The sequence below is a fragment of the Hyperolius riggenbachi genome, chromosome 8 (assembly GCF_040937935.1).
Source record: "Hyperolius riggenbachi isolate aHypRig1 chromosome 8, aHypRig1.pri, whole genome shotgun sequence".
NCBI classification, from domain to species: Eukaryota; Metazoa; Chordata; class Amphibia; order Anura; family Hyperoliidae; genus Hyperolius; species Hyperolius riggenbachi.
In genome coordinates, this window is record NC_090653.1 from 144973546 (window position 1) to 145045634 (window position 72089).

Here is a 72089-nt window from a genome sequence, read left to right on the forward strand (position 1 = left end):
CTAAAACATACATTTGATGCATTTTAGTTCCCTTTCTGTAATTTGATGGGGTTTAGGTAAGCCCAGTTTAATACTTTGATGTTTGTTTTTACAATGCAATAGTATAGACTTCCTTTCAATAGACAGTTATAACAATGCCCCAGCTTGCTATTGGTATGGTATGAGCTACATTAACCTCTCAGGCTTGCCGGATTATGTGGCAACTGGCAAGAAGTCTATTTAATGTTTAACACAAATATGAAATATTCCACCCAACAGAAGAGAATTGGAACATCCCTCCTCAAAATATGTGCTTTAGATTTCACATATTATAGGTAATGTAAACTCCCAGTAGTGGCATATTTGATACAATTATTTGTTTTTTCTCTGAGTGGAAGGTTACACTTGGCTTAAGCTTCACCCATTCTGATTGATTTGTTGGCCCTGATATGGCACTTTAGATTATACATGAGTGCATTGATCTTGCACTTATTTCATGCACCAAAAGCTTCTACATCACACACCACCTCATAGTCTCTCTCTTCACCCTTCTATTGAACACTACATGCTGATCAGCAATATGTCTATACAGTGAGTGACACGCACCTGCGTGTGGGCTATGGTTGTCATGGGTGACACTGATGAAGCAAGTATATGTACTTTTAGACTCCAATTGGGACACATAACACTCCTGCAAAAACACCAGTCCCAGGCCTACATAAACAATGACAAGGTCCAGCTTTGCTTTCTGCACTATGTTTTACAAAACTACAGTTGTTTTTGGAGCAAGATTGCTGTTTTAATGCTAGAGATGCTATCCAAATTTATCCAGAGATCTTCTTTATTATGCTTGTCTGGTGTTCTGCTGTAATGGCAGATAAGAGTACCAAGGCTGCACTCGATAAACATAAATTGCTTGCTTAGCCCCGTGGCATGTCCTAATTTTTGAAAAGTGTTATCCCAGCTATAGCTGTGATACATTATAAAGGCAGATACATTCTGAATTCTGATCATTTTGCTTGGCAGCAAAAATGTGACAGAAATTTTATATAATTTAACAATTAGAAATCTCACATTGGAAATAAACATTTCATGGTATATGGGTGACTACTGATTCAAATTCAATTTGTATTCCAGCAGTTAGAGATACTGAAACACTGCCAAGGACAATAGTTAAATATTTAGTATCTGAAATAAGTATGCTTAGAACAAATAGTTCGCTATTATTATTCTGGGCAGGCTGGATTCTCTGATCTCAGTCTGCATTTGATAACCAAGTTGTAAAGCACAGGTTATGTCATGTTGTCACACACCAAATTACCAAGTGTTGCTAATGCTCTGCTTGACAGAGGGCGGAACCTATCAAACTAGGAGTTAAAGGGCTGGGGAAAGTATTCATGAAATTATCTATTATTTTCTTAAGTGAAAATGTCAAAGCATAAATCGACTCATCAAAATACGGTAACATTTATATACCGCTATGAAGTTTAGAGTAATGATTAACTGAGTGCAGTGAGGACACATTAGAGGATCTCTTGTCCATTGTATTTGTCTTTTATCAGGCCATGATTTCTCATCGTTGGGCACTTGAAGGCTCTGTAAAAGTTTAAAAATCTTAGAAGGCTTCCTCAATGCAGTTAACAGTGTCTCTAACCTTGGAAAATGTCATATTATCTTGGATGATATTGATCTTCTCTGGATCTGTTTGGTTTACATATGTATTTATTTATTGTATTTATAAAGCGCTGGACATTAGTTTAGGTTACAGACAATATTTAGGGGTGACAAACAGCAAAATTACAATACCTGAATACAAGAAAGACCAGATCATGCAGCACAGTATGAGTACAAGGTAATGCTTAGTCACTGGAGGGGAGCATGGAGATTAGGCAAGTTAGGTTCACTCAGATGAATAGCATGGGTTCACAGTAATGGAGGTGCATGATCAGGTAGGACACAAAAGGAGGAGAACCCTGCCCAAAGGCTTACAATCTAGAGGGAGAGGTAAGGACACGAAAGGTAGGGGAGCAGAGTTCAGCTGTGGGTTTAGAGCACTTGTGAGAGGTAGTAGGCCACAGTGAAAAGGTGAGTTTTGAGGGCCTTCTTGAAGATGTTGAAGGAGGGGGGCTGCCCTAATGGGTGGAGGTAAGAAGTTCCATAGTGTTGGAGCAGCTCTTGAGAAGTCCTGGAGGCATGCATGGGACTGGGTGATGCAGGGGGTGGTTAGGCGAAGTTCATTGGAAGAGCGGAGTGAGCGGCTAGGTGTGTACTTCTGAGTAAGATTGTAAATGTAGGTTGGACAGGTTTTGTGGACAGATTTGTAGGTCAGACACAGTATCTTGAATCTGATTCTGGACTGGATAGGAAGCCAGTGGAGGGATTCAAGGAGGGGATCCGCCGTGGTGGAGCGATGGGAGCAGTGGATAATTCTGGCTGCCGCATTCATGATGGACTGCAGTGGGGCTGTTCGGGTCATAGGGAGACCATACAGAAGGGCATTACAGTAGTCAAGGCGGGAAATTATGAGGGCATGGATGAGGAGTTTGGTGGTGGCAGAGGTCAGGAAAGGGCGGATCTTGCAGGACTTTGTGACGTTTTAGATGTGAGGAGTGAAGGAGAGTGCGGAGTCCAGGGTGACACCCAGACAGCGGGCTTGAGAGGTAGGTTGAATGGTAGTGTGGTTAACAGTGACATGCACATCTGGGAGGTTCATGGATGGCTGGGGTGGGAAGATCATAAATTCAGTTTTGTCTAGATTTAGTTTCAGGAACCTAGTGGATATCCAGGAGGAGATGGCTGATAGGCAGGATACATATGGCTGTAGTCACTTTACTGCAGTTTAAGGGACTAAGCAATGTTGCAAGGGAATGCAAGAATGTTATTGGGATGGATGACACACTCTGCAAAATGTTCCATAACGCTAACAATAAAGGATTTCACCCATGTCCCTATATACAGCCAATAGGGAACAGCATGTACAATTTTGTCTTCTTTGACGTGTTAAAGAGTAGCCAGTTGACTAAAGTTTTCCTAACTCAACAATAGAAGTGAGTTTTAATGACACTAGACTAACTCTTTAAAATGAGAAGATATGTATTATTATTATTGATTTATAAAGAGCCAACATATTCCGTGGAGCTGTACAAAGTAAGAAACGAACATGGGGTACATAATAATACAAATGGAATACACCGATAAAAAAATACATAACTGGTGACAAAATACAGAATTGATACAAAATACAGAATTGGTATTGACAGTGACAAAAAGATATGTACAAGACATGTACAAAATAAGTGAGCCAGTCAAGCACTGTGTGTCCACATAACTGAAATATCAGTTTGGGGTGGGATAACCTGTTAACCTATAGATTGTAAACTTGCAAAGGCAGGGCCAGGGATCTCTGCCTAAAGTTTCTTGTTTCTGCTGTATTTTATCAAATGTACATGTACCAGTATTTCCGTATAGGACGAGCACCCATGTATGACACTTCACCAGTATATCCGGATCTTCACCCGGGGACGACACAGATCTCACAATGATTCAAGAATTAACTTAGATTGGCACTACTTCTTCAATAAAAAAATATATGATAAAATAGTTTAATGATAAGTGGCTTAAAAAAAAGGGTGTATAGCCCAAAACAGAAGTCTGTTGCTGCCCGCTTCTGTGAACATCAATTTATTGTTTCCATTTATCGTTAAACTGTTTTATCATATGGATTGAATAAAGAAGAGCTATTTTTTTTTTTTGAAGAAGTAGAGCCGATTTAACTTCATTCTTGAATTATTTAATGGTATTGGTGAAGTAAGTGAAGTATGGTCCGGTGTTGGTTGTGGAGCAGATATGATGGCATTAAACTAACAAATGTTGATCAAGGTAACGTTTAAAGAGAATCTGTACTGTCCGATTTGTACAATAAAAAACATACCAATCAAGTCACTGTGATCTCCTGGATCCCTCTTTGCCATTTACGCCGCTCCCCGCCGTGATCCTGGCTTGTAATCGCCAGTTTTAGGCAGTGTTTACAAACAGGAAGTGATGTTTGTGTGTGTATATATATATATATATATATATATATATATATATATATATATATATACATATATATATATATATATATATACATATATATATATATATATATATATATATATATATATATATATATATATATATATATATATATATATATATATATATCATGTTACAGTATACTACAAGTGTTTATTAGAGATGTAGAGATGGCTCGAACCTCCGATTTTAGGTTAGCGAACCTCGAACGCGTATTTCCCAAAAAGTTTGCGTTTGCGTTAACTTTGTGAACCACAGTAGACTTCAATGGGCAACAGAACTTTGAAAACTTCAAACATTAATTCTGGTCACAAAAGTGATGGAAAAGGTGTTTCAAGGGGTCTAACACCTGGAGGGGGGCATGGCAGAGTGGGATACACGCCAAAAGTTCCGGGAAAAAATCAGGATTTGACGCACAGCAGCGTTTTAAGGGCAGAAATCACATTGCAATGTTAAATTGGAGGCATAAAGTGCTTTAAAACATCTTGCATGTGTACAGTATACATCAATCAGGTAGTGTAATTAGTGTACTGCTTCACACTGACAGACCAACTCACTGTGTAACGCACCGCACACAGCTGTTTGTGTAGTGACGGCCGTGCTGGACTGGTGCACACCATGGCAAGATTGCAGGTGATGGTGGTTTTCAAGCGTATATGGTCGCCGGGCTGAGGTAGCTCAATGACAGATCAACAGTGACTGTCCAGCTGATCGAATTTGGTCTGTCCACAATGAAGCAATGACCTTATTATCTTGGGTGTACCCCCAACACACTCATTTAGCCGGCAGTCATTGCTTCATTGTGATACGCAAGCCCCTTCACCGCGGCAAGGTAATGATCACGAAGGGGAATTGACACATGTACATGCCTTTTGTTTTGTTGTTGCAGCCGCAGAACATTCAGAAAAATTAGGCAGGCATGTACACGCACCAGAAAACAATATTATAGGTTTTGCTAGCAGCGGCCTTAACAATTCAGGAATCCACCTGGAGTCCTGGACCCTGCTGGTGGTCGGCAGAGAAGGCAGTCAAGCGGCCTGCAGGCAGAGATGCTGTGTGGGGATTGACTTAGTCTTGGGGCAGGCAGTCACACGACATGCAGGCAGAGATGCTGTGGTAGGGAATGACTTAGTCTTCGGGCAGACCTGACCGTGCTTTGCAGACCACGTGGTCAGATGGACCCTTGACCCAATGCTGTGTGCCAGAGATGACACCACCTGCCTTTCAATATCACGGTACAGTTTGGGCATCGCCTTTTTTGAGAAATAGTTGCGGCCAGGTATCTTCCACTGTGGTATGTGGCTTTGCTTTTGTGTGCTGCTTTTCCTCAGGTGGTCATCCCATTGCAGTTTGTGCTTTGTCATCATGTGCCTTCATAAGGAAGTTGTCTTTACGCGGGTCTTGGTCTTTCCACGGCTCAATTTTTAGTAGCATAAAGTATAGATGGCATTGCTCTCATCTGAATCAGACACACACAACAATTTCCACACTGCTGAGCCCTGGGATGATGGCATTTTGATGGTGGCAAACGACTGAGTGTTAAGTGGGATGCCAGAATCAGAGCAGGAGGAGGAAGATATGTCACGGTTCTGTACGGAAGTCGGGGAAGATGAGGTGTTCTGTGTTAAATAGTCAACTACGTCCTGACAATCTTGGGGTTTGATGGCATGTGCCTTCAGAACACTGTACTTTGGTCCAGGGCCGCACAAAATCACGACAGCGCGTCCTCGAACAGACCTGCCAGGTGGCCTGCCTCTGGCTCTGCCTCTGCCTGTTTTGTCCATATTGGGGGTGATGAACTGAAAGGCATGCACTGACTTAACTAATACAATGTGCAGTCACACAGGTACAGTGAACAGGTATGCAGTGACTCGTATATAAAACTGTGTGCTGTCACACAGGTGCAGTGAACAGGTATGCACAGATTGGTATCAATTCAATGTACAGCTGTCACACACACACAGGTACCTTGAATGGGTATGCACGGACTGGTATTACAAATGTGCAGCTGTCACACACACAGGTACACTGAACAGGTATGCAGTGACTGGTATATAACACTGCATGCTGTCACGCAGGTGCAGTGAACATGAACAGGTATGCATGAACTGGTATTACAAATATGCAGCTGTCACACACACAGGTACACTGAACAGGTATGCAGTGACTGGTATTTAACACTGCGTGCTGTCACACACGTGCAATGAACATGAACAGGTATGCACGGACTGGTATTACAAATGTGAAGCTGTCACACACACAGGTACACTGAACAGGTATGCAGTGACTGGTATATAACACTGTGTGCTGTCACGCAGGTGCAGTGAACATGAACAGGTATGCACGGACTGGTATTACAAATGTGCAGCTGTCACACACACAGGTACACTGAACAGGTATGCAGTGACTGGTATATAACACTGCGTGCTGTCACACAAGTGCAGTGAACATGAACAGGTATGCACGGAGTGGTATTACAAATGTGTAGCTTTCACACACACAGGTACATTGAACAGGTATGCAGTGACTGTTATATTACACTGCGTGCTGTCATGCAGGTGCAGTGAACATGAACAGGTATGCACAGACTGGTATTACAAATGTGCAGCTGTCACACACAGGGGCAATGAAAAGGTAGGCACTGAATTTGCTGGGCCTGGCACAGTATAGCAATTAGCAAGGGCCAGCTGTGACTGACAGGGCTGTATATGGAAGTGTCAGTGGCCCACACAAAAAAAAAAAAAAAAACACATCACAAGAACATTAGTGTAACGATTGGTGTCAGCAAAACAGATTTTCTGATTATTGGTGATCTGCAGTATCACCAATAATACAGATGCTATACCTGATTATGTGGTGATCTGCAGAATCACCAATAATGCTAGTAAAGCCAGACACAGGACAACCAGTGTGAAATAGTGTTTGGTGCAACAGTAATGAGGAAGAGGAGATCTCCCGAGGAGCGGGTGACTCAGACAGTACTGCAGCCAGTGGACACCTGAGGAGCAGGGACCACTGACTGGGCTGCAAGGATGATCACCTGAATAGCAGGCGATTAAGACTATACTGCAGCCAGTGAACACCTGAGGAGCAGAGACCACTGACTGTGCTGCAAAGGATGATCACCTGAGGAGCAGGCGATTAAGACTCTACTGCAGCTAGTGGACACCTGAGGAGCAGGTGTTACAGACAGTGATGCAAAGGCTGATCACCTGAGGAGCAGGTGATTAAGACTATACTGCAGCTAGCGGACACCTGAGGAGCAGGGACCACTGACTGTGCTGCAAAGGATGATCACCTGAGGAGCAGGCGATTAAGACTCTACTGCAGCTAGCGGACAACTGAGGAGCAGGTGTTACAGACAGTGCTGCAGCTGAGCTTCACCTGAGGAGTAGGTGAAGGCTACTACAGATCCCTCACCCGTGGGCTTAGCCACTGGTGAGGACAGGAAGGTCAGAAAAGCAAAGTAGGCAACGTACGAACAGATAAAGTACCAAGACAGAAGGCTGATTCAGTGATAAGTTTAGGCAGAGTCGGCAACAGGAATCAGATGGGCAGAGGTACAGAATCAACAGGCAGGAGAATAGTCAAAGGAAGCAAAAGGTCATAACAGATAATAGAATGCAATTAGTACTTTAAGCTATCAACAGAATCTGGCTAAGTGTGGATCCCCAGCTCCAGCTTGTTCTAGCACACTTTGGGATCTGACTAGGGTCTGAGCGCTAACACGTTAGCATTCGCAACAGCAGGCACGGGGCAACTGACAGACTAGTACTATACATACAGAGATGCCCCGCAGTGCCGCCCCCATCACTCAGCCAATCCAAAGTACCGTTGGAGTCAGCTGACTTGGCAGATCAGCTGACTCCCCTTCTATTCGCATAAAGGTCCTGTCGCCTGGCGCGCGTGCACGTAGCCCTCAATCTATGTGCAATAGAAGGACCAGGCAGAGCAGCAGCATGTAACTGCACGGCAGAGGCCACCAGCTGATATACGGAGATAGCCGCCATGCCGCTTGCCTCTGCGGCGGTATCTCTGCTATCTATTACAATTAGCTCTCAGAAGAGCTGTTTTGGAGTGCTTTTTAGCAATAGGTATCAGCAAGGAGCAAGCTAACAAGCCTAACAGCGTAACTAAGCTTTCCCTATCTCGTCTACTATGTCTCTCCCTTCTCTCCCTAATATCTGAGCACACAGAGTGAGAACATGGCAGACACAGCTGCCTTTTATAAAGGGGGGAGGGCTCCAGGAGGGAGTGTAGCCTGATTGGCTACCATGTGTCTGCTGACTGTGATGTAGAGGGTCAAAGTTTAGCCCAATGAGGTAGTATGGGGGCGGGTCGAACTCGCATAAAGTTTGTGTTCGATCGCGAACGTGCAATGTTCGAGCAAATAAGTTTGCATGCGAACCGTTCGGGCCAGCTCTAGTTTTTATTACATAGTAAACTCCAGTCAGGGATTCTCAGTTTCTCAGCATGGGAAGCTCCCTTCCCCCTCAGACAAGCTGAAATTGAGAGAAGAGAGCTGTCTGTGACTAATAAATAAAGCACACACACAGAGCCTGCAGGGGGTGTGGAGGGGGCATGAATAACTTCTCCCTATCACAGCAGAGGCAGTGCATTCCTCTCTGGCTTGACAAGGCTTGACAAAGAAAAGAAGATTAGATATATTACAGAGACAGTGCAACTAGAAAAGGCTGCAGTAAGCCAGACCACATTAGAACAGGTACAGTATAGGAACTTATAGGATAGAAGAAATAAGGCTGAACATTTTGTTACAGAGTCTCTTTAAGGTTTTGAAAGCTTGCAATAAATCATGTACAGTTAGTAATTTAAGGCATTACCAGAATCAACGTTTGTTGGTTTGAGATCAGCATAACAGCATTATTGGTGACTTTGCAAACCACATATCAACCCTCCACTTTATATTTTGTATTATGTAAAGCGCTATATAAAATGTTGCTTCTATATAAATAGTTGTGATTAAAACTATAAGAAATAACGATATGCAAGAACACTGGAACATTGGAACATTTTGGGTGCTATAGTCTTGCACTTAAGTGCATCTCAATTAAATTACATCATCATCAAAAAGTAATTCAATTCAAAAAGTTAAAATCATATATTATATAGATTCATTACAGAGAGAGTGACATATTTCAAGTGCTACTTTTTTCATATTGCTGTTACTGGCCTAACTGTAATTAAAGCAAATCTGGGTGTTTTCAAAGGCAAAGATTTAGATACTTACCTCAGGAGAAGAGAGGCGTCTCCCATCTGACTCCATCACTCTGTTCCAGCTCTTGAACCAACAAAAATCCACAAAGCGTTCCCACTCTGTGCATGTGCAAAGGGCAAACCCACTCTGCTCTCTACTAGTGCTCTCTGCTGCTGAACCAGACTGAGACGTGAGTTCACCTCTAAGGGCAATTTTCACTTTTCAGTGCTCTACCTTTTCATTTTGCCAATAGCTTTATCACTACTTATCACAATAAAATGATCTATTTCTTGTTTTTTTTTCCACCACCAATTAGGATTTCTTTGGGTGGTACATTTTGCTAAGAATAATTTTATTGTAAATGCATTTTAATGGGAATAATAATAAAAAAAATGTATTTTTTCATGTATCAATATCAATTTTTTGGCCATTGTAGTTCTAAAATAAATCATGCTGCTGTGGCTAAAACCTACACATGTTATTGGCCCATTTGTCCTGGCTATTACAACATTTAAAATATGTCCCTAGTATAATGTATGACGACAATATTTTATTTGGAAATAAATGTGTATTTTTTCCATTTTGCATCTGTCACTAATTACAAGCCCTTATTTGCAAAAAATAACAGTAATATACCCTCTTGACATATATATTAATTATGTATTTTTTATTTTTTTTAAATGTCACTTTTAAAACAAAAAAGTGTTTTATTTTGGTAACTAAGAGTGGGGAAGTAGGAAGTTAATGGGTTATTTTATGTATTTTTATTTAATGGAACATATGTAGGTATAATTTTACTATTTGGCCACTAGATGTCCACCGACTTTCTTCCTAGTGTGTACTGTTTATTACATACATGTGTTACAGGAAGTAACGTGTGTATGCTTTACTTTCACGTTTATCAATGACCACCAGCATCTCATTAATGTCTGTGATCATTGATCACAGGCACTTAGATCAGTGAATAGGAACTGTGTTCCCCTTTACTGATCTGTATACTAACGTGCGGCAACAAACGATGACATGGTGAGGTGCGTATATCTACACCGCTAGAGCGGGAACAGTCCTCCCGCAGGGTGTAGATATACTATTGTAAATTCAATAAGTGGTTACATGCTCATGACACGTGCATGTGTTTTGGGTTTAAATAGGCAAGTGGATTGACAAACCATCAACCTAAAATACAGATTTTTTTGTACAATATGTATTCAAATTTTTTTGAGATAGGGAGTTTTGAGTTTTCATTTGTTATACACCATAATCAAAAAATGCAAAATAAATAAACACTTGTCATTTATGAGACTTGTGTGTAGCGAATCTGCAAAATACATTATTTTTCTTTTTGAATTGAATTACTGATGAATACATTTTTTGAGAATATTCTGATTTATTGAGATGCATCTATCTCATCTGGTCGATGTGCTCCTATTTGTCCATTAATTCAGTAAAGTTGTTATTAGATTTGGGTAATTGTTATTGTTAGGGTTAGATTATGTTAGGTGTAGATTAAGGGCCCATTTCCACTTGTGCGGTGTGAATCGCCGCGTTAAAAATTCGCATGTGGATGCGAATTTCACATGCGGGTTTTCATGCAAATTCGCATGGATGACGATGTATGCGAATTTAACCATGGCAGTGCTAGTGTGTTTTTCCATTGTTTCTATGTGAATTCGCGTGAAAATTTGCATGAAAATTCGTATACCCAAACCGCAGGCGAATTTCCTATTAAATACATTGTATGCAATTCGCATAGTGGTATGCGGCATGCGAATTCTGATGGCTCTGCCATGCGAATTTTTTCTGCACAGAAAACCGCAAAGGAATCCTGACAAGTGGAAACAGTCCCATTCACTTGTATTGCTATGCGAATTTGCATGCGAAAAACGCATGCGAATTCGCGATAGTGGAAATAGGCCCTAAAAGTTAGTGTTAGCTTCACAGTAGTTATGGAAGTAGTATTAGTTTAAGGAAGCAGGAGGATAACTACAGTGGAGCAGCCACTGCGATCGCAGGGGGGCCCAGAGCTGAAAGGGGGCCCCAACTACTACTTCATTCCCTCTGATAAAGGGATCTATCCTTCAGATCAGGTGTTTTTGAGGCTACACTTGTTATGAGAGTGAAGATTACACTTGTCTTATAACCCTTGCAAGATGGTCCCCCAGGCTCTGAGGGTCATAAGTGGTTGGCAAGGGAAAGGGTGTAAACATTTCTGGAGCTCCACCAAGTATAGTTATGCCCCTGTAAGAAAGGATTCAAATTTAAGGCAAAATATTGGAAGTCGGTGTCTGACCTTGAAATAGTGGCAGGCAGCTAAAATCAGTGTCAACACTGTGGCACCAAATACATGTGCATTTTTATGTAAAGGCCTGGGGAAGGGTGATTTGCTAAATAAATGTAAAGTTATGATGACAGAAAACAATATTGTTTTAACTACATAAAAAAAAGCCTTCCTGCTTCTCAAAATGTTATTAAAACCATTGTTCATAAGGCAATGTTCTCCATGGACCCTGCCTAGAGGATCCATAACAATGTGGGTATCCTGCAAAAGGGCAGTGGGAAAACCACCCCTCCCCTTGGCAGAGCAGCCAGTGATATGGACAAGTGCTCCTCCTGAGTTCTGGTGATAAGAGTAGTTGAGAGTGATCTTACTGGGGACTTCATAGAAAATTTAGAAGCCCCCCCCCCCACACACACACACACGCACGCACGCACACACACACACACACACACACACACACACACACAATATTAAGGGGAATTTTACTGCCATCCAGGAAAATTAAGAAATAAAAAAAAAAAAAAAAAAGCTTTCACTTTGGACCAGCTACCTATTAGCTGCACAGAGCATACACTGTCAGGAAAAATTTGTATGATTCTGTCATATTTTATTCTGGCAATACAGTGGAGTAGGACAGCATGCAAGTGAAAGTGTACATCACTTCCAGAATATATGTGCAAGTAGTCCGGTAATGCACTGCATGCAGCATGTCACTGTGCTGGGACCCACCTCACTGCGCTACACTGCGATAGCCCCATAGGACTATCACTACTCCTGCGATGGGATGCGTCAATTTAATGCAACACACCATGTCTAGACGTATGTAGTGTAAAAGCAGCCTTAGGGGAACCTTAAGTGACATGTGACATGATGAGATGGACATGTATATGTACAGTGGCAAGTATATAAATATCAGTCGGACAAAGTCAGACTATAGCATTATCCTAATAAAGAATTGCTGCCATAAAACACTTTCCTGGCAGAGAACAGCTTCTGTGAGCAGGGAATAGAAAAAAGGTAAGTAGTTTGTATATTTTAGCTCTCTGAGACACAAAAAGGCTGTGTCATTGAGCAGGAACAAAACAATAAATCTACTTTACGTTTTTAAACATACCATAAAAATGTGAGAGTATTAAAAAAATATTTTTTAGGAGTAGAAGGATAGATACAAATGTTAATCTCATTAGTTCATTTTCCCTTAAGGTTCACTTTAACCTCCCTGGCGGTAAGCCCGAGCTGAGCTCGGGCTATGCCGCGCAGGGGGAGATCTCAGCCCCTGGTGGGGCGATTTACATGATGTAAAGTGCTGTGCGCGCAGCCAGCACTTTGCTAGCCGCGCGCACAGCTTGATCGCCGCCGCTCTGCGGCGATCGGCCGCACGCAGCGGCTGAAGAGGCCCCCCCCGCCAGAGCCCTGCGCTGCCCGGATCAATGAGTTCCGGGCAGCGCTATGGGCTGGATCGGGTGTGCCTGACGTCAGGACGTCGGCTGACGTCCATGACGTCATCCCGATCGTCGCCATGGTGACAGGAGAAGCCAAACAGGGGAACGCGTTATATACGCGTTCCCCTGTTTGCTATAGATGCCGGCGACGATCGGACTAGAGGGCCACATGCGCCCTCTAGTGGTGTTTCATGTAGCTACCACTCTGGTAGCTTTACTTGAAACAAAAAAAAATAAATAAAAAAAAAGGATTTTTTCAATTTGGAAAAAAAAATTAACCGCCAGGGAGGTTAAAACAGAAATCAGCACATGCTTGAGCTACTTTTTAGTATAAGCATAGAGTAACAGCTTCAGCTTGTATTTTTTTTCACACTGAGGTTTATATCCCAACGAAAGTCTATCCCAACGACAAGCCCTGGTTCAACGACAGGCTCCGCCGGCTTCGGAAACGCAAAGAGGAAGCGCACAGGTCGGGCTCTTCAGAGGAATTCAGAGAAGCCAGGCACGCCCTGAAAAGAGAACTGCGTTTGGCAAAAAGGGCCTACGCCGAAAAGCTGGGGCTCTGCCTCCAGTCGACCAACACACGGGAGGTATGGAAGGGCCTGAGAGCAGCCACGAACTTCAAACCGGCTCCCCAAACGGTGACCCCTAGCCCCCGACTGGCGGAGGAGCTCAATGAGTTCTACTGCAGGTTCGAGAAACTTCCCAACCAGCCCGCGAGCCAAACATCTCCGACCCCCCCCCCCCTCGGGTGAACTCGTCGCCCTGGCACCGGGTGCTGTTCAGGAACCAGAGGTACTCCGGCACCTCCGCAAGCTGAACCCCAGGAAATCTTCTGGCCCTGACGGTGTGTCGTCCATCTGCTTGCGTACCTGTGCCGATCAGCTAGCCCCTGTGCTCACCTCCTTATTTAAGCAGTCATTATCTGGTGGTACAGTCCCCTCCTGTTTTAAGAGGTCTAAAATTGTACCGGTCCCAAAGAAAACAGGCAGTACTGAGCTAAATAACTTCCGACCAGTGGCCCTAACCTCAAATATCATGAAGCTCCTCGAGCGGCTGGTCCTTGCCCACCTGAAGAGGTCCACGGACTCCCTTTTAGACCCACTCCAATTTGCCTATAGGACTAACCGATCCGTGGAGGACGCCATCAATGTCAGCATGGCTCACATCACTGAGCACCTGGACAGCCCCGCCTCCTATGCTAGGATCCTGTTCCTAGACTTTAGCTCAGCGTTCAACACGATCTGCCCAGACATTCTGATCACCAATCTGACGCAGCTCGGAATTGATCCTTCTCTCCGAGCATGGATCAAGGACTTCCTGACTAACAGAACGCAACAGGTGAAGCCTGGCAACTACTACTCCAGCGTCCGGACCACAAACACAGGGGCCCCACAAGGCTGTGTTTTGTCACCTCTGCTGTTCTCCCTCTATACCAACAACTGCATCTCATCCGCTGAATCTGTGAAGGTCATCAAGTTTGCAGACGACACCACCATCATCGGCCTTATTGGTAGCAACGGGGAGCATGAGTACCGCAGTGAAGTCGAGAGAATATGCAAATGGTGCAGCGACAACAACCTGGTCCTCAACACAGCAAAGACGTTGAACTAGTCGTTGACTTCAGGAGAAACCCTCCCCCCCTCCCACCTGTCCTCATTGGAGGGACAGAAGTCTCTAAGGTATCATCGGTTCGGTTCCTCGGCACGACTCTCACTAACAACCTGAAATGGGGGCTTAACACCACCAAAATTCAGAAGAAATCCCAGCAGCGGTTGTTCTTCCTGCGCCAACTGAAGAGATTTGGCATGCCCAGGGAGCTGCTGACCGGCTTCTATACCGCCACCACAGAATGTATCCTCTGCTCCTCTGTAATTGTCTGGTATGCGGGCGCAAAGGCCAGCGACAAACAGAAACTGCAGAGAGTCATAACTGACGCAGAGAAGATCATCGGCTCTCCTCTTCCTCCTCTTTATCTCCTCCACTCTTCTAGGATGAGAAAGAGGGCAACCATGATCTCCCGCGACCCCTCCCACCCAGGCAGCCACTACTTCAGGCTCCTCCCATTGGGCCGCCGCTACAGGACTTTACCATCCAAAACTACTAGGCGGAAGAACACCTTCTTCCCCCAGGCTGTTCGGCTACTGAACTCTAACCTTCCCAGGCCCGGCCTGAATCTCTAACTGCTGGGTCGGTCAGCCGATTCCTGCCTCTGCCTGCCCAGGTTCTTTATCAGTAAAGGGACTGTGGACGTTTTAGTGCACCTATTATTACCTGACTGCCGTGCACAGCAGTGAAATAGCCAGTACGGTCCTGACCACTGCATTTCTATCTTTGTATTTGTATTTGTATGCGTTTTGCGTCTGTCCTTCTCTGTCTGTCTTTACACTGCCTATGCCATGTGTACCACAAATAATTCCGATTACAGCTCTTGCTGTACTTGGCGAAATAAAACTGATTCTGATTCTGATTCTATATGCCAACATCTTTAATTAGGCTAAAACCAGTCATGCGTGCAGTAATGCTGCGCATACACGACACGTTTATGCGCCATCGGCGTGTCACCGCTTGTCTGCGCGGATCGATTCCCGCTCGTCCCCGTGGGCACTTCCTTCTCATCGCTTATCAGTGCTTCGTTTTTGCCTATTGTCCGCCCGCAGGGATTGAGCCGAGAATCGGACATGTCGGAAATTATCAATCGAGCCATCAGTGGCTCGATTGATAAGAAGAATCTGGGCCGTGTATGCCCAGCATAACACTTTAAACTGTGTTGCATAATACTAACTATTCTTAACAACAAAACCACCCTCACACTAACTTTATTTCTACAATGTATGTTTTATGAAGGTAAATTCAATGATTTAGATCTATCAGGCCGTTTTCATTACAACTTTCAGTGGTATGCAACTGCTGTATGATCAGCAAAAGCTTGGTATACAGAGGCGCCAGAGTAGAGTTAAACGTTTTAAAAACCGTTTAAAAGCAGAGGGGGATGTTAGGGTGGACTTACCTCCCTCTTACAAAAAAGAAAACTCACTCGAGTCTCGATAAAACAGAATTGACAAATAATTTATTCAACTCCACAAATGCAACGCGTTTCGCGGGCGTGACCCCGCTTCCTCAGGCAAAAATGGGAGCACAACTCAGTGGGTCAAGCAGTAGGTTTGAGCGCCTCTGTCCTACTGCTTGACCCACTCATTTTACCTGACAATACTGCACCATATTGGGCTCTCGATTCTCTTCTTGTTTTTAAGCAAACTGCTGTATGATGTTTCTCTATGATGATAGACTTCAACATATCTATGTTTAATCAAATATGCATAAGCAGTCATATAATTAGAACTGTTCATAGACTCCAAGCCACAAAGTCTGGATTTCAGAAAGAAATTAATATCTCTCACACCTGACAGAATGTCAAATTGACCCTTCTTTCATAACTGATGCTTTGTTTACTTTTCTACAAATGTCAACATTTAGCAAACACTTCACATCAGTGCACAACATAAGTGGCAATTGAGCACACCAAAATCGTAATTGTTTATGGATTTCTTGATCTCCAAGCTGATTTCTATCTTTTTCTCACTTATAAGTTTAACTATAGCTTTTCTGGTTCTCTTAAAGTCCAGACTTCCAAATTACATTATTTTCCTGTATCAAAAAGTATCATTTTTTTCCCTGCTACAACAGCACATACTGCACTTGAAAACACAGTCCAAAGCTTTACAGTATTTTTTTTCTGTAAATATTTTTAGGTTTTTTTTTATTTATTTATTTAAAAATGTCTGGATACATGGGGCTTGATTCACAAAGCGGTGCTAACCTACTTAGCACGTCTAAAGTCTTTAGACGCGCTAACCAGGGTGCTAAGTAGGTTAGCACCGGATTTCTCAATCAGATCGCGCGCTAACTTTGCGCGCGCAAAGTTTTACGCGCGCTAAGTCCCATAGGCTTTAATGGGCACTTCGCGCGGAGCGCCCTGCGCTCTGTGCAGTACGCGCGTAAAGTTTTACGCGCATAAAGTTTTGCGCGCGTAAAGTTTTATGCGCGAAAAGCTTGTTTAGACGTGCTAAGGGGGTTTTCACAGGCGTGCTAACAGTTAGCACCGCTTTGTGAATCAAGCCCATGGAATGTTATTGGTTCTGATTCCAAGCAAAGATGCTCATTAATGCTGTCAAAAATTGTCCATGAGACCTTAAGAGGTACCAATTTGCCAGGTGGCCATTTCGGGACATTTTAGAGACCTAGGTGAGGCAGTACATTGTGTTGGTTTGCAGAATATTGGAACAATTAATAAAGAATGAAACTATAAAAATTGCAAGCTTAATTAGAATATTAACTATGGTACATCTACCGCACCAATGTCAAGCTAATCCTTCATATGTAGGGATGGTCAATAAGATGCAAAGAGTTGATGCAGAGTTATGCAAATAGTGTATGCAAATTTATGTAGCTTGAAACCAGACCAATCGATTTCTACTTGTTGGGATATGATTGGTCCATCTTCAAGCAGAATAAATATGCATACAATGTTTTAAAAATCCAGCATCAACTAGGAATTATTTGCATCTAATTGACCATCCCTGTTCATGTGCTAAAACCAGACTGGTTTTCATAAACAAATGATCTGGCAAAATGCTGTAACATACAGCAAATATTTGCCCTAAATGTAAATCACAATTCCATTTCACTCCTTCCATCATGTAACCAACAATTATGTACAATAATTTCCAAGAGCATGTCATATTTACCATGTTTTCAGGCTCTGCATCAGCAGGCAATGCCCAAATTGGCCGCAAAGATTGCCTATACCTAGAAATGAACAACAGGCTCAGCAGGTCCTAAAGAAGTTAGAAAAAAATTGAAGGCTATGCAAAACCTATCTCTACTGATAGCATGTCATCTTCTGTTTATTACTACTCAGCCATCCTGCTGCCAGTATTATTGTAAGGTGCATGTACGGACGTCATATGTTCCAGTGTACAGTATGTCAGCTAACAGGAGGTCCCTGATTAGTGTTGATCGAACAGTGGTCGACACTATTCGTTATTTTTCCGAATAATGGGCCATTCGGGTTCGAGTCGAACACAGCCAAACACTGCATGGTGTTCGTGACGATGCTCGGCCACGCTGCTCGAACTCCTCCCCCCTACTGTGATTGGCCGAGCATGCATCGAACTTGGCCGAGCGTGCACCGAACGTGGCCGAGCGGTCACCCAGACGCGCGGCTCGCGCTGTGTTTGGCCGAGCGGGTCACGTGGTTTGGGACTATAAATACCCAAACGTGCGTTATCGACGCCATTTGCTTTGGGGTTTAGCTTTGGGTAGGTAGGAGGGAGCGTCAGTGTAGTGCACTTCCAGCCAGGCCAGCCGCAGGTCCCTGGCCCCCAGCCTCACCGCTGACAGTAGCACCCACAGGGCCTCTGCCTCACACAGCACTGCTGCAGGCCTGCAGCCACAGAGGACATAGCCTCTGCCTCACCGCTGACAGCAGCACCCAGCCACCCACAGAGCCCCTGCCTCACCACTGCTAGCCAGGCCAGACAGGCAAGCAAGCCACAGGGCCCTATCCTCACCGCTGACAGCACCCACAGGGCCTCTGACTCACCACTGCCAGCAGGCACTGCCAGCAGCAGTGTTGTACCAAAAGACAGTACTTTCAGTGGCAGGTGGGACAGTTGTCTCCAAAAAAACACACTGTATTGCAATTAATTTTGTCTTAGTGTTGCACCAAAAGACAGTACTTTCAGTGGCAGCTAGGATCAGTTGTCTCTAAAAAACACACTGTATTGCAATTAATTTTGTCTTAGTGTTGCACCAAAAGACAGTACTTTCAGTGGCAGCTGGGATCAGTTGTCTCCAAAAAACACACTGTATTGCAATTCATTTTGTCTTAGTGTTGCACCAAAAGACAGTACTGTCAGTGGCAGCTGGGATCAGTTGTCTCCAAAAAAACACACTTTATTGCAATTAATTTTGTCTTAGTGTTGAACCAAAAACAGTAATTTCAGTGCCAGGTCCCATTTTCAGGAATTTCTCATGTCTATTACATTTATCACTGCATCGCGACAAAATGCATTGCTTTACGCATGCATGTTGTCCTCAGGCAAGGCCTGGGTTGTGTCACAAAGCGTGGCCTTGCTCTCCTGTACCTCCTCTTCCATCCTGTGTACTGGGTTAGCGTTGCTGGTCAAATTGGTACTACAACTGCTTTTCAGGATCTCATTTGCCCCCCCCCCCCCCCCACCACCACCACCACCACCACCACACACACACACTATTTCCAAGCCATTTTGCAGAAGTTTCCCTCATTTTTTGTGGTTTTTCTGGCCTGCAGGAATATTCGGGTCCCTATTGACTTCCATTATGTTAGGAATACGGGACGAATATGCTGAATATCTGGACGATGTTCGGCCGAACCGAACCCGAATATCTGGATGTTCAATGACACTATCCCTGATAGAGATGGCCGAACGGTTCGCCGGCGAACGGTTCCAGGTGAACTTCTGCTGGTTTGCATTCGCCATGTAACGCAAACTTTTCCGGAAGTTCGGTTCACCCCCATAGTGCACCATTAGGGTCAACTTGAACCCTGTACATCACAGTCAGCAGGCACATTGTAGCCAATTAGGCTACACTCTCTCCTGGAGCCACTTCCCCCTTATAAAAGGCAGGCAGCGCTGGCCATTACACTCACTCGTGTGCCTGCATTAATTAGTGAAGAGACATCTGCTGGCAGACTCTCATAGGGAAAGATAAGTTAGGCTCTTGTAGGCTTGTTAGCTTGATCCTGGCTAATTGTTATTGCTAAAATAGCGCCCCTCAACAGCTTTTTTGAGAGCTAATGTTCTCCTGATGTGTTTTTTTTTTTGTGTTGCCCACTGACACTGCATTATACAGCCCTATCTGTTGCAGCTGGACCTCGGTAATTGCTATTACTGTGCCAGCCAGGCCCTGCCTAACTATCAATACTGGGACACCTACCTATGCCTACCTAACTACTGGGACACCTACTTACCTATACAGGGACACCTACCTATGCCTACCTACCTATACTAGGGCACCTACCTATGCCTACTGACCTATACTGGGTCTCCTACCTATGCCTAGCTAACTACTGGGGCACCTACCTATGCCTATCTACCTATACTGGGACACCTGCCTATGCCTACCTACCTATACTGGGGCTCCTACATATGCCTAGCTAACTACTGGTACTCCTACCTATGCCTAGCTAAACTACTGGGGTATCTACCTATGCCTATCTACCTATACTGGGGCACCTACCTATGCCTACCTATCTATACTGGGACACCTACCCATGCCTAGCTAACTACTGGGGTACCTACCTATGCCTATCTACCTATACTGGGACACCTACCTATGCCTACCTACCTATACTGGGACTCCTACCTATGCCTAGCTAACTACTGGTACTCCTACCTTTGCCTAGTTAACTACTGGGGCACCTACCTATGCCTATTTACCTATACTGGAACACCTACCTATGCCTACCTACCTATACTGGGTCTCCTACCTATGCCTAGCTAACTACTGGGGCACCTACCTATGCCTATCTACCTATACTGGGAAACCTACCTATGCCTACCTATCTATACTTGGACTCCTACCTATGCCTAGCTAACTACTGGGACCCCTACCTATGCCTAGCTAACTACTGGGGGACCTACCTATGCCTATCTACCTATACTGGGACACCTACCTATGCCTACCTACCTATACTGGGACTCCTACCTATGCCTATCTAACTACTGGGGCACCTACCTATGCCTATCTACCTATACTGGGGCACCTACCTATGCCTACCTACCTATACTGGGACTCCTACCTATGCCTAGCTAACTACTGGGACACCTACCTATGCCTAGCTAACTACTGGGCACCTAACTATGCCTATACCCATACTGGGACTCCTACCTATGCCTAGCTAACTACTGGGACTCCTACCTATGCCTAGCTAACTACTGGGACACCTACCTATGCCTACCTACCTATACTGGGACTCCTACCTATGCCTAGCTAACTACTGGGACTCCTACCTATGCCTAGCTAACTACTGGGCACCTACCTATGCCTATCTACCTATACTGGGACTCAAAACTATGCCTAGCTAACTACTGGGACTCCTACCTATGCATTGCTAACTACTGGGGCACCTACCTATGCCTATCTACCTATACTGGGACACCTACCTATGCCTACCTACCTATACTGGGACTCCTACCTATGCCTAGCTAACTACTGGGGCACCTACCTATGCCTATTTACCTATACTGGGACACCAACCTATGCCTACCTACCTTTACTGGGACTCCTACCTATGCCTAGCTAACTACTGGGGCACCTACCTATGCCTATCTACCTATACTGTGACACTTACCTATGCCTACCTATCTATACTGGGACTCCTACCTATGCCTAGCTAACTACTGGGACACCTACCTATTCCTATCTACCTATACTGGGACACCTACCTGTGCCTACCTACCTATACTGGGACACCTACCTATGCCTACCTACCTATACTGGGTCTCCTACCTATGCCTAGATAACTACTGGGACACCTACCTATGCCCACCTACCTATACTGGGACTCCTACCTATGCCTAGCTAACTACTGGGACTCCTACCTATGCCTAGCTAACTACTGGGGCACCTACCTATGCCTATCTACCTATACTGGGACACCTACCTATGCCTACCTACCTATACTGGGGCACCTACCTATGCCTATCTAGCTATACTGGGGCACCTACCTATGTCTACCTACATACTAGAAGATAATAAGGTCATTGCTTCATTGTGGACAGACCAAATTTGATCAGCTGTACAGTCACTGTTGTTCTATCATTGAGCTACCACAGCCCGGCGACCATATGGGCTTGAAAACTGCCACGGCCTGCACTCTCGCCATGGTGCGCACCAGTCCAGCACGGCCGTCACTACGCAAACAGCTGTTTGCGCGGTGCGTTACACAGTGCATTTGGTGTGTCAGTGTCAGGGGCGCCTCAAGCCATTTTGTCACTCCAGGCGAGAAAACCTGTGGCACCCCCCCCCCCCCCCATGAAAATAATCGTAATGTGGCAGTGTTTCACCAAAAAATAATCGTGATGCGGCAGCGTTTCACCAGAAAATACACGTATTGCGGAAGCGGTTCATCAGAAAATAACCGTAATGCGGCAGCGTTTCACCAGAAATTACACTTATTGTGGCAGCGTTTCACCAGAAAATACATAATGCAGCAGCGTTTCACCAGAAAATGCACAATGCGGACAGCTTTTTACCAGAAAATACACAACACAGCAGCGTTTCACCAGAAAATACACAATGCGGGTGACAGAAGATGGCAAAGGGGGATGTAAAGAGGCAAAGGGAGACAGAAGGAGGCAGAGGGGGACAGACAGAGCCACAGGGAGACAGAAGAAGACACAAATGGGCTCAGAAGGAGGTACAGAGGAAGGTGCAGGGGACAGGTGGCACATGGGTACTAAAAAGGCATATGGAGACAGAATGAGGCACAAAGGGAGACAGAAGGAGGCACATGAGGACAGAAGGAGGCAGAGTGAGACTGAAGGAGGAATAGGGGGCAGAGGTAGCACAGGGGGACAAAGAGAGGCACAAGAGGACATAAGGGGCTTGATTCACAAAGCGGTGCAAACACTTTGCACGCCTGTGAAAACCCCTTTATCACGCCTAAACTCAGTTTAGGCATGATAAGAAGAAACTCGCACGAATTTTCCGCGCGCAAAGTGTTGCGCACGCGCGCGCGCAGCGCCCCCGCTTCGCGCGAAGCTCCCATTAAGCCCTATGGGACTTTGCGCGCGCGCGTACGTGCGGAAACTTCGCGCGAGTTAGAGCACAAAGCGGTGATAACTTTGCTGGTGCAAAGGTTATCACGCCTAAAGTCTTTTACTCGTGATAACTGAGTTATCACCACTTTGTGAATCGAGCCCAAGGAGGCACAGGGGGACAGAAGGAGGCAGAGGTGGCACAGGGGGACTGAAGGAGGCACAAGGTGACAGAAGGGGGCACAAAAGGGGGGGGGGGGAGAGGATGTACAAGGCACAGAGGGACACAGTGGCAGCTGACTGCAACTTACGTTAAGCAAATGCATTAGAAGCAAGTAATAGAACACCCGTAGCGGCGGGGCTTCGTCCAGGGGCGTGGCTTCATCCAGGGGGCATGGTTCAATCTAGCAACATGGCGCCCCCCTGGACCAATGACACTCCAGGCAATGGCCTGTACTGCCTATGCCTAGAGGCTCCCCTGGTCAGTGTGAAGCAGTACTCTAATTACACTCCCTGATTGATGTATATACATGCAAGGGGCCTGATTCACAAAGCGGTGCTAACAGTTAGCACGCTGGTGAAAAGCCCTTTATCACGCCTAAACTCAGTTTAGGCATGATAAGTTTAGGTGTGATAAGTTTAGGCACGATAAGTTTAGGTGTGATAAGTTTAGGCATGATAAGTTTAAGCACCAACTGCGTTAGTACCGCAGTGCACAGCTGATCAAAAGTTTTGCGCTAACAAAGTCTGGTGCACTTTGCATAGAGTTTAATGGCGCTGCTTTGTGTGCGGGACTTTGCACGCTATCTACAGTTATCTAAACTTAGCATGCCTAAACTTATCACACCTAAACTTATCACACCTAAACTTATCACGCCTAAACTGGCTTTTCACCAGCGTGGTGCAATGGTTATCACGCCTAAAGTCTCTAACTGGGTTAGCACCGCTTTGTGAATCGAGCCCAAGATGTTTTAAAGCACTTTAGGCCTGCAATTTGGCATTCAATGTGATTTCTGCCCTTTAAACACTGCTTTGCGTCAAATCCAGATTTTTCCCCGGGACTTTTGGCGGCTATCCCACTCATCCATGCAAATACTCAGATGTTAGACCCCTTGAATCATCTTTTCCATCACTTTTGTGGCCAGTGTAAGTGTTTCTAGTTTTCAAAGTTCGCCTCCCCATTGAAGTCTATTGCAGTTCGCGAAAGTTCACGCGAACCAAACCTTTCGCGGAAGTTTGCGAACCCGGTTCGCGAACCGAAAATCGGAGGTTCGGGCCATCTCTAGTCCCTGACAGTGTTGCTGAAATCTGTCTGAATTTGCGTTGAGGGCTGTTCTGCTGAACTGGACCCAACATTTAGGGTTCTGTTCCTCAATCAAACCCCATTTAAATTAATGGGGGAAAACATCTGATAATTTATTGGATCATTTTATACAGCTTCAAAGGACAACCTGGTAAAGACACTTACTAATGCTGGACATGCTGTCACACTGAGACTCGTTTTATAGGAATTTGCACATTGGTAGTGTATACTTTTCTCTTTTGTGTCCTCCAACAAAGGCAGAATGCTCTTGGAAGAGTGGTCCTGGAAAACTAGCCTTACCTTAAATCAAAAACCAGAGATTTGTCTTCATCAAAAAATAAAGCTTTGGTCCATTTGCGTAATGTTTATTTTATGTATTTTTGGGTATGTGTGTGTATAGTATGTATACATGTGCTCTCAGTCTTGCTCACCTGCTGCTGGAATAAATGGAACGTGGTGAATGTCCAGTGCTTGCCATCGAGTGCATTTCTGCAGATTCTGAATGAAATTAAAACTGCATGTTCTGTTATGTGAGGTTTTAGGTACAGTATATGTACTGTAAATATATACATATATATATATATATATATATATATATATATATATATATATATATATATATATATATATATATATATATATATGTTATGGCCAGAACCTGAAGTGAAGCCACTTCGCGTTCTGGCCGGTCACTTCGGGTTCTGGCGGCCAATGTGCGAAGTGGCCGCTGCGCTGCGGCCAATGTTAGAAATGGAATGATTCCTGTGATGATTAATGTATTTTCTGGCCGTCTCTGGCCAAATGTAGCAAAAGTTAGTTAATTTAATGAAATGAAGCAGGCGGCAATGTAACGGGTGAAGCCGGCTGCTTCCGTTCTCTCTCCTCCCTCCTGCCTCCTCTCCTCCCCAATACTACCAGCCGGGGGGGCACACACATGCATGTCCCCCAGAGTCGTTCATTGCGACAGGCAATCCTGCCGTTCCTGCAAAGCAGGTGCTGGCAGAAGCGATGTCTGCAGCCTCCCCGCTCTGCTTCCCTGCAGCCACGAATGACTCTGGGGGGACACGCGTGTCCCCCCTGGCTGCCCATGGGAGAGAGAGAGAGGGGCAGGGGGAGGAGAGAGAGCTGAAACCGGCAGCTTCATCCGTTACATTGCCGCCAGCTTCATTTGCTACATTTGGCCAGAGACGGCCAGAAAATACATTCATCTTCACAGGAATCATTCCATTTCTAACATTGGCCGCAGCACAGTGGCCACTTTGCACATTGACCAGCAGAACCCGCAGTGGCCGGCCAGAACGCGAAGTGACCGCCACACTTCGGGTTCTGGCCGTAACATATATATATATATATATATATATATATATATATATATATATATATATATATAAATATATATATACATATATACATATACATATGTTTCAGCCAGAATCCAAAGTCTGGCCACTGGCCCGAAGTCTGGCCGGCCAAAATGCGAAGTGGCCATCTCACTGTGGCCAATGTTAGAAATGAATGTATTCCTGTTGGTCAATGTGAGGAATGAATGCATTCTTGTCGGGCTCCTGACGGCAGTATTCCTGTGCTCCTCGGCTCTTGTTCCCCCTCACCTATTTCCCTCTGACAGCCAGGGACACACATATGTATCCAAAGTCATTTGTCACTGCAGGGATTTGTTCCGTTCATTCCTGCAGAGTGGATGCCTGCAGAAGCATTGTCTGCAGCATTCCCGCTCTACTTTCCTGCAGCCACGAACGACTCTTGTGTGTATGTGTGCCCCCGGCTGTCAGAGGGAAATAGGAGGGGGGCAGGAGGAGAAGCAAGGAGCCACCAGAAATCCATTAATTGGACGGCTTTTGCAGGGAGGAGAGGATGGTGCACAGCGGGCGGAGGATAAGAGAGCACACGACGCCGGGGAGCGATGCGCTGGCAGGGGAATGCATTCATTTCTCACATTGGCCGACAGGAATACATTAATTTCTAACATTGGCCACAGTGAGACAGTCACTTCACATTTTGGCCAGCCAGAACCCAAAGTGGCCAGACTTCGGGTTCTGGCCATAACATATACATATATTACTTTTACCATTCAGTAGAGATGGCCCAAACGGTTCGAACACAAACTTATTTGCGCTAACTTTGGTGGTTCGCATTCGCGGTGAACTGCAAACTTTATGCGAGTTCGACCAGCCCCCTATACTACATCATTAGGCTCAACTTTGAAGCTCTACATCACAGTCAGCAGACACAAGGCAGCCAATCAAGCTACACTCCCTCCTGGAGCCCCCCTCCCCCCCATAAAAAGCAGCTGCGTTGGCCATTTTCTCACTCTGTGTGCTGAGTAGTTAGTGAGAGAAGGGAGAGAGGTTGCTGGATGCTGCTGCAGAGAGCTTAGGGAAAGCTTAGTTAGGCTGTTGTTAGGCTTGTTAGCTTGCTCCTTGCTGATACTTATTGCTAAGAAGCACCCCACAACAGCTCTTTTCAGAGATAATGTTCTTTTGATGTGTTTTTTTTGTGTGTGTGGCCCACTGACACTTGCATTTACAGCCCTGTAGTCGCAGCAGTCCCTTGGTAATTGCTATACTGTGCAAGGCCCAGCACATTCAGTGACCACCTTTTCCCTGCAACTGTGTGTGACGGCTACACATTTGTAATACCAGTCACTGCATATCTGTTCATGTTTTACTGCACCTGCATGACAGCAGCACGCAGTGTTATATATACCAGTCACTGCATACCTGTTCATGGTACCTGTGTGTGTGATAGCTGTACATTTGTAATACCAGTCATTGCATACCTGTTCATGTTTACTGCACCTGCATGACGGCAGCACGCAGTGTTAGATATAGCAGTCACTGCATAACTGTTCACGGTACCTGTGTGTGTGACAGCTGCACATTTGTAATACCAGTCACTGCATACCTGTTCACTGCACCTGTGTGACAGCACGCAGTGTTATATATACCAGTCACTGCATAACTATTCACTTTACCTGTGAGTCTGACAACTGCACATGTGTAATACCAGTCACTGCATACCTGTTCACTGCACCTGCGTGACAGCACGCAGTGTTATACAGTGGTGTGAAAAACTATTTGCCCCCTTCCTGATTTCTTATTCTTTTGCATGTTTGTCACACTTAAATGTTTCTGCTCATCAAAAACCGTTAACTATTAGTCAAAGATAACATAATTGAACACAAAATACAGTTTTAAATGAAAACCTACATGGCCCTGTGTGAAAAAGAAATTGCCCCCTGAACCTAATAACTGGTTGGGCCACCCTTAGCAGCAATAACTGCAATCAAGCGTTTGCGATAACTTGCAACAAGTCTTTTACAGTGCTCTGGAGGATTTTTGGCCCACTCATCTTTGCAGAATTGTTGTAATTCAGCTTTATTTGAGGATTTTCTAGCATGAACCTCCTTTTTAAGGTCATGCCACAACATCTCAATAGGATTCAGGTCAGGACTTTGACTAGGCCACTCCAAAGTCTTCATTTTGTTTTTCTTCAGCCATTCAGAGGTGGATTCGCTGGTGTGTTTTGGGTCATTGTCCTGAGCAGCACCCATGATCGCTTCAGCTTGAGTTGACGAACAGATGGACGGACATTCTCCTTCAGGATTTTTTGGTAGACAGTAGAATTCATGGTTCCATCTATCACAGCAAGCCTTCCAGGTCCTGAAGCAGCAAAACAACCCCAGACCATCACACTACCACCACCATATATTACTGTTGGTATGATGTTCTTTTGCTGAAATGCTGTGTTACTTCTACGCCAGATGTAACAGGACACGCACCTTCCAAAAAGTTCAACTTTTTTCTCGTCGGTCCACAAGGTATTTTCCCAAAAGTCTTGGCAATCATTGAGATGTTTTTTTAGCAAAATTGAGACGAGCCTTAATGCTCTTTTTGCTTAAAAGTGGTTTGCGCCTTGGATATCTGCCATGCAGCCCGTTTTTGCCCAGTCTCTTTCTTATGGTGGAGTCATGAACACTGACCTTAATTGAGGAAAGTGAGGCCTGCAGTTCTTTAGATGTTGTCCTGGGGTCTTTTGTGGCCTCTCGGATGAGTTTTCTCTGGGCTCTTGGGGTAATTTTGGTCGGCCGGCCACTCCTGGGAAGGTTCATCACTGTTCCATGTTTTTGCCATTTGTGGATAATGGCTCTCACTGTGGTTCGCTGGAATCCCAAAGCTTTAGAAATGGCTTTATAATCTTTATCAGACTGATAGATCTCAATTACAGTACTTTTGTTCTCATTTGTTCCTGAATTTCTTTGGATCTTGGCATGATGTCTAGCTTTTGAGGTGCTTTTGGTCTACTTCTCTGTGTCAGATAGCGCCTATTTAAGTGATTTCTTGATTGAAACAGGTGTGGCAGTAATCAGGCCTAGGGGTGACTACAGAAATTGAACTCAGGTGTGATAAACCACAGTTAAGTTATTTTTTTTAACAAGGGGGGCAATCACTTTTTCACACAGGGCCATGTAGATTTGGAGTTTTTTTCTCACTAAATAATAAAAACCATCATTTAAAACTGCATTTTGTGTTCAATTATGTTATCTTTGACTAATAGTTAACGTTTTTTGATGAGTAGAAACATTTAAGTGTGACAAACATGCAAAAGAATAAGAAATCAGGAAGGGGGCAAATAGTTTTTCACACCACTGTATATACCAGTCACTGCATAACTATTCACTTTACCTGTGTGTCTGACAGCTGCACATTTGTAATACCAGTCACTGCATACCTGTTCACGCCACCTGCGTGACAGCACGAAGTGTTATATATACCAGTCACTGCATAACTGTTCACTTTACCTGTGTGTCTGACAGCTGAAAATTTGTAATACCAGTCACTGCATGCCTGTTCACTGCACCTGTGTGACAGCTGCACACTGTATTAGTCAAGTCACGTTTTTTTTTTTTTTGTTTTTTTATGCCCCACCTGTTGCATGACCAATCGGAGGTGAAGAGAGGGGATATTAATGTATATGAGAAATGGGTTAAAGAAAATGCAAAAGATAAATAATACTCTGGAAATGGTGTAGATGAAATGTGGTGCATGTTTGTTGGTCTGGATGTGGATCTGACTGCTGCAGCACTGTTACTTTTCTCTGCAGTGAAATAAAAAGCTTCAAATGAGCCCAGTGTTGAAAGAAAGGACATCCTCTGCCTCTCTCCTACATATGTGAAGCTTTAAAAATCTGCAAAATATGTGTAAAAGCACTTTTAAAGATATGGGCAGTGTTGCCAGCAATAAAGATGGCACCTGTAGACGCATCAGGTGATCGCTGCCTGAATATAAAAAGGATTGACCACCCCTTTACCCCATAAGCCACACCCTGATGAAGCCCATTGGGCGAAACATGTAGGTGGGAGGAGCTACAGGACCTCGCCCACTGTTACGAGCGTTCTCAGCCACCATCACCGCTGCTGTGCGGATGCACTGATCCAGCACGAGTGGCGTGTCATCCCCATCATCAGTGAGATGTTAAAGCCTGCATGTATACTGACAAGACAGCCATTACAAATCTGCTTGGACACGTAAGACACAGGGGTCTTTTCCCCCTCTGAACAAGACAGAGTGTATGATGTGCTGGTCTTACTTTGCTGGTGCAACTAACGCTATTGCCATAACAGTTTGCTAACCTGCTTATTTCGACTTGCACTGGTGAGAGCTGTCAGCTGAATATTAGGGCACTGTTGTGCTGTGTGCATCTGGACATTTAAGTGCTGCTGTTGCTTTAAGTGGCTGATCTGTGGAATCTGTGGACCCATATATGCAATGGACAGTATTCTCTTGAAGTCTGCACAGTTAATTACATTTTTTTTGAGCTGGTCAGCTGTTCATTTGATTGTGTCAGTGCGGATTAGGATATGCCCTGGACTGTCATGCTGGCAAAAGTTTTTCATAACTGTCTATCCAGAGCTCTGTGGTTACTTACCAATGCATGCAATTGCTTTCTCATCAGATGAATGCTATGGATGGATGTGTGTGAAGCGTGTGTGGGACGCAGGGGCTGCAGGGTTAACCATTAGGTTCTAAGTGATTTTAGCAATTTTATTAGAGTCCTCTGATACAGTTTGTGATTGCTGTGATTTTTTTCTACAATAAAGTTATTTTTTGATATGTGACAAAGTGAGGCCTGTGTTTAACTTTTTTTGGTGGAGGTTCCTTGCAGATCTAGAAATCTGAGTTTAAGGCCCGCAAACATCTGGGTCATCTGCGCATGCAGTGTGGTTTATTCATGCTGCAGAAAGATATTCAGATGAAATGTCACTTCAAGTCAGTGCATACCTTTCACTTTATCCCCCCCAATATGAACAAAGCAACAGGCAGAGGCAGGGGCAGAGCCAGAGGCAGGTCACCTGGCTGGTCTGTTCGAGGTCATACTGACTTTGTTTTGTGCGGCCCTGGGACCAAAGTACAGTGCTCAGAAGACTGCACGTGCCATCAACTCCCAAGGTTGTCAGGATGTAGTTGACTATTTAACACAGAACACCTCATCTTCCACAGCCACCAGCGCTACTACTAGCACCACATCCGTTCCATTTGACACTTCACAGGAGTTATTTGGTGGGGTATTAACTGATTCACAGCCACTTTTGTTACTAAGAGATGAAGGTCGCTAAGCAAGTTACACCAGTTAGGCGTCACTATGGACGCAAGGTGTGAGGATGATGATGAAGTACCTGCTGTTGGTGCAATTTTGGAGGTGTCTTATACAAGCGAAGCTGCGGAGGATGATTATGATGATGACGATGATGATACTGCCATGGATATCACGTGGGATCCTACTAGACATCCTGACCAGGGGGACAGTTCAGAGCGGGAGTCAGAGAGGAGTAGGAGGAAACGAGTTGCTGAAAGAAGCAGGGGGAGTTCGTAATCAGAAACAGCTGGTGGCAGTGTCCAGCGGCATGTATCGCCATCTATGGACAGCCACCCAACATGCCCTTCAATGTCAGCTGCTGACGCCACTATAGTGCCATCACCCCAAGGGGGCTCAGCGGTGTGCAATTTTTTTTGTGTGTGTCTGCCTCAGATATGAGCAATGCCATCTGTACTCTCTGCCACCAAAAATTAAGCCATGGAAAGGCCCAGACCCGCGTAGGGATAACTGCCTTACGAAGGCACATGTCGAAAAAGCACAAACGGCAATGGGAAGACTACCTGAGCAAAAGCAGCACACAAAAGCAAAGCCACCCACCTTCTCCTCTTCCTCCTTTAGGTGCATTATCTTCAGCAGCTTTCTCCATTGCACCTTCACAGCCACCCTCCTCCACTCCGCCTCTCACCTTGAGCAGTTCCTGCTCCTCTGCCCACAGCAGCAGCCAGGTGTCCGTGAGGGAAATCTTTGAGCGGAAGAAGCCAATTTCTGCCAGTCACCCCCTTGCCCGGCGTCTGACAGCTGGCTTGGCGGAACTGTTAGCTCGCCAGCTGTTACCATACCAGCTGGTGGACTCTAAGGCCTTCCGGAAATTTGTGGCGATTGGGACACCGTAGTGGAAGATACCAGGCCGCAATTATTTCTCAAAAAAGGCGATACCCAAACTGCACCATGAAGTTGAGAGGCAAGTGGTGTCATCTCTGGGCTGGCACACAGCGTTGGGTCAAGGGTCCATCTGACCACGGATGCCTGGTCTGCAAAGCACGTTCAGGGCAGGTACATTACTTACACAACCCATTGGGTCAACCTGCTGACTGCTGGCAAGCAGGGAGTACGTGGCTGTGCAGCAGACCTAGTTGTGACAACTTCACGGCTTGCAGGCAGGCCTGCTGCCACCTCCTCTCCTTCTCCTCCTACTACATCCTCTCTTCGCTGTTGTCCTCCTCCTCCTTGGCTGAGTGGCAGTGCTACTCTACTGGCACTGCAATCTCCTCTCCAGCTACACACACCCAGCTCCCCAGGGCCTGTGCTACATGCCAGGTATGACGGTGTCACGCCAACTTAGACATGTCTTGTCTCAAAGCCGAGAGTCACACTGGAGCAGCTCTCCTGGCTGCTCTTAACAAACAGGTGCATCAGTGGCTGACCCTGCACCAACTGGAGATCAGCAACGTGGTGTGTGACAATGGCAGCAATCTCATTTCGGCTTTAAGTTTGGTAAAGTTGACACATGTACCCTGCATGGCACATGTGCTGAATCTAGTAATTCAAAGATTTGTGTCTAAGTACCCAGGCTTACAGGATGTCCTGAAGCAGTCCAGGAAGGTGTGTGGGCATTTCAGGCAGTAGTACACGGCCATGGCCGGCTTGGCCGATTTTCAGCATAGAAAGAACTTGCCGGTGAGGCGCATGATTTGCGATAGCCCGACTCGCTGGAATTCAACACTCCTGGTGTTCGAATGCCTGTTACAACAGGAGAAAGCCGTCAACGACGATCTGAACAGCTACGGTCAAAGGTCAGGCTCTGGGGAGCTGGGCATTTTCTTGCCAAAGTATTGGGCATTCATGCGTAATGTCTGCAGGCTCATGCGTCCGTTTGAGAAGGTGACCAACCTGGTGAGTCACAGTGAAGGCGCCATCAGCGACTTGATTCCATATGCTTTCTTCCTGGAGCGTGCCGTGCGTAGAGTAGTGGATCAAGCTGTGGATGTTTCCTCAACACCTGTGGCAGCACAGAGGAGGGGGGAGGAGGAGGAAGAGTCACCTGGGGAAGAGAAGTCAGATGAGGAAGGGTTTTTTTTAAGAGGAGGAGGCGGAAGAACAACCGCAGCAGGCATCACAGGGTGCTTGTGCTGCTCACCTTTCCCGTGGTATTGTTCGTGGCTGGGGGGAGGAGGAGAACTTACCTGACAATCACTGAGGAAGAGCAAGAGGAGATGGCTATTACGTCGCCATGCAACTTTGTGCAGATGGGGGCTTGCATGCTGTCCAGCCGGTTGAGGGACCCCCGTATAAAAAAACTCAAGGGGAATGACCTGTACTGGGTGGCAACGCTACTAGACCCTCTGTACAGGCACAAAGTGGCAGAGATGTTACCAAATCACCAGAAGGAAGGAAGGATGCAGCACTTGCACCGCAAGCTGGCAAGTATGCTTTACAGTGCGTTTAAGGGTGATGTCACAGCACAACGGAATAAAGGTGCCACTGCCAGTAATCTTCCTCCTCCTACCATGTCCACGCAGGCAAGGACAGGACGCTCTAGCGATCTCATGGTGATGTCGGACATGTGGACATTCTTTAGTCCTACGCCTCGCCTTAGCCCTTCCGGATCCACCCTCCACTAACGCCTGGACTGGCAGGTAGCCGACTACCTGGCATTAACTGCAGATGTAGACAACAGCGATGAACCCCTGGATTACTGGGTGCGCAGGCTTGACCTGTGGCCAGGCCCAGAGCTGTCACAATTTGCCATCCAACTTCTGGCTTGCTTTGCCTCAAGCGTCCTGTCAGAAAGGACCTTCAGCACAGCTGGAGGCATTGTCAGTGAGAAAAGAAGTCGCCTAGGTCAAAAAAGTGTTCAGTACCTCACCTTTATCAAAATGAATGAGCCATGGATCCCGGAGGGCTACTGCCCGCCCAAAGACTAAGTCAGTCCCCACACACAGCATCTCTGCTTGCATGCCGTGTGACTGTCTGCCCCAAGACTAAGTAACTCCCCACACAGCATCTCTGCCTGTAGGCCGCTTAACTGCCTTCTCTGCAACCACCAGGACTCCTGGTGGATTCCTGAATTTTTACGGCTAGCAGCGCTCGTTAACAAGAATAATAAAAAAAAATTCTAGTGCCTGCCTAATTTTTATGGCTGCACTGCGGCTGCAACAACAACACAAAAGGCATGTACATGTTTCAATTCCCCTTCGTGATCGTTACCTTGCCGCGGTGAAGGGGCTTGTGTATCACAATGAAGTAATGACCGCCGGCTATATGAGTGTGTCGGGGGGCACACCTGACCCAAGATAATAAGGTCATTGCTTCATTGTGGACAGACCAAATTCAATCAGCTGGACAGTCACTGTTGTTCTATCATTCAGCTACCACAGCCCGGCGACCATATGGGCTTGCAAACCACCATGGCCTGCACTCTCGCCATGGTGCGCACCAGTCCAGCAAGGCCATCATTACACAAACAGCTGTTTGCGGTGCGTTACACAGTGAGTTTGGTGTGTCAGTGTGAAGCAGTACACTAATTACACTACCTGATTGACGTATACACATGCAAGATGTTTTAAAGCACTTTAGGCCTCCAATTTAGCATTGCAATGTGATTTCTGCCCTTAAAACGCTGCTGTGCATCAAATCCAGATTTTTCCCCGGGACTTTTGGCGTCTATCCCACTCCGCCATGCAAAACTCCAGGTGTTAGACCCCTTGAAACATCTTTTCCATCACTTTTGTGGCCAGCATAAGTGTTTGTAGTTTTCAAAGTTCGCCTCCCCATTGAAGTCTATTGCGGTTCGCGAAGTTCGCGCGAACCTGAACTTTTGCGGAAGTTCGCGTTCGAGGTTCGCGAACCTAAAATCGGTGGTTCGAGCCATCTCTACTATTCAGCTGTAAATTTACCTTACATTGTAAGCTTTTGGCAGGCTCCCTCCATCCCTCCCCTTCCCAGTGTATCCTTCTTGATCTTGCAACCCCAGCTATGCCACCTTTCTCATGGACTTACTCAGACTTGAATTGCTGGGTCTCTGTTAAATTGCATGATCATACATAATGCATGCATAACCTAGTGGGGGTCTTAGGGTTAGGCACCACCAGGGGTCGGTGGGTGGGTGTTGGTTCTGTGTGAGAGTAGGGAGAAGTTAGGTCATAGTAATCACCAGGGAGGTCTTAAGATTAGGCACCACCGTGGGGGGTATTAGGGTTAGGCACCACCAGGGGGGTGTTAGGGTTAGGCACCACCCAGGGCAGTTTCTAGGCTAAAATGCACCCAGGGCGAGGGTGTAAAAATTGCCCCCCCCCCCCTGCAGAACCAGGTATAGGTGCCCGCAGTATAGGTTAGCCAGGTCTAGTTGCACTCAATATAGGTCCCCCAGTATAGGTAGCCAGGAATAGGTACCCCAGTATAGGTAGCCAGGAATAGGTACCCCAGTATAGGTAGCCAGCTATAGGTCCCCCCAGTATAGGTAGCCAGGCATAGGTGCCCCAGTATAGTTGACCCCAGTATAGGTTAGATAGGCAGGCAACCCCGGTATAAGTTAGATAGGTAGGTGCCCCCCAGTACAGGTTAGCTAGGTGGGTGCCTCTAATATAGGTAGCCAGAATAGTTGCCCCCAGCACAGGTTAGATAGGCAGGTGCCCCCCGGTATAGGTTAATTAGGTAGGTGCAGTCAGTGACATGACTATGTACTCTGTAAAGTGTTGCAGAAGATGTCAGTGCTATATAAACACATAATAATGGCTGGATAGTGTAATGGTTAAGGGCTCTGCCTCTTGACACAGGAGACCAGGGTTCGAATCTCGGCTCTGCCTGCCCAGTAAGCCTGCACCTATTCAGTAGGAGACCTTGGGCAAGACTCCTTAACACTGCTACTGCCTATAAAGCGCATCCTAGTGGCTGCAGCTCTGGCGCTTTGAGTCCGCCAGGAGAAAAGCGCTATATAAATGTTATTTGTCTTGTCATAATAATTATATGACAGGACATTAGACTATGACTATGGTACGATTAGATTGTGAGCTGCTCTGAGGACAGTCAGAGACATGACTATGTACTCTGTAATGTGCTGCAGAAGATGTCAGTGCTATAGAAATACATAATAATAATAATATGGTAGGACATTACTATGGTCGGATTAGATTGTCAGCCCCTCTGAGGACAGTCAATGACATGACTATGTACTATGCAAAGTGCTGCAGAAGATGTCACTGCTATATAAATACATACTAATAATATGACAAGACATTAGGCTATGACTATGGTAGGAAGGAGGGAGGACACAGCAGGTTTATTGAGAAATTTTGGACAGTGGGTCATAGATAGTGAGGATGGACGGAGAGTGCTAGAGTGAAACTGGGCAGATAGAGATAAAGCGGCTTTCCAGACAAACAGTGAAAGAGGGTGACAGGGATTGTTTTGGTTTTCAAAAGAAAAAAAAGTTGATACATTGGTAGGAATAGGGACAGAAAACAAGAGAGAAGGTGAGCAGAGAAAGTGAGGGAGAGGAGGGGGTTAGGACACAAGAGTTTGTACAGGGAGCCAGAGAGAGGGTGGAGAAAGACAGAGGGTGGTCAGAGAGGGAAGTGAGTGAGCAAAGAAAGATGGAACATTATGCTCTTATACAATTAACAGCCAGTCACAGTTGAGCTGCACAATATTAAATGTATGTTACACAAATTACTGCATATAAACATATCATCTGTAGATTTTACTCTGCAAACACTCTGCCTGCCTGTACAATGTGCTGATAGAAAAGTCTACATCCTCCCCCACTGTATTCATTTATGACCTCAAATGTGGTCTGGTCTGCATTCTGTAGGGAAGGCTGAGCTGCAGTCTGTGCACGAGAAGATCAGCTTCAGGATCGGACAGCCTGCGTCAGGCATTTACTGTGACAAGCCTGACATTACACAGAGCAGACGCTGCCTGCAAAGTTTTCTGAGCTGTCTTTCACACAATGCACACAACTCCTCTTCAGGGCAGCCCCAAATGTAAACTGCTGGTGTATATTTACAGGCAGCTAATCTGCAAACAAGAACGCTGCCTTCTCTCCCCTGCTGTGCAGAGCTGGCAAAAGAGCTGGGCTGCTGTAACATAACTACCTGTCCCAGCGCTGGTAGTGCTGTCTTCTGTGCCTTCTCCTTCTCACATGACTCGGTCTCCTCTGATCTCCTCCTCACAACCATGATGCAGAGGGAAGGGACGGGACTAGGAAGTAGTGCGAGCATGGAGAAACCCAACGCTGGAGGGAAATGTAACTAATTCATGTAATAGCGCTGGGCTGCCGACACTAGCGGGGACGCGCCCCCCCCCCCCCCCCTCTGTCAGCGCTCAGGGCAGCCGCACGGTCGCACGGCCCTAGAAACGGGCATGGCACCACCAAGGGGTTTCTTATGGTTAGGCTCCACCGGGAAGTCTTAGGGTTAGGCACTACCAGGGGTTGGGTCTTAAGGTTAGGCACTACCAGGTGGGTCTTAGGGTTAGGGACCACCAGGGGGGTCTTAAGGTTAGGCACCACCAGGGTTGTGTGTGTTAGGGTTAGGCACCACAAGGAGAGGAAAAAGTTAGGTCATAGTTATTGCCAGGGGGTCTTAGAATTAGGCACCGCCAGGTAGGTCTTAGAGTTAGGCACGACTGGGGGAGGGGCGTCTTAGGGTTAGGTACCACCAGGGTTTCTTAGGGTTAGACACCACTGGGGGTTGTTAGGGTTAGGCACCACCAGGGGAGGGTTCTGTGTGAGAGTAGGAAGAAGTTAGGTCATGGTAATCACCAGGGGGGTCTTAAGCTAAGCCATCACCAGAGGGTGGGTCTTAGGGTTAGGCACCACCAGAGGGGCTGAGGGTTAGGCACCACCAGGGAGGTCTTATGGTAAGGCACCACCGAGGGGGAGTCTTAGGGTTAGGTACCACTAGTGGAGGGTTCTGTGTGAGAGTAGGGAGAAATTAGGTCATACCAATTATTTTTCTTGGCTATATCACTTCACTCGGCTATATCCAGCGCCCTTTTATAGCCCAACAAATTTCAGGTATAATAGCACCCTTTTTTATAAACTAGAACTAGCTTTTTGGCTACACCAGGTGCCTTTTGTAGACAAATTTTGGAATCTCAGCTACACTAGGTACCTGTTGTAGCCGAATCTGGCTTTTTTTTGGTCTATATTAGGCACACTTTTTTTCCAGGCGCCCTTTTCAAATGTATGCATCCACACTACCCATTAATCTATCCAAGGGAGATACAATTGTTCTACACTATGGCACTGTAGCCCCCCCCCCCCCCTCTTCTATACTAAGCATAGATTGCTTAATGTAGGAAGGTGTGCAGTTATGGCTAAATAGAGTAGTCCTACAAGCTTAAAATCAGTAGCACAACATAATCTCCCTTACTATAATCATCATGGGCTTACAAAAGATTTGGGCTTTGCCTGACCATTATGAAATATATTATGCAACACACAGCAGGATGATATTATACTATAGAAGAATCTTGACAACATGGCCATATAAGAAAACACATTTCACATAAAATGTTGTTTTTAGAAATGCAAGGTCATGCTTCTTGGCTATCGCATTGACATAACACTTATAAACTAAAAAGGAACACCAGAGTTTGAGTCAGACTTGGGAATATTAGTTGATAATAAATTAAGCAGCCATATTCAAATAACAGCAGCTGAAAGTGTAAAAACATTAAAACCAATCAATTCCAAAGGGGCATACAGGCACAATCACAATTAAACCCTCCCCAGCATTATCACAACATAAAGCATCTGTCAGATTACTTATATACAGTAAATGGTACATGGAAATCAGTGGGGTGACCACAGAATGTGTGAGGTCTCTATACAGTGATACTGTCTAGCTCTGATTTGTGGATACCCAGGGTACTACGGTCTAATAATCCAATCACTGTATCCTTCCTCTTTATTTTGTTAATTGTGTCTGGTTTCCCTTTTGATTTATGTCTTCCTAATTGTGAGTTATCTTCTTTATGCTGATTATTTTGGATACTGAGGATACACTATACAATACATTACAATACAATACAATAACATTTGTAAAGTATGTTTCTCCCATGGGTCTCAAAGCACATAGATATGTCTCAGATCAATACAGGGTGGCAGCAGGCTGGACTGTGTTACAGGGGAAATAGGCAGGTGGCTTTTCAAATTGGACTTCCAGGGAAGGAGATGTTATGATTGGGTGTGGCAGGAAGTTGCAAAGTGTAGGGGCAGTATGACAGAAGGCTCTGTCTCCAAAGGTTTTGAAGTGGATTCTGGGGGTGACCAAGTCATTAGAACTTTTGATCTAAGATTGTGGTGATGTGATGTAGTTGCAAAAAGTCCTTCAGGTATCCAGGTCCAAGATTGTGCAAGGATTTGAATGTCAACAAGCCAATCTTCAACAAAATTCTCAATTTTATTGGTAGCCAGTGGAGTGAGCGAAGGGTTGGTGCTATGTAGCAATGGCGGGGTTGGCTCGTTAACAGACTTGCAGCGGCATTCTGCATTATTGTGTGAGTTCATGACACAAGAATGTCACATGGGGCATGTGTTGTGTGTCTGCACCTAGTATAGGTATTGATGTGGCAACAAGTTTTATGCCTCTTATGAAAAGGGTAACAGTTGGCCTTGCCACCAGTATCAGGTATGGGCTTTCCCAAGATAAAAAATCTAAGCAGCCACTGGAACACCCCACAAGGGATGATGAGCTGCTACAACCAGTGAGCAGTGCACTGCTTTGCTGAATATGACTACCATGTCACTGCTCCTAGGTAGAGAAGGCCCGAATCTCCGATTTTGATACGCGAACCGAGTTCGCGAACTTCCGCCAAAAGTTCGGTTTGCACGAACTTCCGCGAACCGCAATAGACTTCAATGGGGAGGCGAACTTTGAAAAATAGAAACACTTATGCTGGCCACAAAACTGATGGAAAAGATGTTTCAAGGAGTCTAACACCTGGAGGGGGGCATAGCGGAGTGGGATACACGCCAAACGTCCCGGGGAAAAATCTGGATTTGACGCAAAGCAGCGTTTTAACCACTTCCCGACCGCCTAACACGCAGAGGCGGCCGAGAAGTGGACCCCGCAAGGACCAGCTCACCCACAGAGGAGGCGGTCCTTGTAGGGGCATGGGCGGAGCGATCGCGTCATCCGTGACGCGATCCTCCGCCGGCGCCTGACTCCACTCACCGCCGCAACATCCTGCCAGCCATACGGAAGCGCCGGCGGGATGTTAACCCCACGATCGCTGCATACAAAGTGTATAATACACTTTGTAATGTTTACAAAGTGCATTATACAGGCTGCCTCCTGCCCTGGTGGTCCCAGTGTCCGAGGGACCACCAGGGCAGGCTGCAGCCACCCTAGTCTGCACCCAAGCACACTGATCCCCCCCCCCTGCCCCCTGATCGCCCACAGCACCCCTCAGACCCCCCCCCCGCCCACCCCTGTTTACACCCAATCACCCCCCTAATCACCCATCAATCACTCCCTGTCACTATCTGTCAACGCTATTTTTTTTTAACCCTAAACTGCCCCCTGGGGACTCCTGATCACCCACCCCTCAGATTCTCCCCAGACCCCCCCCCCCCCCCCCTGTGTACTGTATACCTCTATCCCCCTGATCACCTGTCAATCACCTGTCAATCACCCATCAATCACCCATCAATCACCCCCTGTCACTGCCACCCATCAATCAGCCCCTAACCTGCCCCTTGCGGGCAATCTGATCACCCACCCACACCAATAGATCGCCCGCAGATCCGACGTCAGATCACCTCCCAAGTGCAGTGTTTACATCTGTTCTCTACCCTAAACACCCACTAATTACCCATCAATCACCCCCTATCACCACCTGTCACTGTTACCCATCAGATCAGACCCTAATCTGCCCCTTGCGGGCACCCAATCACCCGCCTACACGCTCAGATTGCCCTAGGACCCCCCCTTATCAATTCGCCAGTGCATTAGTTACATCTGTTCTTCCCTGTAATAACCCACTGATCACCTGTCAATCACCTGTCAATCACCCATCAATCACCCCCTGTCACTGCCACCCATCAATCACCCCCTGGCACTGCCACCCATCAATCACCCCCTGGCACTGCCACCCATCAATCAGCCCCTAACCTGCCCCTTGCGGGCAATCTGATCACCCACCCACACCAATAGATCGCCCGCAGATCCGACGTCAGATCACCTCCCAAGTGCATTGTTTACATCTGTTCTTTCCTCCAAACACCCACTAATTACCCATCAATCACCCCCTGTCACTGCCATCCATCAGATTAGACCCCTATCTGCCCCTAGGGCACTCAATCACCCGCCCACACCCTCAGAACGCCCTCAGACCCCAGCCCTGATCACCTCGCCAGTGCATTGCTTGCATCTATTCCCCCCTCTAATCACACCTTGAGACACCCATCAATCACCTCCTGTCACCCCCTAGCACACCTACCCATCAGATCAGGCCCTAATTTGCCCCGTGTGGGCTCCTGATCACTCGGCCAAACCCTCAGATCCCCCTCAGACCCCCTTCCGATCACCTCCCCAGTGCATTGATTGCATCTATTTTCCCCTCTAACCACCCCCCGAGACACCCATCAATCACCTCCTGTCACCCCCCTAGCACTCCTATCCATCAGATCAGACCCAATACAACCTGTCATCTAAAAGGCCACACTGCTTATGACCGGTTCCACAAAATTCGCCCCCTCATAGACCACCTGTCATCAAAATTTGCAGATGCTTATACCCCTGAACAGTCATTTTGAGACATTTGGTTTCCAGACTACTCACGGTTTTGGGCCAGTAAAATGCCAGGGCGGTATAGGAACCCCACAAGTGACCCCATTTTAGAAAAAAGACACCCCAATGTATTCTGTTAGGTGTATGACGAGTTCATAGAAGATTTTATTTTTTTGTCAAAAGTTAGCGGAAATAGATTTTTATTGTTTTTTTTTTCACAAAGTGTCATTTTTCACTAACTTGTGACAAAAAATAAAATCTTCTATGAACTCGCCATACACCTAACGGAATACCTTGGGGCGTCTTCTTTCTAAAATGGGGTCACTTGTGGGGTTCCTATACTGCCCTGGCATTTTAGGGGCCCTAAACCGTGAGGAGTAGTCTAGAAAACAAATGCCTCAAAATGACCTGTGAATAGAACGTTGGGCCCCTTAGCGCACCTAGGCTGCAAAAAAGTGTCACACATGTGATATCGCCGTACTCAGGAGAAGTAGTATAATGTGTTTTGGGGTGTATTTTTACACATACTCATGCTGGGTGGGAGAAATATATCTATAAATGGACAATTGTGTGTAAAAAAAATCAAACAATTGTCATTTACAGAGATATTTCTCCCACCCAGCATGGGTATGTGTAAAAATACACCCCAAAACACATTATACTACTTCTCCTGAGTACGGTGGTACCAGATGTGTGGCACTTTTATACACCCTAAGTACGCTAAGGGGCCCAAAGTCCAATGAGTACCTTTAGGATTTCACAGGTCATTTTGCGACGTTTGGTTTCAAGACTACTCCTCACGGTTTAGGGCCCCTAAAATGCCAGGGCAGTATAGGAAGCCCATTAATGACCCCATTTTAGAAAGAAGACACCCCAAGGTATTCCGTTAGGAGTATGGTGAGTTCATAGAAGATTTTATTTTTTGTCACAAGTTAGCGGAAAATGACACTTTGTGAAAAAAAACAATTAAAATCAATTTCCGCTAACTTGTGACAAAAAAATAAAAACTTCGATGAACTCACCATACTCCTAACAGAATACCTTGGGGTGTCTTCTTTGTAAAATGGGGTCATTAGTGGGGTTCCTATACTGCACTGGCATTTTAGGGGCCCTAAACCGTGATGAGTAGTCTTGAAACAAAAATGACCTGTGAAATCCTAAAGGTACTCATTGGACTTTGGGCCCCTTAGCGCAGTTAGGGTGCAAAAAAGTGCCACACATGTGGTATCGCCGTACTCGGGAGAAGTAGTATAATGTGTTTTGGGGTGTATTTTTACACATACCCATGCTGGGTGGGAGAAATACCTCTGTAAATGACAATCTTTTGTTTTTTTTACACACAATTGTCCATTTACAGAGATATTTCTCCCACCCAGCATGGGTATGTGTAAAAATACACCCCAAAACACATTGTACTACTTCTCCTGAGTACGGTGGTACCACATGTGTGGCACTTTTATACACCCTAAGTACGCTAAGGGGCCCAAAGTCCAATGAGTACCTTTAGGATTTCACAGGTCATTTTGCGACATTTGGTTTCAAGACTACTCCTCACGGTTTAGGGCCCCTAAAATGCCAGGACAGTATAGGAACCCCACAAATGACTCCATTTTAGAAAGAAGACACCCCAAGGTATTCTGTTAGTAGTACGGTGAGTTCATAGAAGCTTTTATTTTTTGTCACAAGTCACAAGGAAATTGATTTTTATTGGTTTTTTTCACAAAGTGTCATTTTCCGCTAACTTGTGACAAAAAATAAAATCTTCTATGAACGCACCGTACTACTAACGGAATATCTTGGGGTGTCTTCTTTCTAAAATGGGGTCATTAGTGGGGTTCCTATACTGTCCTGGCATTTTAGGGGCCCTAAACCGTGAGGAGTCTTGAAACGAAATTTTTCAAAATGACCTGTGAAATCCTAAAGGTACTCATTGGACTTTGGGCCCCTTAGCGCAGTTAGGGTGCAAAAAAGTGCCACACATGTGGTATCGCCGTATTAAGGCGAAGTAGTATGATGTGTTTTGGGGTGTATTTTTACACATACCCATGCTGAGTGGGAGAAAGAGCTCTGTAAATGGACAATTGTGTGTAAAAAAAAAAAAAATTGTCATTTACAGAGATATTTCTCCCACCCAGCATCGGTATGTGTAAAAATACACCCCAAAACACATTATACTACTTCTATTGAGTATGGCAATACCACATGTGTGGCACTTTTTTGCAGCCTAACTGCGCTAAGGGGCCCAAAGTCCAATGAGCACCTTTAGGCTTTACAAGGGTGCTTACAAATTAGCACCCCCAAAATGCGAGGACAGTAAACACACCCCACAAATGACCCCATTTTGGAAAGTAGACACTTCAAGGTATTCAGAGAGGGGCATGGTGAGTCCGTGGCTGATTTCATTTTTTTTTTTGTCGCAAGTTAGAAGAAATGGAAACTTTTTTTTTTGTCACAAAGTGTCATTTTCCGCTTACTTGTGACAAAAAATAATATCTTCTATGAACTCACTGTGCCTCTCAGTGAATACTTTGGGATGTCTTCTTTCCAAAATTGGGTCATTTGGGGGGTATTTATACTATCCTGGAATTCTAGCCCCTCATGAAACATGACAGGGGGTCAGAAAAGTCATAGATGCTTGAAAATGGGAAAATTCACTTTTTGCACCATAGTTTGTAAATGCTATAACTTTTACCCAAACCAATAAATATACACTGAATGGGTTTTTTTAAAAAAAAAAAAAATCATTTTTTTGCCAAAATTCATGTCTTTTTTGATGAATATAATAAAAAGTAAAAATCGCAGCAGCAATTAAATAGCACCAAAAGAAAGCTTTATTAGTGACAAGAAAAGGAGCCAAAATTCATTTAGGTGGTAGGTTGTATGAGCGAGCAATAAACCATGAAAGCTGCAGTGGTCTGAATGGAAAAAAAGTGCCCGGTCCTTAAGGGGGGTAAAGCCCACGGTCCTCAAGTGGTTAAGGGCATAAATCACGTTGAATGCTCAATTGCAGGCCTAAAGTGCTTTAAAACATCTTGCATGTGTATACATCAATCAGGGAGTGTAATTAGAGTACTGCTTCATACTGACACGCCAAACTCACTGTGTAACGCATCGCAAACAGCTGTTTGTGTTGTGACGGCCATGCTGGACTGGTGCGCACCATGGCAAGAGTGCAGGCCGTGGCAATTTTCAAGCCCATATGGTCGCCGGGCTGAGATAGATGAATGATAGAACAACAGTGACTGTCCAGCTGATCAAATTTCGTCTGTCCACAATGAAGCAACGACCTTATTATCGTGGGTGTGCGCCCCCCCCCCCCCCCGACACACTCATACAGCTGCCGGTCATTGATTCATTGTGATACACAAGCCCCTTCACCGAGGCAAGGTAATGATCACAAAGGTGAAGGGGAACATGTACGTGCCTTTTGTTTTGTTGTTGCAGCTGCAGTGCAGCCAGAAAAATTAGGCAGGCATGTACACGCACCTGAAAGCGGCCGGTGCTAGCAGCGGCTTTAAAAATTCAGGAATCCGCCTGGAGTCCTGGACCCTGTTAGTGGTGGCGAAGAAGGCAGTCAACCGGCCTGCGGGCAGAGACGCTGTGTGGGGACTGACTTAGTCTTGGGGCAGGCAGTCACACGGCGGGCAGGCAGAGATGCTGTGTGTGGGGACTGACTTAGTCTTCCGGCAGGCCTGAGTGTGCTTTGCAGACCAGGCATCCGTGGTCAGATGGAACCTTGACCCAACGTTGTGTGCCAGAGATGTCACCATTTGCCTTTCAACATCACAGTACAGTTTAGGTATCGCCTTTTTTTAGAAAAAATTGCGGCCTGTTATCTTCCACTGCGGTGTGTGGCTTTTCTTTTGTGTGCTGCTTTTCCTCAGGTGGTCATCCCATTGCAGTTTGTGCTTTGTAATCATGTGCCTTTGTAAGGTAGTTGTCCCTACACGGGTCTTGGTCTTTCCACGGCTCAGTTTTCAGTGGCAGAGAGTACAGATGGCATTGCTCTCATCTGAGGCAGACACACAAAAAAAATTCCACACCGCTGAGCCCTGGGGTGATGGCACTTTGGTGGTGGCGGCCGACTGAGTGTTAAGTGGGGTGCCAGAATCAGAGCATGAGGAGGTAGATATGTCACGCTTCTGTGCGAAAGCTGAGAAAGATGAGGTGGTGTTCTGTGTTAAATAGTTAATAACGTCCTGACAATATTGGGGGTTGATGGAACGTGCCCTCTTCTGAACACTGTACTTTGGTCGAGGGCCGCACAAAATTATGACAACTCAACCTCGAACAGACCTGCCAGGTTGCCTGCCTCTGCCTTTTGTTTTGTCCATATTAGGGGGGGGGGGGGTGAAGTGAAAGGTATGCACTGACTTGACTAATACAATGTGCAGTCACACAGGTGCAGTTAACATGGAGTGGTATATCACACTGCGTGCACTCACGTAGGTAGGTGGGTGCACTGAACACAACAGGTAGGTGTATGCAGTAATTGGTATTACAATGTGCACCTGTCACACACAGACAGGTAGCGGACAGGCACAGGTGCACTGTGAACAACAGGTAGGTAGGTAGGTATATGCAGTAATGGGTATTACAATGTGCACCTGTCACACACAGACAGGTAGCGGACAGGCCCAGTGACACTGTGTTTGCTCACGTAGGTGGGTGCACAGTGAACAACAGGTAGGTATATGCAGTGATGGGTAATGTGCACCTGTCACACACACAAGTAGTCACTGAATGTGCTGGGCCTGGCAGTGGCACACACAGTATGAATTATCAAGGCAGTCTATGCAACACAAGTGTAAGTGGGACACACAGAAAAAAAATAGATCACAAGAACAAGATTAGCTCTTAAAAGAGCTGTTGTAGGCGGGGTGCTATTTTAGCAATAAGAATCAGCAAGGAGCAAGCTAAGAAGCCTACAAGAGCCTAACTAATCTTTCCCTATGCGAGTGTCTGCAGCAGCTGTCCCCCTCTGGGGAGAGTGGCTCCAGGAGGGAGTGTAGCCTGATTGGCTACAATGTGCCTGCTGACTGTGATGTAGAGGGTCAAAGTTGACCCTAATGGTGCACTATGGGGGAGAACCAAACTTCCAGTAATGTTTGCGGTTCTCCACGATCGCAAACCCCCGGAAGTTCCCGTGGAACCGTTTGCAGGCGAACCGTTCGGGCCATCTATACTCCTAGGTCCATCACACTGGTGAGGAAAAGAACTGTTTCAACATGAAATGCACAGACATAGTTAAAACTGAAGAGTAAGCCAAGAACAGGCAAACTGAAGAGTAAGCCAAGAACATGCAAATGGTCCCGCCAACAGGCTTAAGTGGTATAATGTGTCAAGAAGTAGCAATCAGATATATTCAGGTCAACTGACCAAAGTGAACCAGGAGTAAACAGTAAATTGGACAGGTAACTTTGAATCTCTAATATTACATACACTTGAAGTCAATATGACCAGGCCCTATAGGTACAGAAAGAAAGTCGATAAACTTTATTAATATTTACTATAAATTGTAAAAAAGGGGATATCCACACTCGTACGGGACACCCAAAAAGGGGATGTGGGGACCCAAACACATATGGTCATGTGTCAATGAATGCTGTCTATTGTGGGTGTCGTTGCTGATTCCCGCCACTACTGTATATACATCCCGGGGTGGGGTGTAGCTAGCCCACAATCAGTGCAGTTTCTAGGCTAAAATGCACCCAGGGCGAGGGTGTAAAAATTGCGCCCCCCCCCCCCCCCCGAGCAAGGTATGGGTGCCTGCAGTATAGGTTAGCCAGGTCTAGTTGCACTTAGTATAGGTCCGCCCAGTATAGGTAGCCCAGAATAGGTACCCCAGAATAGGTAGCCAGCTATAGGTACCCCAGTATAAGTAGCCAGGCACAGGTGAGCCAGTATAGTTGCCCCCGCTATAGGTTAGCCAGGTAGGTGCCTCCAGTATAGGTAGCCAGTATAGTTGCCCCCAGTATAGGTTAGATAGGCAGGCGCCCCCGGTATAAGTTAGATAGGTAGGTACCCCAGTACAGGTTAGCTAGGTGGGTGCCTGCAATATAGGTAGCCAGTATAGTTGCCACCTGTATAGGCTAGCTAGGTAGGTAGGTGCCCCCAATACAGGTTAGATAAGTGCCCCCAGTATAGGTTAGAAAGGTAGCTGCCCCCACAGTATAGGTTAGATAGGTAGCTGCCCCCCCCCCAGTATAGGTTAGATAGGTAGGTGCCCCTCAGTATAGGTTAGATAGGTAGGTGCCCCCCAGTATAGGTTAGATTAGGTAGCTGCCCCCCAGTATAGGCTAGATTAGACAGGTGCCCCCCAGTATAGGTTAGATTAGGTAGCTGCCCCCCCCCCCACCCCCAGTATAGGTTAGATAGGTAGCTGCCCCCCAGTATAGGTTAGATTAGGTAGCTGCCCCCCCAGTATAGGTTAGGTAGGTGCCCCTCCAGTATAGGTTAGGTAGGTGCCCCCCAGTATAGGTTAGATTAGGTAGCTTCCCCCCAGCGTAGGTTAGATTAGGTAGCTGCCCCCCAGTATAGGTTAGATAGGTAGCTGCCCCCCAGTGTAGGTTAGATTAGGTAGGTGCCCCCCCAGCGTAGGTTAGATAGGTAGCTGCTCCCCAGCGTAGGTTAGATTAGGTAGCTTCCCTCCAGTGTAGGTTAGATAGGTAGCTGCCCCCCAGTGTAGGTTAGATAGGTAGCTGCCCCCCAGTGTAGGTTAGATTAGGTAGCTGCCCCCCAGTGTAGGTTAGATTAGGTAGGTGCCCCCCAGTATAGGTTAGATAGGTAGCTGTCCCCTATAATGGAGGGGGAGCCGGAGCCACGGGGAGGGCAGCCCAACCTCTCCCTCCCTCTCCCGGGCCACCCTCCGTGCTCCCCCCTCAGATGCAGAGCGAGCAGCCATGAAGCGCTGTTTACAACTCACCTCCCTGGCTCCAAGCGCTGCTCTCTCGCCGCCGGTCTTCTCCTATCTGCCTACACGCTGATACACACGCTGCTTCCGGCTAAACAGGAAGCAGCGTGTGTATAAGTGTGTATACAGAGAGGAGACAGGCGGCGAGAGAGCAGCGCTTGGAGCCAGGGAGGTGAGTTGTAAACAGCGCTTCATGGCTGCTCGCTCTGCATCTGAGGGGGGAGCACGGAGGGTGGCCCAGGAGAGGGAGGGAGAGGTCGGGCTGCCCTCCCCGCTGCTCCGGCTCCCCCCTCCATTACAGCGCCCCCCTCCCAACAGCGCCCCGGGCGGCGGCACGCCCTGCACGGCCCTAGAAATGGGCCTGCCCACAATAGCAGAACAAAAAGGAACGGCCTCACTTGGATCTACAGACCAGAGTATACACATTGCAAGGTGCCTGATATAGCTGCCTGAAACAGTGTGCTAAGGTTCTCACTCGAGTCTGTGATCACAAGATTAGAGAAGGCATGCATAGAGTGTTGCTATACATAATTACAGTGCTGTAAATGCGACTTTAACATGTTTCACCTAACGGCTTCCTCAGAAGGTGCTGAACATATTTACAGTGAAATATATCGACATTATGTACAACCACCACCCAGTCACAGCATGTCCCCCATAGTAAAAGCCCAAGTCAGAGCTGAGGACGCCGGCTATGGTGTGAGTTTAAATGGTGGAAGGTGAGTGTATGGTGCCGCCCACTGGGTGGGACAGGATCGTGCCCATGAGTTATGTAATACATATTACTAGTGGCATTAGAGGGATAATTCCCTTAAAGGGAAGGTCCAAGCAAAATAAAAAAAATGAGTTTCACTTACCCAGGGCTTCTACCAGCCCCATGCAGCCATCCTGTGCCCTCGTAGTCGCTCACTGCTGCTCTGGTCCTCCTCTGTCAGCTTGCCGACCTTGGAGGTCGGCGGGCCGCATTGCATAAATTTTTACGCATTCCCGCTAGTACAGGAACATTAACACATACATTTTTACGCGTTAGTGGTTCAATGCGTAAATTTTTACGTGTTGAACCATTAACGCGTAAAAATGTATATGTTAATGTTCCTGTACTGGCGGAAATGCGTAAAAATGTACGCAATGTGGCCCGCCGACCTCCAAAGTCGGCAAGCTGACAGAGGGGGACCAGAGCAGCAGTGAGTGACTACGAGGGCACAGGATGGCTGCATGGGGCTGGTAGAAGCCCTAGGTAGGTAAGTGAAACTCATTTTTTTATTTTGCTTGGACCTTCCCTTTAAAAACTCTGATTGGCCGGTGCCCTGTGCTCTGTATGCGCTGATAGCATCCATGCCGACGGATTCCAAATACCAGCGACGTCACATCTGTTGGTCACTGGCGACGTCACATCCACCGGCGGCGGCCGTCACCATGGTGACCGTTGTTGTTCGCATGTCACTGTTTATCAGATGCGTGCGGATGTGGAAGGAGGCGTGTATATGGGTGGTGAGGTTGATCACCATACTGATCCCAAAATGCCGTTCTTCCTGACAGGGATGCTGTTTATTAATGCGATCAAGAGAGGCTCTACTTGATCACATTAATTGGAGCAGTTGTTCCTCATTCCCATTCCAGATGACAAAGATGTCATCGATGAAGAAGTAATAGGAGAGGGACTTGTGGGTGCAGGTTGATAGAAAATCCCTCTCCAACTTCCCCGTGAACAGATAAGCATATTGGGGTGTGAAGCGTGTTCCCCATCCTTTGCAGGTAGACCTCCCGACCAAAGGTGAAATAACTGTGAGTGATGATGAACCTCAAGAGAGGTATCACCGATTTTATGGGAAGGTGATATGGCATCAGAAATTGTTTGCAAGCTGTGAAGTTAAAGGAAATCTACCTGGATTCTCTATACAAGAACAGAAAACCTGGATTAATAAGTATGTATAAAACGTAACATCATTTGGCTGTCCTTGCAGATTTTTTTTCCTCCATTAGAATGGCTGACTCTTAAGGGCCCATTCACACCTAAAATCGCTAAATGCTAGCAATTAGCGTTAGCACTTCGCGCTGGTGATTTTTCCGCAATTTAACATGGAAAAAATCACTGGACAAATCCAGGTTTTTGGAGCGATCACGATTAGAGGTTCTATATATGCTAATTGTGATCACTCCAAAATCACCGGAAAAATGCTGCAGGCAACGTGTTTGCGATTAGCGATAATAGAGAAACGCCCATGATCGTCGCTAATTGCGGCAGTGAGAACGCTGCCATAGGCTAGAATAGCACTAGCATTTTTAAAAACTGCTAGCTCTTTATCGATTAGTGGGAATCGCGTGTTTCCCGCTCAAGTGTGAATGGGGCCCTAACACTTCTGTTTGTTGGCTTAGAGAGAAGTTGATTATTGTGTGTGTTTAACTCAGTGACAAATGCTGCCAGAGTTCACTGAGGAAGTCTTTTTACATTTCAAAGGGTTATAACTATGTTAAATCATGTCAGATTGAGCCTACAGAATCATATATAAGTCTGTATGTGATTCAAAACGTCTTATAGTACGGTTCTGACACAGTCCTGTATATTGCCTGAAGAAGAAACTCAACATTTTGAAAGCTTTCAATAAACACATTTTGCAATGTACAGTTAGTCATTTAAATATCATCAGAATCCACTTTTGTGGGTTTGATGTCTGCATTTCTGTTCCTCGACTAACACTGGACCACATTTCACTTGCTTCCAGTTACATAGGGGTTGACTTACCAAATCTCATGAATTCTCTTAACATTTTTTTTCTTCTTGGGTGTCTAATGCCTAGTACACACCATACAATTTTCTGTTAGATTTTTCATTAGATTTTCTGTAAGATTTTCTGTAATTAGATTAGATTATTTTCTGTAAAGTACTGGTAGAGACTGGTCATTAACTCTGGTGCATTGTCTTCTGGTTATCTCCTGCTGAGTAAAACAATGCTTAATTTCTTGGCAGATAGGTGGTTAGATAGATAATTTCCAACATATTGGAAATTATCTATCTGGCAGCAGGTAAATCTTACAGAAAATCTTACAGAAAATTGTATGGTGTGTACTAGGCATAAAAGGTTTTACACAGATACGATGAAAAACAGATGATAAGGTGACAAAAACTCATCAGATAGATTTGTGAATCAACATCATAAGGAGTACTATCACTTGAAAAGCTTGTAAATGGTACATTAGAGTTGATTCAGTAAACCCCTGTGAAATTGGTATGTGCAGACAGCACTAACCAATTTTATTGGTATTCATGCAAGTAACACAGTTAATGTTGTGCACAGAGTGCAGCACCTATGATGTGCAATAATAAAGTGATGCACCTTATGCCATTTGTGAACAAAAATTTTACCGGGGCTTAGGGAATCAACCCCAATCTGTGGAATACAAGATTCATAATTGAGAATTCAGATAACAACACCATTTACTGCAGATAGTAAATATTAGCTTCCAAATCCGCTGAAATGTTGATGATTGTAATGCTGGGTACACACTATAAGATTTTATGGTCGATTTACTGTCAGATCAATAATTTCCAATAATTATTTTCGATTGGAACTAATCGATCTGACAGTAAATCGACCATAAAATCTCATAGTGTGTACCCAGCATAAGGACTCTATGATGCATAAATGGAAGGCTTTGCACTATAGTTCAGAGGCTGCCCCCTTGCATGTGTGCATCATGTATCATGCAGGTGTATCATAGCTCCAAGTGTAGACAATGGCATTGTGCACTTCGCAGGGTTAAAAGTCTTGTCTATGAAAGGTACTGATAAAGAAGCTCTCAAACCAGCATGTCAAGTGTCCTACTACTGTATTATAGCTTACTGAAAAGAACTGTTATTTTCTGTTTATTTTTCCACAGCTAAATAATTCTAGGTCTTTGTTGTGTCATGCCATAAAAACCTCATGTTAACCTGTCTATTCAACTTCATTCACAGCAGATGGAGGGGATTTAACAGGTGAAATCTATAAGGGATCAAAGCCTTCACCTGGATTATACCAGTCAATCTCTGAAGTAAAGTAGACATCAGTAATGGTCTGTGCAGTCAGAACAGAACTGATAAAACCTAAACACAACTACAGCAAAACAAGAGAAAAAAAACACATGCAAAACACATAAAATCTACTTTCAGATATTACATCCTACAATTAAAGAAAACACAGAACACAGAAAATAAAGCAACAACAATTCAGGGGTAAATTTTTAAGTAAGGTTAATATTGTATACCTACCTGAATTTATTAAGTAAGCTGTGTCTATGATCTACCTGTTGGTGGAGATGTAACTAGCGAACGGTTCGCCGGCGAACGGTTCCAGGCGAACTTTGGGGGTTCGCGTTCGCCTGGACCAGGCGAACTTTTGCGGAAGTTCGATTCGCCCCATAATGCACTATGAGGGTCAACTTTGACCCTCTGCATCACAGTCCTACCTATGCCTACCTACATACAAGAAGATAATAAGGTCGTTGCTTCATTGTGGACAGACCAAATTCGATCAGCTGGACAGTCACTGTTGTTCTATCATTGAGCTACCACAGCTCGGCGACCATATGGGCTGGAAAACTGCCACGGCCTGCACTCTGGCCATGGTGCGCCCCAGTCCAGCACGGCCGTCACTATGCAAACAGCTGTTTGCGGTGCGTTACACAGTGAGTTTGGTGTGTCAGTGTGAAGCAGAACTCTAATTACACTCCCTGATTGATGTATACACATGCAAGATGTTTGAAAGCACTTTAGGCCTGCAATTTAGCATTTAATGTGATTTCTGCCCTTTAAATGCTGCTTTGCGTCAAATCCAGATTTTTCCCCGGGGCTTTTGGTGTCTATCGCTCTCATCCATGCCCTTCTCCAGGTGTCTCTCTACCTGTTGGTGGCACTATTTATGTGTTGCACTGAATGGCCTGTGAACTGGCTTCCTGTGGATTTCCTCTTTGCCAACTGCTGTGCGTTAATCATGTCCTGTGTTTTACTCCACTAACAAGTTGAGTGTCCGGTAGCATAATATTTTACCTATTACCCTTGACCCATGGCTTTGTTTTCAGACATTTTAATTATGCTACCAGTCAAGCCTTTCACTGCTTTTATTGTTGTGATTCTGATATGGAAATGGCATTGCTGGTTTGATATTGCCTTTTAGTCTTAGCTTGTAATATACAGCATATTCTTGACAGGATAGACTACACACAGACATCATGCTCGTGTTTTTTTTTTTTAAGAAGACAACTTTCTTGTTATCGATCCATCTCCATACATGGGCGGACCAATGCACATGGGATTACAGCATTTTAAACCAACACGATTCATACATTTATTCAACCTCTTCCGGTCACATCAATTATGATACCAGACGCTGCTGAACATATGAATAAAATGTTGCAGATGAAAGTAAAACTCACTAAATGGGTGCATAAAGCACTGCAGCTGGGAGAGGACTCCACAACAGGGGAGAGAGAAAGGGAGGGCCAAAGGCTCTACCATGGGGCAGTGAGAAGTGGAACAATCAACAACACTGGCAAAAATACTCAGTAGTTTATACTATCATTTAAAGAGATGTTGGATTTGATGTAGGAACTAGATGTCAGTGGAAGTAGTTGCTGCTTTCTTTTTTGGCAGTTGGAAACAGCAATTATTTCCCACTATGCAACAAGGCTCTCACAGTGTGATGTCAGCACCATGGTCCTGACATCACACTGTGGGAGGGGTTTCAACACAATATCAGCCATACAGATCCCTCTGATGATCCGTTTGAGAAAAGGAAAAGATTTCTCATGGGAAAGGGGGTATCAACTACCCATTGGGATGACGTTCAATCCTTGGTCGCGGTTCCTCTTTAATGCGTTGGTACGTGTTAGTACGCATTGGTACCCATTTTTTCCATAGCAGTGCATTGTGAAAAAGATTTCAGTTAAAACGCGCATAGTGGGAACTGTGCCACAGGAAAACATGGGCATTACTTTTAAATTCTGTTTTCTTTCAGTTTTAACTGAGGGCAACTGATTAAGTGTAAAACGGGCCTAAGTCTTATCTTGTAAGATACAGCATATGCTTGACAGAGTATAGACTACACAGACTCCATGCTTGTTCATTAAGGCAAAACATCTCTTTCTCCAACCTTTTTTTTGAGACTCAACCTTATTTTAACACTTCCTGGCTAACAAACTGTCACATTCTCGTGTGACACAAGATCAGTGTTTTATAACTTTTTAGGGGCACATACCTGAGCATTGGACATCCATCCCTACTCTGTTTTTTTAGTCTTGAGAAAACTTGCCCTGTCTGCTTATATTCTAGTCTTTACCCTTTTAAACATTAGAGCCTATTGATACATAAAGTAGTGTAACCTGCTTGGCCCCTGTGCTAGTCACTGTGTGTGGCATGGCCAATCCAATTTAAGTGAAGGAGTCCAACCAACCACCGTGTCAAAATGCAGTCAACCCAAATCTTGTTTCCATACTGACTGTACAACATGGGGAGCTTTGGTAGTACCTCTGTACAGCATTTTCTTTTTCCTGTTTTCTTGCCAATGCTGCATATAAATTGTATATGTGTCTGTATTTGTTATTTGTTTGCATATTGATGATAATTATTACTTAGCTTAGCTTATTACAGAGTTTATCTTTTACAAGCTATTTCAGGCTATGTCCCTTGTAGAGATGGCCCGAACCTCCGATTTTCGGGATCGCAAACTTCCGCAAAAGTTCGGTTCGCGCGAACTTTCGAGAGCCGCAATAGACTTCAATGGGGAGGCAAACTTTGAAAACTAGAAACACTTATGCTGGCCACAAAAGTGATGGAAAAAATGTTTCAAGGGGTCTAACATCTGAGTTTTTGCATGGATGAGTGGGATCGATGCCAAAAGTCCCGGGGAAAAATCTGGATTGGACGCAAAGCAGCGTTTAAAGGGCAGAAATCACATTGAATGCTAAATTGCAGGCCTAAAGTGCTTTAAAACATCTTGCATGTGTATACATCAATCGGGGAGTGTAATTAGAGTACTGCTTCACACTGACACACCACACTCACTGTGTAACGCAACGCAAACAGTTGTTTGTGTTATGACGGCCGTGGTGGACTGGTGTGCACCATGGCGAGATTGCTCTTTCTCAGTGATATCAGGTAATGTCTGACTGCCTTATCAACTTTCAATGGTTATTTCTCTACCATTGTTAAAGCTTACATCTATTTTTTTTAAATTACATTTTCTGCTTGCTGTTCAGTACCTGTAACGAGAATCTGTTATGGAGGGCAAGTCTGCCATTGTGAGTGAGCCATTGTGAGTGACCACGGGTAATGGCCGGGGAATCAGGGTTCGATTCCGGTCCGGAGTGGGAGCCTGAGAACTGGCTACTACCACCACACATCCAAGTAAGGACTAATTTGCTGTATAAGTTATGTACCTGCCCTGACCGTGCTTTGTAGACCAGGCATCTGTGTTCAGATGGACCCTTGACCCAACGCTGTGTGCCAGAGATGACACCACTTGCCTTTAATGAGAATATGTTATGAAGGGCAAGTCTGCCATTCATTCAACTGCGTGAACATTTCAATGGTACTTTCTCAGTAGCATGGTGACCACGGGTAATGGACGGGGAATCCTGGTTTGATTCCGGTCCGGAGTGGGAGCCTAAAAAATGGCTACCACCACCACACATCCAAGGAAAGCAGCAGGCATGCTGTGGGCAAAGGAGCAGGAACGGCTACCACCAGACATCCAAGGAAGGCAGCAGGCACGCTGTCGACAAAGGAGCAGGAACGGCTACCACACATCCAAGGAAGGCATCAGGCATGGCATGCACGTCCCGAGGTAGTGACCAAAAATATCAATACAGAAGGACTTTCGAGGCCCTGCTGTATATGAAATGAATCAACTTTAAATCCTTTAACGAGAGTCTGTTATGGAGGGCAAGTCTGCCATCCATTCAAGTGAAATGTATGCACTGACTGCCAGGTAAAATACATTGTGCAGTCAAAGATGCAGTGAAAGGTATGCAGTGACTACAAACAGATGTTTGTGTAGTGACAGCCGTGCTGGACTGGTGCGCACCATGACGAGAGTGCAGGTGATGGCGGCTTTCCAGCCCATATGGTCGCCGGGCTGAGGTAACTGAATGACAGAACGACAGTGACTGTCCAGCTGATCAAATTTGGTCTGTCCACAATGAAGCAACGACCTTATTATCGTGGGTGTGCCCCCTCTCCCCCCCGACACACTCATATAGCCGTTCGGTCATTGCTTCATTGTGATACGCATGTCCCTTCACCGCGGCAAGGTAATGATCACGAAGGGGAATTGGCACATGTACATACCTTTTGTTTTGTTGTTGCAGCTGCAGTGCAGCCAGAAAAATTGGGCAGGCATGTACACGCACCCGAAAAATCAGTATAGCGGCCGCTGCTAGTCAGGAATCCACCTGGAGTCCTGGACCCTGTTGGTGGTGGCGGAGAAGGCAGTCAAGCGGCCTGCAGGCAGAGATGCTGTGTAGGGAGCGACTTAGTCTTGGGGCAGGCAGTCACACGGCGTGTAGGCAGAGATGCTGTGTGTGGGGACTGACTTAGCCTTTGGGCAGGCCTGAGCATGCTTTGCAGACCAGGCATCTGTGGTCAGATGGAACCTTGACCCAACACTGTGTGCCAGAGATGTCACTTGCCTTTCAACATCACGGTACAGTTTAGGTATCGCCTTTTTTGAGAAAAAATTGCGTGATGGTATCTTACACTGCGGTGTGTGGCTTTGCTTTTGTGTGCTGTTTTTCCTCAGGTGGTCATCCCATTGCAGTGTGTGCTTTGTAATCATGTGCCTTCGTAAGGTAGTTGTCCCTACGCAGGTCTTAGTCTTTCCACGGTTCAGTTTTTGGTGGCAGAGAGTACAGATGGCATTGCTCTCATCTGAGGCAGACACACAAAAAAATGTCAACACCGCTGAGCCCTGGGGTGATGGCACTTTGGTGGTGGCGCCTACTGAGTGTTAAGTGGGGTGCCAGAATCAGAGCAGGAAGATATGTCACGCTTCCGTGCGAAAGCTGAGAAAGATGACGTGTTCTGTGTTAAATAGTCAACTACATCCTGACAATATTGGGGGTTGATGGCACGTGCCTTCTTCTGAACACTGTACTTTGGTCGAGGGCCACACGAAATCACGACAGCGCGACCTCAAACAGACCTGCCAGGTGGCCTGCCTCTGCCTTTTGTTTTGTCCATATTGGGAGGGATGAAGTAAAAGGTATGCACTGACTTGACTTATACAATGTGCAGTCACACAGGTGCAGTCACACAGGTATGCATGGAGTGGTATATCACACTGCGTGCACTCACGTAGGTAGGTGGGTGCACTGAACACAACAGGTAGGTATATGCAGTGATGGGTATTACAAATGTGCACCTGTCACACACACGTACCGTGAACAGGTAGAGTGACTGGTGGTATTAAATATCACACTGCGTGCACTAAAGTGAACAACAGGTAGGTATATGCAGTGATGGGTATTGTAATGTGCACCTGTCACACACAGACAGGTACCGAACAGGCACAGTGACACTGCGTGCGCTCACGTAGGTAGGTGGGTGCACTGTGAACAACAGGTAGGTATATGCAGTGATGCGTATTACAATATGCACCTGTCACACACACAGGTAGTCACTGAATGTGCTACGCCTGGCAGTGGCACACACAGTAGGAATTACCAAGGCTGTCTATGCAACACAAGTGTCTGTGGGACACACACACACAAAAAAAATAGATCACAGGGAACAAGATTAGCTCTCAAAAGAGCTGTTGAGGGGTGCTTTTTTTAGCAATAATAATCAGCATGGAGCAAGCTAAGAAGCCTACAAGAGCCTAACTAAGCTTTCCCTATTGGTCTATGCACAGCAGCTCTCCCTTCTCTAATTACTGCAGGCACACGAGTGAGTGAAAAGCCTGACGCTGCCTGCCTTTTATAAGGGGGGGGGGGTGGCTCCAGGAGGGAGTGTAGCCTGATTGGCTACAATGTGCCTGCTGACTGTGATGTAGAGGGTCAAAATTGACCCTAATGATGCACTATGGGAGCAAATCGAACTTCCAAAAAACCACCGAAGTTCGCCAGCGAACCGTTTGGGCCATCACTAGTCCCTTGCTGTGTTTATTTCACTCAATATACATATACATTACTATAGTACTATATATCTTTTCCAATGTCAGAATCTCCTCAGTTCCCGTTACCAAGCTTGGCCTTATCTACTTCACAGAGTTCCTGCAGTGAAACTTCAGCCTATCATCTACTGCAGATATTAACTATAATGATGCTGCTAAGTGCAAAAGTGATTGTCAATGTTATTTTTAAAGGTTGCTAAATATATTTTTATCTTGAAATCATGCCTCTCGTCCATGCCACACTCTTCCAGCGAACGGCATCTGAATAGCAGACACTAAATTGCCATAGCAACCAAAAACAATGCAGTTCTGACAAATATTCTCTTTGAGTTCTGGATTCTGCACATGTGCAAGTTGTGGGAAGTGCCTGCTGTAAGCAGTGGGCAGCTGGGAGCAGGTGGTTGTGGAAAAATATATATTTAGAAAACATGAGGATTACATTGGAAACCGATTTTTTGTTCTTTTAGATGCTATACTATAATTGTTCATTACTTCTAGACAAACATTACAATTATGCAGCACTTTTAAAGCACAACTAACGTGAGAGGGATATGACTGCCATGTTTATTTCCCTTTAAGCACTGTAAATTGCCTGGCTGTCCTGCATACCCTCTGCCTCTAATACATACACCTTGAACAAGCATGCTGATCAGATGTTTCAGGCAGCAGAATAAAATAAGAAACACAGTCTGGTTATTAATATGTTTTGCACATGTCACATGTCACCTCAGTTACACTTTAAGCTATGCTAATTATTACCATCCCCACCACCGCCACTTCCACATATATACTTTCTTCTGAGACCACGCCCAGTTATTTTCACATGTGTCTCCTATACTCATTTTTGAGATGATATCTATACCCAGCTTATGAGACAATGACACACATTGGATTCCATCAATACTAGTTACACCACTATTTTATTTATTTATTTTTTTTTGTAAATAAGTCCCTCAAAATTAAATTCCATTTTCATAAGGGAATAAGCACTCCTACCCATGTAAGCTCTCCATTTTGCAGAAAATTATGCAATCTTTATTTCAGTAGTTTCTACTTGTTCTTGTTTGCACATAGCAAATGTGTATGCTTTCTGGCATTCACTTAAATGTCTGATTGTTCACGGAATGAGATTCAGGCACAAATTGTAAATTGTGCCCAAACCTACTTCCTTCACTAAGCTCCTCCCACTGGCCAGCTATCACCATTTTATATACCGATATAACACGTTGGTAACAGGATACCTGGTCTATTGATAGCTGTTGGAGGAAGGCACAATTTGCAACTGAGGTCTGAGTATCACTCCAGATACAATTGGACACAGGTTCACATAAATAAATTAAATTTTGTAAAAAAAAACAAAACAAAAACATATGATATAACAAGGGCATCTTATTTGTGCAGCAAATTAATCATGTAGGGAAACGGGAACTTGTGAGCAGGCTGTACTTCACAGACTACACCAAGCAAGATGCTGTCGCCATGGTTGCAAATAAAGGAGCCTTGAATTACCTGTAAGTTGTGCAAATTGAGCTGGCTGTAAATTAAACTTTATTTTTAACTTAACACATTATTTAATTACATTAGGACTTGTGTACTACTGATACATGTTTATTTATTTCTCAACTAAAATATAATTATACTTTCTCCAAATTCATATGATCCCCACATGCTTCAGAAGACATTAATTTGCTGACCTTGTTAAAATATAGCTTTGCTCTTCATAGCTTTCTGTAAAAGCATCAGCATATTTGAGATTTAAATCAACTTTCTTTTGCTTTTATTGTTTATATATAAGAGTTCCAATGCAAATGATTTTGCCCAACAGCTAGAAATCCTACTGTATTTGAAATGAAACCACCAGCCTCATAGTGTCGTGGACAAATTGGTGGAATAATGTGCTGAGAATAGTGTGGTGGAATAATGTGCTGAGAAAAGAAGCTGCCACAGGAACAAACTTTGGGAAGTTGTAATACCTGTGTGCATAAGCTAAGCATTTAGTTTTAAGCTAGTGAAGTGAAAAGACATTTAGCAGATTGCAGATGATGGCATAGGTGTATTGCCATTGGATCTTTTCCAAGGAGAAGTGTAAAATAAGATGTAAGTAGGGGGAATTAAATGGTTTAATAATGATTACCACTACTCCAAACATTCAGAGAGGTGAATATTACTATGGATGAGCAAAATTGTTGTTCACAAAAATGATATATATATATATACAGTGGTGTGAAAAACTATTTGCCCCCTTCCTGATTTCTTATTTTTTTGCATGTTTGGCACACTTAAATGTTTCTGCTCATCAAAAATCTTTAACTATTAGTCAAAGATAACCTAATTGAACACAAAATGCAGTTTTAAATGATCGTTTTTATTATTTAGTGAGAAAAAAAAAACTCCAAATCTACAGGGCCCTGTGTGAAAAAGTGATTGCCCCCCCTTGTTAAAAAATAACTTAAAGGTGGTTTATTACACCTGAGTTCAATTTCTGTAGTCACCCCCAGGCCTGATTACTAGTGTTGGGCGAACAGTGTTCGCCACTGTTCGGGTTCTGCAGAACATCACCCTGTTCGGGTGATGTTCGCGTTCGGCCGAACACCTGATGGTGTTCGGCCTTTTAAGTTCGGGTTCGCCCCGAACTACTAAATGGCCGCCGAACAGGGCCGAACAGGGCCCCTGTTCGGCCGAACAGGGCCCTGTTCGGCCGAATACTGCCCCCCTATGGGGTCGCAGGCATAAGGGGGGAGCATGCCCCGATCGCGGGGGGGGGGGTCGGAAATTCCCCCCACCCCCTCCGCTAGCGCTCCCCCCTCTGCCCGCTTCCCCATACAAAAGTTTAATGAAGTAAAACAGTACCGGTGGTAGTGGGTGGCTGGCAGTGGGCGGCACTATGAAGTGAGTGACTGAGGAGGAGGAGTCCGGAGAGTGACGCGTTGAGGGAGGCCGGGCAGCGGGCGGTTCAGCAGTAGTATGGTACTACTGCTCAACCGCCCGCTGCCCGGCCTCCCTCAACGCGTCACTCTCCGGACTCCTCCTCCTCAGTCACTCACTTCATAGTGCAGCCCACTGCCAGCCACCCACTACCACCGGTACTGTTCTACTTCCTTAAACTTTTGTATGGGGAAGCGGGCAGAGGGGGGAGCGCTAGCGGAGGGGGTGGGGGGAATTTCCGACCCCCCCCCCCGCGATCGGGGCATGCTTCCCCCTTATGCCTGCGACCCCATAGGGCCCCCAAAAGCGGGATGTTCGGGGAGTTCGGGGTTCGGCCCGAACATGCCGAACATCGCGGCCATGTTCGGCGAACTTTCCCGAACCCGAACATCCAGGTGTTCGCCCAACACTACTGATTACTGCCACACCTGTTTCAATCAAGAAATCACTTAAATAGGAGCTATCTGACACAGAGAAGTAGACCAAAAGCACCTCAAAAGCTAGACATCATGCCAAGATCCAAAGAAATTCAGGAACAAATGAGAACAAAAGTACTGTAATTGAAATCTATCAGTCTGGTAAAGGTTATAAAGCCATTTCTAAAGCTTTGGGACTCCAGCAAACCACAGTGAAAGCCATTATCCACAAATGGCAAACACATGGAACAGTGATGAACCTTCCCAGTAGTGGCCGGCCGACCAAAATTACCCCAAGAGCGCAGAGAAAACTCATCCGAGAGGCCACAAAAGACCCCAGGACAACATCTAAAGAACTGCAGGCCTCACTTGCCTCAATTAAGGTCAGTGTTCATGACTCCACCATAAGAAAGAGACTGGGCAAAAACAGCCTGCATGGAAGATATCCAAGGCGCAAACCACTTTTAAGCAAAAAGAACATTAAGGCTCGTCTCAATTTTGCTAAAAAAACATCTCAATGATTGCCAAGACTTTTGGGAAAATACCTAGTGGACCGACGAGAAAAAAGTTGAACTTTTTGGAAGGTGCGTGTCCCGTTACATCTGGCGTAGAAGTAACACAGCATTTCAGCAAAAGAACATCATACCAACAGTAAAATATGGTGGTGGTAGTGTGATGGTCTGGGGTTGTTTTGCTGCTTCAGGACCTGGAAGGCTTGCTGTGATAGATGGAATCATGAATTCTACTGTCTGCCAAAAAATCCTGAAGGAGAACGTCCGGCCATCTGTTCGTCAACTCAAGCTGAAGCGATCTTGGGTGCTGCAGCAGGACAATGACCCAAAACACACCAGCAAATTCACCTCTGAATGGCTGAAGAAAAACAAAATGAAGACTTTGGAGTGGCCTAGTCAAAGTCCTGACCTGAATCCTATTGAGATGTTGTGGCATGACCTTAAAAAGGCTGTTCATGCTAGAAAACCCTCAAATAAAGCTGAATTACAACAATTCTGCAAAGATGAGTGGGCCAAAATTCCTCCAGAGCGCTGTAAAAAACACATTGCAAGTTATTGCAAACGCTTGATTGCAGTTATTGCTGCTAAGGGTGGCCCAACCAGTTATTAGGTTCAGGGGGCAATTTCTTATCTTATGTTATCTTTGACTAATAGTTAACGGTTTTTGATGAGCAGAAGCATTTGAGTGTGAAAAACATGCAAAAGAATAAGAAATCAGGAAGGGGGCAAATAGTTTTTTTCACACCACTGTATATATATATATATATATATATATATATATATATATATATATATATATATATATATATGTATATATATATATATATATGTATATATATACAGTGGGTTGCAAAAGTGTTCGGCCCCCTTGAAGTTTTCCACATTTTGTCATATTACTGCCACAAACATGCATCAATTTTATTGGAATTCCACGTGAAAGACCAATGCAAAGTGGTGTACACGTGAGAAGTGGAACGAAAATGATACATGATTTCAAACATTTTTTACAAATAAATAACTGCAAAGTTGGGTGTGCATAATTATTCGGCCCTCTGAGTCAATACTTTGTAGAACCACCTTTTGCTGCAATTACAGCTGCCAGTCTTTTAGGGTATGTCTCTACCAGCTTTGTACATCTAGAGACTGAAATCCTTGCCCATTCTTCTTTGCAAAACAGCTCCAGCTCAGTCAGTTTAGATGGACAGCATTTGTGAACAGCAGTTTTCAGATCTTGCCACAGATTCTCGATTGGATTTAGATCTGGACTTTGACTGGGCCATTCTAACACATAGAGATGTTTTGTTTTAAACCATTCCATTGTTGCCCTGGCTTTATGTTTAGGGTCATTGTCCTGCTGGAAGGTGAACCTCCGCCCCAGTCTCAAGTCTTTTGCAGTCTCCAAGAGGTTTTCTTTTAAGTTTGCCATTTATTTGGCTCCATCCATCTTCCCATCAACTCTGACCAGCTTCCCTGTCCCTGCTGAAGAGATGCACCCCCCGAGCATGATGCTGCCACCACCATATTTGACAGTGGGGATGGTGTGTTCAGAGTGATGTGCAGTGTTAGTTTTCTGCCACACATAGCGTCTTGCATTTTGGCCAAATAGTTCAATTTTGGTCTCATCTGACCAGAGCACCTTCTTCCACATGGTTGCTGTGTCCCCCACATGGCTTGTGGCAAACTGCAAACGGGACTTCTTATGCTTTCTGTTAACAATGCCTTTCTTCTTGCCCCTCTTCCATAAAGGCCAACTTTGTACAGTGCATGACTAATAGTTGTCCTATGGACAGAGTCTCCCACCTGAGCTGTAGATCTCTGCTGCTCATCCAGAGTCACCATGGGCCTCTTGACTGCATTTCTGATCAGCACTCTCCTTGTTCGGCCTGTGAGTTTAGGTGGATGGCCTTGTCTTGGTAGGTTTACAGTTGTGCCATACTCCTTCCATTTCTGAATGATCACTTGAACGGTGCTCTGTGGGATGTTCAAGGCTTTGGAAATCTTTTTGTAGCCTAAGCCTGCTTTAAATTTCTCAATAACTTGATCCCTGACCTGTCTTGTGTGTTCTTTGGACTTCACGGTGTTGTTGCTCCCAATATTCTCTTAGACAACCTCTGAGGCCCTCACAGAGCAGCTGTATTTGTACTGACATTAGATTACACTCTATTTAGTCATTAGCACTCATCAGGCAATGTCTATAGGCAACTGACTGCACTCAGATCAAAGGGGGCCGAATAATTATGCACACACCACTTTGCAGTTATTTATTTGTAAAAAATGTTTGGGATCATGTATGATTTTCATTCCACTTCTCACGTGTACACCACTTTGTGTTGGTCTTTCATGTGGAATTCCAATAAAATTGATTCATGTTTGTGGCAGTAATATGACAAAATGTGGAAAACTTCAAGGGGGCTGAATACTTTTGCAAATCACTGTATATATATATATATATATATATATATATATATATATATATATATATATATATATATATATATATATATATATATATATATATATATATATATATATATATATATATTATAAGTTATTAAAGTGGACCCAAATTAAAAATACAAGATTTCAGGAATAAAATCTATTTTCTAAATTATAATAATAAATAGCAGCCTTTTTTTCAGCTGCATGATGACAAATATACAATGTTCTACATTGATTGGAGGAACTTCTCCCTTCCTTTCATATTGCCGGGACCGAATCCGGCAGACTGGTGGAGTAGGAGGTGTCTGGCAAAGCAGGAATTGCTAATGGCTGCCACCTGTATAACCCTAGTTATGAAAAGAGAAGGGTGAAAAGCATGCACTGAAGTGCTCATAGGCTTGAAGGAGTGTTTATTTATCTTTGTATGTGTCCGAGTGGTGCAACTAAATATTTTGAATTAAACATTTTTTTGGTTTGAGTCCGCTTTAAGAAGTTATTGCTGTTTTAGCAACACAGCTGAGGTGAGGTGTACTAAGGTGTCAAAATCTAGTACATACAAGATGAAAAACCCTAGAATGCAAAGCGATTAAACAAAATTTTATTAAATCAGTATCATGAGACAAGTCATGTTTTTATTATATGTGATTACAGTAAATAAGGTGCAACAACCAATTACTTACAACCTGACATAATTTTCTCATCTTATTTATAATATTTGTTTTACTTACATGGTAGGGTAGTGAAAGGTAGTGAAAGGTGTTGGTGCTAGGTATAGTAAATATAAAATATACGCTTAAACGAAAAAAATATGCATTCGCTTAAATTAATCTGCAAAAAAGACCCCAAGTAAAACAATCAGTGCTAATGAACCTTAAAGGACATCCAAGGTGAAAATAAATTGTTGAGAAAATTAATTGTATCTATCCTCTTTCTCCAAAAATTACTTTTCCAAATATCCCACAGTTTTATTTTATATTTAAATCTAGTTTTTACGTTTTTACTGCTTCATCGGCTCTGCTCAATGACACCTTCATTGAAGTATGTCAGAGCTCAAATCTATGAATTATTTACCTTTTTTATATCTTTTCTGCTCTCACAAGCCATTTACTGACAGGAAAATGTTTCATGGCTGTAATTGCTTATCAGTGAGGGTTATGCTATAGTCTGACCCAGTCCGACCTGGTCCCGACCCAGACAGAAACTGTCACTTACATACCTGATGTTTAACTCTTTGAGGCAGAGAAAGAAAAAAGGAACACAGCCTAGTTATTTGTGTGCTAGGCACTGTACATATACATGTCCATCTCATCATGTCACATGTCACCTCGGTTGTCCTTTAAGGAATTTTACTCCACTTTGTGAAATAAGGTGTATTGGCAGTGGTTTAAGTTCACTGGTTGGCCACGTGTCAACCAAACCTGTTGCAGTCAATACATCAATCCCTGCTCATTTGGTCTAAATAAAAAAAATTTTAGAAATGTGAAAAAAGGAAAATGAACAGCCAATTTTACATAATGCTAAACAATGTCTCATTCTCGTTCTGCTCCTTTTCTCTTTACTAACTGAAAGGGGCTTGTATTCAAGTACGCTTACATTTCCACATTCATGTCAAACATCTAAGATCTCTTTTATTTTGTTATTAAATCACCTGCTACCTTGACAGTAGTTCAAGTTAAAACAACAACGTAATTATTGTTTCCAACCATATACTTAAATAGAAAATGTCCTTCTTTTTCAGAAACTCATTAATTAATTGACCTGTAGGGTAGGTGTATCTGAGAGTTCAAAAGAAAGGAAAAAAGCACCTTCTTTCAGCCTTCTCCAATTAGTGTTTTAATGTATGAGTAGGTTTAAAGACTACTCAACGTATGGATTTAAAGATGGTCTGCAGGTAGAATATAAAGACTTTTTTTTTTTAATTCTCATTTTGCAATCATCCAGATGACAGTTCATAAATTAATGTATTGATTGGTCCTCTCTTACCAAACAAGCCATCCATAACTCTCACAATTCCCGCCAAATACTTCAAGTTAGTGGACAACACCACCATGGTCGGTCTTGTCACAAAGGATAACATCCAGGAGTACCAGCAGCAGGTGGAGAGAATTTGCCACTGGCGCAAGGAGAACAGACTGGTGCTTAAAGAGAAACTGTAACCAAGAATTGAACTTCATCCCAATCAATAGCTGATACCCCCTTTTCCATGAGAAATATTTTCCTTTACACAAACGGATCATCAGGGGGCTCTGTATGGCTGAGATTGGGGTAAAGCCCCTCCCACAGTGTGATGTCAGGACCTAGGTTCTGACATTACACTGTGGGAGCCGTGTTACATTGTGGGAAATAACAGCTGTTTACAGCTGTTTCCAACTGCCAAAAAAAGCAAGCAGCATCTCCTTCCACTGACATCAGCTGCCAGCAGTAAAAATTTCACCATGTGATTAATGTTAGAATGTAAATCAGGGAGAGGAAAGATTTTACAATGGGCAAGCACTGACTAAATCATTTATACATAATTATTGTAAAAATAAAGCACTATTTATTACATTATTTTCACTGGAGCTCCTCTTTAACACTGCAAACAACGTTGATCTACATTCATGGTATGGAGGTATCCTTCGCCCATCTCCAGCAAAGCCCAATGTCACTGCTACCCAGCGGAAAGCCCATCAGAGACTTTTCTTCCTTCACCAACTGAGGAGGTTTGGCATAGCCCAAGAGATTCTGACAAACTTCTACTCCGCCACCATCAAATCGATCCTCTGTTCTTCCATCTTGGTCTGGTATGTCGACGCCACTGCCAGTACAGACACAAACTACAGAGGGTCATCAGACCCCTGCACTCACTTGCCCTGCTATACAACACAAGACTGCAATCTAGGGCGCTGAGGTTGCCAACGATCCCTTTTACCCAGGCCATTGTTACTTCAGTCTGCTTCCATCAGGCCAGAGGCTTTGGGCAATCACCCACAGGATGTCTAGACACAGGAAATCTCTCTTCCCCTTCGGCTGTCAGCTTTTTAAATTCTCTTAATTTACCCCCACCAGCACACCCACCTCAATGAGCTGCGGCCCGGGCTGCATCATGGTCAACCAGTCAACCAGCCCACATGTCAAAATTGATCAGCCAACTTGATGTCACAATTAGAACTGTTATAGTCTAATGGTTTTTATGTTTAATGCAAATTTCTGCTCCTGTTGTTCTTGTAACTGCTGCTTGTAACTGCATGCTTGTGCACCTATCTATATATATTTTCTTCTTGAGCTATGTATTGTGCCAAACTCAATTCCAGGCAGCCAGCTTGGCAAAATAAATTATTCTGATTCTAAAGGTGACCATGAACGGTCCAATTTCTAGCGATAAATCTTTCGAGCGATCAGAAATTCTGGTCGGATTGGTTGAAAATAATCTCAGTTGATGGGCACAATCGATTATGAACGATTATTAAAAAAAATGTCCGACTGGATTTTTGTCAAACCAAAATTTGGATTTTCTTGATTGGTTGTGAATAGATAGGAAGCAAAGATTGGTTCAATGATGGTGTAGTGAGCGATTTTTCTTCCGATCAGAATTTCTGATCGCTCGATTTTTTGCTAGAAATTGGACATTAGTGGCCACCTTTACACTGATAAGCTCTAATGATGCTTTGCTGGTGGAGAGGGGCTTTCCCGTCTCTATGTTTCTCCTTCTAAAGGTAGCCACTAACGATCCAATTTCTAGCGAAAAATCATTTGAGCTATCACATCATTCTGATTATTCGGTTTATTGCTCGCTCATACAACCTACCACCTAAATGAATTTTGGCTCCTTTTCTTGTCACTAATAAAGCTTTCTTTTAGTGCTATTTGATTGCTGCTGCGATTTTTACTTTTTATTATATTCATCAAAAAAGACATGAATTTTGTCAAAAAAATGATTTTTTTAACTTTCTGTGCTGACATTTTTCAAATAAAGTAAAATTTCTGTATACATGCAGCACAAAAAATGTGGATAAACATGTTTTTAATAAAAAAAAACCCCATTCAGCCTATATTGATTGGTTTGGGTAAAAGTTATAGCGTTTACAAACTATGATGCAAAAAGTGAATTTTCCCATTTTGAAGCATCTATGACTTTTCTGACCACCTGTCATGTTTCATGAGGGGCTAGAATTCCAGGATAGTATAAATACCCCCCAAATGACCCCATTTTGGAAAGAAGACATCCCAAAGTATTCACTGAGAGGCATGGTGAGTTCATAGAAGATTTTATTTTTTGTCACAAGTTAGCGGAAAATGACACTTTGTGAAAAAAAAGAAAAAAAAAGTTTCCATTTCTGCTAACTTGCGACAAAAAAAAAATGAAATCTGCCATGGACTCACTATGCTCCTCTATGAATACCTTGAAGTGTCTACTTTCCAAAATGGGGTCATTTGTGGGGTGTGTTTACTGTCCTGGCATTTTGCGGGTGCCTAATTGTAAGCACCCCTGTAAAGCCTAAAGGTGCTCATTGGACTTGTCATTTTCCGCTAACTTGTGACAAAAAAAAAATCTTCTATGAACTCACCATACTCCTAACGGAATACCTTTGGGTGTCTTCTTTCTACAATGGGGTCATTTGTGGGGTTCCTATTCTGCCCTGGTATTTTAGGGGCCTTAAACCGTGAGGAGTAGTCTTGAAACCAAATGTCGCAAAATGACCTGGGAAATCCTAAAGGTACTCATTGGACTTTGGGCCCCTCAGCACACTTAGGGTGTAAAAAAGTGCCACACATGTGGTACCGCCGTACTCAGGAGAAGTAGTATAATGTGTTTTGGGGTGTATTTTTACACATACCTATGCTGGGTGGGAGAAATATCTCTGTAAATGACAATTGTTTGATTTTTTTACACACAATTGTCCATTTACAGAGAGATTTATCCCACTCAGCATGGGTATGTGTAAAAATACACCACAAAACACATTATACTACTTCTCCTGAGTACGGCGATACCACATGTGTGGCACTTTTTTGCACCCTAACTGCGCTAAGGGGCCCAAAGTCCAATGAGTACCTTTAGGATTTCACAGGTCATTTTTGTTTCAAGACTACTCCTCACGGTTTAGGGGCCCTAAAATGCCAGGGCAGTATAGGAACCCCACTAATGACCCCATTTTAGAAAGAAGACACCACAAGGTATTCCGTTAGGAGTATGGTGAGTTCATAGAAGATTTTATTTTTTGTCACAAGTTAGCGGAAATTGATTTTAATTGTTTTTTTTCACAAAGTGTCATTTTCCGCTAACTTGTGACAAAAAAAATTCTTCTATGAACTCACCATACTCCTAACGGAAAACCTTTGGGTGTCTTCTTTCTAGAATGGGGTCATTTGTGGGGTTCCTATACTGCCCTGGCATTTTAGGGGCCTTAAACCATGAGGAGTAGTCTTGAAACCAAATGTCGCAAAAAGACCTGTGAAATCCTAAAGGTACTCATTGGACTTTGGGCCCCTTAGCGCACTTAGGGTGTAAAAAAGTGCCACACATGTGGTACCGCCGTACTCAGGAGAAGTAGTATAATGTGTTTTGTGGTGTATTTTTAAACATACCCATGCTGGGTGGAAGAAATATCTTTGTAAGTGACAATTGTTTGATTTTTTTTTACACACAATTGTCCATTTACAGAGAGATTTCTCCCACTCAGCATGGGTATGTGTAAAAATACACCCCAAAACACATTATACTACTTCTGAGTACGGCGATACCACATGTGTGGCACTTTTTTGCACCCAAACTGCGCTAAGGGGCCCAAAGTCCAATGAGTACCTTTAGGATTTTACAGGTCATTTTTGTTGCAAGACTACTCCTCACGGTTTAGGGCCCCTAAAATGCCAGGGCAGTATAGGACTACTTCTCCTGAGTATGGTGATGCCACATGTGTGACACTTTTTTGCAGCCTAGGTGCGCTAAGGGGCCCAACGTCCTATTCACAGGTCATTTTGAGGCATTTGTTTTCTAGACTACTCCTCACGGTTTAGGGCCCCTAAAATGCCAGGGCAGTATAGGAACCCCACAAGTGACCCCATTTTAGAAAGAAGACACCCCAAGGTATTCGGTTAGGAGTATGGTGAGTTCATAGAAGATTTTTTTTTTGTCACAAGTTAGCGGAAAATGACACTTTGTGAAAAAAAAACAATTAAAATCAATTTCCGCTAACTTTTGACAAAAAATAAAATCTTCTATGAACTCGTCATACACCTAACAGAATACCTTGGGGTGTCTTTTTTCTAAAATGGGGTCACTTGTGGGGTTCCTATACCGCCCTGGCATTTTACGGTCCCAAAACCGTGAGTAGTCTGGAAACCAAATGTCTCAAAATGACTGTTCAGGGGTATAAGCATCTGCAAATTTTGATGACAAGTGGTCTATGAGGGGGCAAATTTTGTGGAACCGGTCATAAGCAGGGTGGCCTTTTAGATGACAGGTTGTATTGGGCCTGATCTGATGGATAGGAGTGCTAGGGGGGTGACAGGAGGTGATTGATTGGTGTCTCAGGAGGTGGTTAGAGGGGAAAATAGATGCAATCAATGCACTGGGGAGGTGATCGGAAGGGGTTCTGAGGGGGATCTGAGGGTTTGGCTGAGTGATCAGGAGCACACACGGGGCAAATTAGGGCCTGATCTGATGGGTAGGTGTGCTAGGGGGTGACAGGAGGTGATTGATGGGTGTCTCAAGGTGTGATTAGAGGGGGGAATAGATGTAAGCAATGCACTGGCGAGGTGATCAGGGCTGGGGTCTGAGGGAGTTCTGAGGGTGTGGGCGGGTGATTGAGTGCCCTAGGGGCAGATAGGGGTCTAATCTGATGGGTAGCAGTGACAGGGGGTGATTGATGGGTAATTAGTGGGTGTTTAGGGTAGAGAACAGATGTAAACAATGCACTTGGGAGGTGATCTGACGTCGGATCTGCGGGCGATCTATTGGTGTGGGTGGGTGATCAGATTGCCCGCAAGGGGCAGGTTAGGGGCTGGTTGATGGGTGGCAGTGACAGGGGGTGATTGATGGGTGGCAGTGACAGGGGGTGATTGATGGGTGATTGACAGGTGATCAGTGGGTTATTACAGGGAAGAACAGATGTAAATAATGCACTGGCGAATTGATAAGGGGGGGGGGTCTGAGGGCAATCTGAGCGCGTAGGCGGGTGATTGGGTGCCCGCAAGGTGCAGATTAGGGTCTGATCTGATGGGTAACAGTGACAGGTGGTGATAGGGGGTGATTGATGGGTGATTGATGGGTAATTAGTGGGTGTTTAGGGTAGAGAACAGATGTAAACAA